A 72,089-nucleotide genomic window follows, 5' to 3' on the forward strand; every position below is an offset into this window, starting at 1 on the left:
TTAAAAACCCCCTGTGCCCCTTGGTTTCTGTGGCTGTTGGCTTCTCTGATATTTATAACGAGCCCCTCATTCCCCTTTCCTTGTCTGTTTAATTGCTTAACGAGGGCCTCGGTGCAGGCAGCCTTGATGCCTTAGGAAGCATAAGAGGGTTCTCACACAGCTTCCACCCTCGCCGTTCGATGACGTTCTACGTCACATCAGCGGTAACTCAAGACGTGCTACGTCCGCCGCTTAAGAACGTGGGTGGCGCTGGTGAACACTCCCAAGCAAACATAAGCATAAACATAAACATAAATACCCCCGAAAGCAGAAGGTTTGACAGCCGTCGCCGTAGCTCAGTCGTAGAGCACCGGACGCGTAATTCGGAGGTCGTGGGTTCGGATCCCACCGGCGGCATGTGGTTGTTTTTTCTTCTGCTTTTCTAATCAATTAGCTTTAAGCGATAACATATTAAGTAATATTATAAATTGATCAACACCACAAAATAAATAAATTAAAAATCCCCTGTGCCCCTTGGTTTCTGTGGCTGTTGGATTCTCTCACCCTCATTTATAGTTATTTTAAAACTCAATTTGTCTTCTTTAGCACCTTCTGGCGATCTTACTGAGTAATAAACACGTACGACAACCACACAAGGCGCTAGTGGCCGAGAGGATAGACACTTGTATTATGTTTTTGTGTTGTTCGAGCTAATACGTGAGACTACACCAAGATAATAGCGAGTTGAGCCCCAAAATGTGACTTTGACTTTACTTCTGACACGGACTGTATGCGTACTTGTGTCCTGCATTTATAACGTTCCGTTGTTATTTATATACACCTCTAAAATGAGTCGGTGCGTTTACCTCCTGACGACTGCTCTCTTGCTCTCTCTTTTTAATATGTCTCTCTTGGCCTTTCCAAAAGCTTTCAGTGCGCAGGTGCCATACCATGTTTTTGTATTCACTGAAAAAGAAATAAAAAGCGGCCCTGACGGCCTAGTGGTATGAAGCCGCCACCAGCAAAACTGATCTACCACCGAAGGTTCAAATTCTGCTCCAATGGCTATTATTTTCTTCTTTCTTTAGCGTTTTCCGCGGATCCCATGGCAGCTTTCCACTACAATGGAGCTCTTCCCTATTGAAATTATTGAGCGTGAATTCTGCGTGCCTATCTTTGCGTGTTTATTGCCACGCAAAATGCGACGATTGAACGAGGTCGCAGAACGCGAGACATATTTCACATAATTTGCGCAAGCCGAGCAAGCTCGCAAACGCGAGACATCTCTCACATAAGTGCGCAAGCCGCGTAAGGCTCGTACAGCAGGAGACATCCTCGCGTAATATGCGCAAGCCGGGTGAGGCTTCCAGAATGTCCGAGAGCCAAGGGTGAGTCCCAGAATGTTCAAGAGCCGAGTCTGGCTCACAGAGCACTAGACAGTGTCTAATGGAGTTACCATCATGATACCGATAATACCTTGCATGGCTGCAAGGCTCCTACATCACTGCTCAACACGGTACGCTAATGTACTGCATTAAGGCCTCCTCATCTGTCTGTCACTGCCTCATTCAGCATGCATGTTGTGAGATAACAAGCTTTGCAGAAACGGTGCTTCGTGGGATGGCTCTCATGTGTGTAGCATGCTTGCAAAAGGACATAGATAAGGTCACCTTAACTGGCTTTATTAATGCCACATCCCTCATGATGGGTGCCACACAGTGGCTAAACAATTTCTTCAGTTTCTCCAAGTCCAGCAGGTTGGCGTCTTGATACAGGTTCTCACTATGCAGCACCTGCAAAAAGGTAGGAGTATATGCAAAAAAATTCAGTTAATCCGTTTTCTGGAAATTCCAGAAAAGGGCACAAGTACTTCTTCCATTAATGAACCAATGATGATTTCGAAAAGTTTCAGGTTTGAAATACAGACACTGGAAAACCCGACTCAAGCACGCAGACTGCTCAGCATCAAACCTGCACAAAATCTAATAACCGTGTCACACAGGCATTTTGAAGGCTTTCAAATGGCTATTAACTCAACGGCACTTGAATACAGCTAAATGGGCATTTCCAATAGACACTGAGTCCCTAGAATAGTGTGGACATCTATTAAGATTTTGAAGGCTTTTCAGTGGTAGAAATTTGCACTCAGACATGGAGCACTCGCAACTATACACTAAGGAATAAAATCAAAGCAATTTAATCGCTGAAAGAATACTCAACATGAAATGTACAACTTATTTCACTAAAAAAAAAAGAAGGCTAGCCACAAAACACTGCAGCAAGCATATTATCACTGTTGCCAATAGCACAAATACAATGAATACCACCTTTTCAAAACTGTGTGAGCACTACAACAGCTTCCCAGCAAAATTATCAACTGTGACAGTGGCGCCACAGCAGCTTGGTGCGAGATGATGAAATATCTCTATGGCGATCAAGTATTCTGTGTAGCAGTGGCATAACTCCCAAGATGAAGTGCAAATCTCGAAGCTCAATCTCCCACCTTAACTGTTATCTTTAAATACATATTTAAATTCATTGGAGCGTGCTGCAGAAGTAGGTGGTCAGATCATTCGAGAGGATACCTGCAAGGTATCTCAGGAGACGAAAGGTCTGATGAAGAAACGCCAAAGCATGAGGACGTCTAACTTCAGAGATAGAATAGAACTAGGAGAGCTATCGAAGTTATTTATAAGTGCAAGGTAGCCAACATAAGAAAGTTTAACATGGAGAAAACCTAGCATGCTCTAAAGCATGGAGGTAGCCTAAAATCAGTGAAGAGAAAACTAATCACAGGTAAAAACCAGATTTATGCGCTAAAAGACAAAGAGGGCAATGTCATAAGCAATATGGATAAGATAGTTAAAGTAGCCGAAGAGTTCTGCACAAATCGCTACAGTAGTGAATGTAAACAGAACGTTACGGAGAGAGGCAGTAGAGCATAGCAATGGGACATCCCGCCAGTAACGAGGGAGGAAGTAAAGAAAGCCTCAGGAGCAATGCAAAGGGGTAAAGCAGCTGGTGAGGATCAGGTAACAGCAGATTTGTTGAAGGACGAAGGAGAGATTGTGCTAGAGAAACTAGCCACCCTGTACACGCTTGCCTCGTGACCACGAGCGTATCAGGAGCTTGGAAGAATGCGAACATTATTTTAACTCATAAGAAAGAAGATGTCAAGGACTTGAAGATTTACAGACCAATCAGCTTACTATCCATTGTCTACAAGGTATTTACTAAGGTAATCACTAATAGAGTCAGGACAACCTTCGAATTCAATCAACCAAATGATCAGGCAGGCTTTCGTAAAGGATACTCAACAAGAGACCACATTCATGCAATCAATCAGGTGATAGAGAAATGGGCAGAATATAACCAACCCCAATATATAGCCTTCATTGACTACCAGACAGCAATTGACTCGGTGGAACCACAGCTGTCATGCAGGCATTGTGGAATCAGGGTGTAGAAGAGTGTTATGTGAAAATATTGGAAGATATTTATAACGACTGCACAGCTACCATAGTTCTCCATAAGGTCAGCAATAAAATTCCTCTATATTCCGAGTTTTCTAACACCACCATCATTTTTTGGCACCGTGACCATATCATACAAGAATGTGAGACCTACTGCATACCTAAAGAAAATATGTGTGTAAGCCAAGCATCAGCCGTTCTATGCAATAAGAAGTCTAAGTGAAAAAGATTCGATGTAAATTAGAGAAAGCCTTGCCATTTTTGTACTTCTGCTTCTATGACTGCTTGCTGGATTTTTTTCTTTAGTTGGAAGCATTCTTCCATCCCTTATCTCTATACACTATTCCTCTGCCAAATGACTGAGTAACCCAAATAGCAATTCCTAAGTAGGGAGGGGGCCTTCCACAGTGACCACACAGGGGCCTTCAAGTTCTTGCAGCAATCAAAACATCCCTTTGTAACACTGGCCTTGAATGCACCACTATACTTTTGTGGCAGGGCAAATACTTATACAATTTATGTTTTAAAACCACACAGAAATCCACAACTGCCATTATGAAAACAACCTAGTAATGTAACCATAAGCGTACCTGGCCAGCATGATCAGCATGGAAAGGCGCACAGCTTGTGTGCAGCTCCTAAAATGAAAGCAAATTCACATGATTAATTGCAATTTCCACAAAGACATTCTTGAAAAATCATGTTTTTGCACCACTCAGCCTCAAGCCTGCCTTATTGCTCCTGCAGCAATGAGGCAAATCTGAGCACAGCTTGGGGTGAGCTGGTGGTATCACATTACGCACCTGACACTACGTGCATCAATCCATTTGTATGAATGAATTTCAGAATGGCGAAGAAGACACACAGACAGGAAAAAATGGTGGGTGGATGAGATTAAGAAGTTTGTGGGGATACAGTGGCCGCAAGTGGCAAAGGACAGACAAAATTGGAGAGACATGGGAGAGGCTTTGCCCTGCAGTGGGTGTAGTCAGGCTGCTGCTGCTGCTGCTGCTGATGATGATGACAGCCTGAGCACACCTACAAAGTAAAACTGTGATCTCGACCCAGCAGCACTTTACTGTGTTGAAAGAGAACAGGTACAATTGAATTACTGCATTACCTTGTTATTATCATTAAAAAGTACAGGGCTCTAAGGACTTCCTAATTTACATCGAAACGAATGGGTTACAGTGAACTTTCACGGATTACACTAACAGGCACTGAAAATCCAACACAGCTGCCCAAGAGAATATTAGGCAGCCGCGCTAGCCTTCTTTTGCGCTATGCTACCTGATACCAGATTAAAATTCCAGAGCAATTTACTCATACTCTAGCACTGGGATACGTTATGCCCCAGACTGACGCAGCTGTCTTACTAAAGGCAGAGAAGCTTTCAGTGTGGGTCATGTGTGCTGTGGCGTGAACACATGCACAGCATCGCCTGCTACCATTCAAGTCCTCTGTGTACACAAATGCAGGTGCAATAGAAAACCCACATCACAAATTTGGCTAGTCTGGTCGGCCAAGCATGGGCCAGCTGATAGCACGAAGCAGCAGGTGCGACACATACCATCATCATCAGCCTGACAAGGCCCACTGCAGGGCAAAGGACTCACCCATGTCTCCACATTAACCCTGTCCTTTGCTAGGTGTGGCCACCATATCCCCGCGAACTTCTTCATCTCATCCGCCCATCTAACTTTCTGCCGCCCCCTGCTATGCTTGCATTCTTTTGGAATCCACTCCATTACCCTTAAGGACCAGCGGTTATGTTGTCTTCCCATTACAAGCCCCGCCCCGGCCCATTTCTTCCTCTTAATTTCAAGTAGCATGTCATTAACCCGCATTTGTTCCCTCACCCACTCCGCCCCCTTTTGGTCTCTTAATGTTAGACTTATCATTTTTCTTTCCATAGCTCACTTTGCTGTCCTTATCGTTTGGCACGTGTTTTTTTCTTTGTAATAAGGCATAAAGTATTATACACGGATTACCACATGGCATCCTCCTATGACCGCTAAATAATTTATAATCAAATTTCTTTCTCCTGCTGTATTTGTTTCTGTTTCGACAGCTGAATGATGGCTGTGACTTCAAAGCGAGGTTATTGGTCACGTGAGGCATGAAAAACCGCAATACAATTGGTACTTCTGGCTCTTAAGGAATGCTGGCGTCAGCGCTGTAGCGAATTAAAACGATGAAGCAGCGATTATAAGTGCAGTTTTTCCACGCCTCACGTGACCTATAAGCTCTCTTTGATGTCATAGCCATAGTCAAATTGTTCACCGAAACAGGATGGCAGAAAAAGTTGATTATAAATTATTTAGCGGTCTCACACGAATACCAGATGGTGATTCATGCACAGTAGTGTCTTCCGCATCATTATAGAGAAGAAAACATGCCACCAAGATTAGGTGTCTATACTCTTTTAAGCTGAACTCTCTTCATTAGCCTCCACGTTTCTGTCCCAAAAGTGAGAAACATGCAGGCTAAAGAAAAGATTTCAGCTTAAGTACCAAAGTGGCTCTAATCACACGATGAAGCGGAAAAACTCTCGACAATTGAACAGAGAACAAATAGGAATTCCAACAAAATTTTAGATTCTTGTAAGGCTATCAAGCATTTCTGAATATTGTAAACTGCACTTTCACACATACAGTACGCATGTATGCCAAGCTCACATTCAGTAGCCCTGTTTACCGGCTGTAATTATCACGGTCTGAGCTCAGTTACAGATTTTAAACCAGCCAAAAGATGCAACACAGGAAAAGAGAAGAAAACAGGTTGGACTATCAATTGAATTTTTTGTAAAGGAAAAGAAGGCTCGCATGAAGATGCGCCACACATGACTCACACCAGCGAAAGGCAGGACAACAAATAACTGTCACTGATATACAAGCACGTCATCTAAAAGAGAAAATTCTTTCCGTTGAAGATTGACTAATGGCTTCGCTACTCATACAGCCGTTGCCTTGGAGATATGCATCAAATACCTTACAGATTTGTTTACCACTTCTATACACCACTGAAGTGTCACAGAAATCAGGCGTACATACTGATGGCTCATCTTATGATTTACACTCACGACATTGGCACTGTAGTGCCAGATTAGAAGCTGCCTTCCCCCTAACGAGTTAGTGCTCACTCAGGAACACATTAAAGACACCTGCACATATCCCTGAAGTAGTTTCTTGCACAAGCTAGCGGAATGTGATAAACCACTTCCTGCAAGTCCTGAACCTAGTTTTATGGGATACCATACTGCTATCCCGGTTTTTAACAGCAGTGCAAAGGCCATCAACACAATGATTGGCGCAAAAATTACATTTAATAATTTTCCCGCCACTCGATTTGAACTCATGAAGTCTACACAAAGGACTCCATGATAACCGTTCTGAGGCGAATGGCAGTTCAGCCTAGCCTCTGGAATCTGTGCCAAAAAAAAAACGGAGTCAGCGCATCGCAATTTACTTCCGAAATCAGCCGGTGCTGATGAAAATTGTATGTTTTGCTTTCTCTGGCTTATAAAGCTCCACTTTCAGAAAAAGTGTCGTCTTTGTGGTTAGGATGCGGAACTTCATCATCACAGGTCAACTTCAGCTTGCCATCAGTGTCCCTTTAATGCCTCAAAGTTGAACAATAGCTCCATTCATAGAGGAGGGCTGTGCATAAATTTCGACCACCAACGATTCTTTAACATGCACTGACATTGCATAACACACGAGCAAATATGCATTTCGCCTTGTCGAAACGAAGCCACCACAATTCAATGCCGCGTCTTTGGGCTCAGTAGCCGAACACCAATGCAGTAGGCCACAGCAGCAGGTGAAAAACAAAAGAGAGCCCTTAATAGGCAACCTAACTTGCCAAAATCAACATAACGAGGTGTAAGGGTTCGGTAGCGTTCGCGGGGGTCATCAGAATGCGGCTGGGGTGCTCAAAGCGAAGCGTCTCCTTTCTTGGAACGCGGCCGCTCGCGAACGCGCCGGCAGGTATACGGGTGTCCCCCCACCCGCGGTACTGATTCGCACACGTGCTGGCACGGATGTCTATTTGTGTTTGTTTTTGTTTATTTAGTGGTAGAGAGGGTGGTTTTACCTTGTTGAAGCCGGAGGGCTGGACATGCCCTTGAAGAACCAATCATGTTGAGACCGCAGCATGATTGGAAGCTATGGAATGTGGGCCGGGCCTTTAGGGCTTTAAAACCGGGCCCCGGAGCTGGAAGCGGGGTTCTGCGCTAAGGTCAGATGCAACGCATCTTCGGCAACGCCGAGCAGGGGCCTCCCCTAGTATTAGCCAGATCCACCTTTTTGTTGTTTGTCTTTTGCCGTTTAATTTGTCTCGAGTGTCTAAACTTCTATACGCTCTAAATATCTGTACATAAACCTCAGTTATTGCCTTTTTTTTTATCCCTGCGTGTCAACTGATCACACGAGCGTCTCTGACGTGGCACCCCTGGTGCGAAGAGCTTCAGTTCGAGTTACCAACCGTCTCTGGCGGTGCACCTGTAGTGCAAAGAAGAAGAAGAGCCTGATCTTTACTGGCGCAGTCGACAGGATCCTGCGGCCATCGGAAGACGGCGCAGGAAGAAGACAAGGCAGGGAGAAAGGTGACGACAAGGCGACAGGTCAGCGATCGTGAACGGACCTGCGGAGACACGGCGGCAAGGACGCAAGGACCACGGCAGTAGTCCAGCGACGCGGGACTGCGTCCGGTCAAGGAAGCAGCGCGTCGGGAACTCGACGATCACCGGCGGCGGACCAGCGGCGTGCGGCAGCTCATCGCAGCGTCCGGGGAAAGTGGCGGTGGACCCCGACGCCAAGGAGCTGGCAATGCGGATCGACGCATCGAAACCGTGAGTTTCCTTGGTCGCATTGTTCACGTCCCTGTGTTCGAGCCGATAGGACATCTGAGGGGTACGGAAGGCGGTATGGAGAGCTATCCAAGCCTGCCCTCACTTGATGTGAGGTACCAAGTGGAATTAGCGAAGGCGCGCTTAGCGTACTTTCAGGCTGAACTTGCGAAAGTAAATGGAGGAAAGGCGCCACTGCGCGAGGAGAAACCTCAGGATGTTAAGTGCGTCTTGGAGGAATTAGAAGCAAAGCGCCAGCAGCTAGCGCTGGAGCTCGCTGAGCTCAAGGAGTCTAAGAGAGCTAGTGAACTAGCGAGGGACAACTACTCCGAGTCTCGAGAGGCGAGGCCGCCTGTGCTGGAAGACAAAGGAATATACCTGTCAAGCACAGGTCAAGAAAACAGCCAGGCAGAAGAAAAGAGGGAGCCAGCTTTCCACGAAAGTGCAATCTCTCGTGAAGAAAGTATCGTGACGGAACGCAGCGTCGCGGTAGTCGAGGCGGTGAACGCGCACTCCGACGATCCAGCTGCACAAGTTAGCTCAACTCCTAATGAGACCAGGGACGCGGACGCGAGTTCAGGATTGTTGGAAGTCACTCTGACAATTCCGAAAACGCAGTCCCAAGCAAGCTGTGAAAAAGAGCATTTCGTGCAGCAGGAAACGGTCGGTGAGGACAGACGTCAGATCGGCGAGCGAGTGAAAGGAGGAAGTCTGGCGTCGCCGCAACCGCACACTGTGTCGGGTATGGAGCATGAAGTGCCCCGTAGCGTTTCTGGTGGCAAGAGCCCTTCATCCGAGGCAAAGAGCGGAGGTGGGCCTGTTGGGCCGACCGGGCAGAACGCCGCGCAGATGAACGCACCCGGTGTGTGCCCGACCAGGTCAGTTGAGGACCCGGAAAGGTGTGGCGACTTGCCGCAAGGCAAGCCCGGGTCAAGTGACTGTCAGGAAGCTCATGGAGCCTCGGAGTCAGACTATGCCACGGGGCCAGCGGGCGCTGATCAAGCACGGAGCGGCGGTTTCAAAGTTTGCTCGTGCAGTAAAGGTGCAGATGACCCCGGGCGAGGTGGAGTGGCAGGAGGCAGGTGCGTGGTTTTCACGCTGAAAGTCGACGCGAGGAACAGTATGTTCCGTGCTAGAGGTCGGCGTATCAAGTGTAGCGAGACTGGCTGTACTGCTATATTTGGACGGGCCAGGGGCTATGCTCTTTACGCACCACGCGTGTCGTACTGGTGCGCCGGAGAGAGAGTGCTCTCAAGTGCGTCGCATGGTCAGAGATTTTCACCTATCGATGACCAGGACGTTTTTGATCCTGGAGGGCACCGTCTTTTCAGTTCACGCCCCGCTGTGGCACCAGCCTGACGAGCATAGTGGCCATTAGGTGTTAATCGTGTCGAATGAGGCACGTGTGGGCTCGAACGCGCACAGGGACGCTCGGTGCGACTAAGGAGGCTCACGTGGCCCATATCAGTGCTAATGAACGCTCTAGTTGTGAGTGTCGGTGTGTGTGTCGAGCAGGACGCGGGTGTGCATGCTGGTGAACTGGGTGCAACGCACCAACTTGGACGCGTGTTACGGCGCACGGCAGGCATGCCACCGTGTGAATTTGTGGAATTTGCTGATGTTGTGTGTGCATTTTGCATTTTGTTTTTGGTTTTGGTTTTGTTGGTGCCAGCGCTGGTGTAGCTGCGGTATGTCACCCACAGGGTGGTTTTGTGACCCGTACCGATCCCTTTGTTATAATTCTAAAAGTGGCATTTGAGCCCTTTGTAGAATCTTGGGAAGGGCGTGTAAGGGTTCGGTAGCGTTCGCGGGGTCATCGGAACGCGGCTGGGGGTGCTCAAAGCGAAGCGTCTCCTTTCTTGGAACGCGGCCGCTCGCGAACGCGCCGGCAGGTATACGGGTGTCCCCCCACCCGCAGTACTGATTCGCACACGTGCTGGCACGGATGTCTATTTGTGTTTGTTTTTATTTTGTGGTGGAGAGAGAGCTCTATTTTACGGCAGCTGGAGGGCTGGCCAGGCTCTTGAAGAACCAATCATGTTGAGAGCACAATATGATTGGAAGCTATGGAATGTGGGCCGGGCCTTTAGGGCTTTAAAACCGGGCCCCGGAGCTGGAAGCGGGGTTCTGGGCTAAGGTGAGATGCAACGCATCTTCGGCCACGCCGAGTAGGGGCCTCCCCTAGTATTAGCCAGATCCACCTTTTTGTTGTTTGTCTTTTGCCGTTTAATTTGTCTCGAGTGTCTAAACTTCTGTACGCTGTAAATATCTGTACATAAACCTCAGTTATTGCCTTTTTTTTATCCCTGCGTGTCAACTGATCACACGAGCGTCTCTGACGTGGCACCCCTGGTGCGAAGAGCTTCAGTTCGAGTTACCAACCGTCTCTGGCGGTGCACCTGTAGTGCAAAGAAGAAGAAGAACCTGATCTTTACTCGAGGGGTCACACAAGTAGCAGTGGACTAGGAAAATAAAAGCTACTTGTGTCGGAAGATGTCTTCAGTGCTTACCTCAAAAGCCTGCTTGCTTGCTGGGCATCCTAGCACCAAGTGAAAGGCTGGCACAGCCATACTGGAGAGCTTGGAAGAGGCATTGCTGGTAAAGCTATGTGGAGATTGCTGCAAGGTAAAAAGACACATTTAACAGCAGCACAGTGCAAAAAATGGACTAGAATCAAGCATGTAAGGCAAAGTGCAAGGCACAAAAAGGAGGCGGTCGCAGAATGGAACACAACTGTTTAACCACATTTCGAAGTGGGCCAGGCAACAAGAAATTCATAACCACGGCAGTCATTCACAACCTAGCCTCAGACGAGACATCACTTGCATATCGATATCCAGCATCGTTTCTACAATACATGCCACCATTCAAAAGAACAGACCACAGCAGGACGATATTTTCAGTAGAAGGCTGGTTTGCTTCAAATTCTGCATGCGTCCCTCAATTTGAAATCTGGCATGATTAGCAATGATTTCACATTCTCACAGGTATGATGAATTAATAGTGCCAATTGCAGAAAAACCAAACTTTTTCCTTTAACATCAAATAAGGTATTGGAGAGGTACCTCAGCATATTTAAGTCAAAGTCAGATTTATTTGCGCCATTGGTTATAATCATGAAACAATCAAGTTTATTCTTCGTACATATTAAAGGCTCAATTACCCTTAAATTTCACTGCAACTTCGGGATTTAGGGCAAATGGAGCTAGGGCACCTGTGTGCATTTTGCAGTTGTTTGTACCATTTCAGCTCCGAGCCAAAGTATGAAAAAGCGAATGCCAAAATAGAGGCGAAAAACTTCAGAGCAATTTGTTTTTATCTCACCGTTCTGCTATTCAAGGCTCGACTACACTGGCTCGGCTATAAGTACGAACGCAGCTGGATCATATGGAGCTTCGTACCTTAAATACACAATTTATAAAAGTACAAGTGAAATACAAGTGAAAGAGGAGGAAGCTCAATCCAAACGCATACAGCTGAATCGCAGTCTACGTAGTTAAACTGCTCGAGCGCTGTTACTTCAATTACAGCGTAACATGCGGCGAGAATGTAAAGCCCGGGCCGAAGATCTATTGGTGGGCACATATTCCATTCTCGGCGAGAGATGAATGGCAGTACGGCGGCAGTACGGCGCCGATATCGTGCACCCCGCGATCGGATCAGCTGTGCATATTTGCATGGCATACTGACCATGACCGTGTGACCACTGACACTACACGCGCATTCATGCCCGTGTGCCGCCAGCAAACAACCTTTCAGCGCTGCGTGCTGCCGCGATACGCACTGCGTCTTCGCGTCTCTGTACTAGCTGTGTTGACGTGGCCAGTTGTGCGCAAAGGCTTTGAAATAATGAACAGGTTCGAAGAAAATTAACTTACCCCCAAGATGCGAGATGTCACCCGGGTAGTGGTCTCCCACCAGCTGCTCCGCCATGGAGGAAATGAGCCCCACCGTCCGCATAGCGTTTCCAGTGAAGGCGCGCAAAGGACGACGCGCTATCCGTCGAGCCCGCTGACGCACGCTATAAACACAGGTTTACTCAGCACCTTACCACGTTTTCGTACATCGCACCAGCGAATTTCACTGCTGTCGGCACATCACATATCGGAAGAGTGACAAATGCTCATGCCAGCGATCGTTCACGCCCTCGGCACCACAAAGGACCACGACAAACGTAGTAACGCTGACCGCGGCCCGCCATGCTGTCCCTCCCCAGACGCTGCGTTCGTTGGCTAGCGCTTCGGCCAGTTCCGGCTTCCTTCGACCCGTTTAGAAAGGCATCGCCTCCAGGCATTCCTCCAGGTCGTCTCTTTCGGGCTCTATGCTTTTGGGCAGTGCGATAGCAAAGAACTAAAACCAAATGAAACTTTCGTTACAAAAATAATTAAGTTCTTGTGCACATATTAGCATTAAAAACTTGAGAAATTTGTGACGCATGGACGCATTAATATGCGTGTCGGTACATTCGTGCGTGCGTGCGTGCGTGCGTGAGTGGGATGGTCTAGCTCGTCAAATCCAAAGCCTATCCGACATGCTGCATGGTTTCTGAGATCACCGCCGTGAGCTTCGCTTGTTTTTCTCGTGCTGCTGCTGGGCTGTCTTGCGCGCCGCTGTTACTGTGCTGGAATCGCAAAAGAAGAAGGATTACCGGTGTGTGCTGCCGGTGGGCGCGCTCTCATCCAAGAGTAGTAGCAGCTCCCAATTAAGCGATCCGTCGGGGCATATGTGCTATGGATGTCTGGTCGACAACGATAATGAGGTCAGCAGTGCGGTGCCGTCGTTTGATGAGTCGAACCTTTCGGCCTATTGCACTGCTAACTTCGTTGCAAAAATGCCTGGCTCATAAGCAGCGACAGTGGCCATTGTTTCTGTGGTGTGTTTCGATTACAAGACGGCTCCCTTCTACAGTGTGGCTTCCTTGGAAACTTAGTCGGCGGTGTGCCTGCAACACCTGTCGCTGTCAGCTCAAACTGACCGCCTGCGAGCGCTGCCTTCTTTTGCGATGTGAACGGTGACGGGACACTTACTGCCTGTGGCCGGAGCTTATAGCAAAAGCGAAGAGTGTTTTGTGTGAAGGTTTGACGAAGTGCGTGTGTCAGTCTGGACCCTTAGCAAGTCATACGAGATGCGACATGCAAAAGTGGTCCACCAGTCGCTTCAGCAGAAAGGAGTGCGGATGTTTTTTACGTTACTTCAATCGAGAACTGCCCATGCAAATATTTCAACTCGTCCCTTGCCTAAACAGCACAGTAAAGAAGCTAAAGCAACAAAACTGCTGTTTCCATGCTGTATATTGATTCCGCACTCGTGCTAGAGGTGGGAAATATGTAGTAGTTATTGGCGGAGTTACAGCCTATGAAGCACGTGCAGCTTCCTGTAATTGCAGGTTAGGATATGTGCCTTACTTGGTATTGACTTTGTAACCAGACATAGCCATCTGTCAACTAAAAGAAATTTTCTTGCTATAGGATTCTGCAGCATTATGTATGCTTCTGGACACTGAATACCGGGTGCGTCACCTCTCTTGAAAGCACTCAGATTTGTGTACTTATCAGTACGTTTGAGATGAGAAAATTTTATCAGCTTCTTTTCTTTATTTTATAATTAGCTACACAGCATGTCGCAAAAAAAAATGTTTTAAGGAAAAGTATTTCAGTTTAGAGTAGAACAGTTCAACAAAGTTGTTTTGGGCATTCTGGTAACTTCAAGATGGTATCTGATGGTTGCATACAGACGCGCAAGTCAAACCTCAAAGGGCATCAAACTTAACAGTACCGCTGAGCTTATCCTTTCGTGCTTTTTATGTGTGTGCAGATCACCTGGGGAAGTTCAGTATTGGATGTTGGATTTCATAGTTCTGCTACAACTTTTATCTTCCTTTCTACACATGAAACATGACTGAACTCGATTACATTCCCCAAGCAAATACCTGACGCCTTACAAGCGTTCCTTACTGTGCACAGTTGTCCCAGTGCATTATATCCACTCATGTGCAGCACACTGTTGTGTTGCTCTTGGTCTCCGAATGTGACTCTCAGCAATATGACGGAATAATAGCACATCCAGATGGTCTTTGCGGTAGTGCAAATTTCAAAACAGATTGAAGAAGAATGAAGAGTGTGATACTTCGTCATGCATCATGCAATGCTGGTGCTAATCAGGCAACATGTGTGGTATATATACTTCGCACATTTGAGATTCATTGGATTTGTTCTGGAGCCATACTGGGAATTAATTAATCGATCTGTGATTTGTCACTGAATTTGAGAGAGGGCACTAATTTCTGAACTTTTGACACCAACTGTGAATTCAAAACTGTCTTTTCGTGTAGGCTTACATGGCCTTTTTACGTGTATGTAAATTTATGCTAATGACTTTGGAAATTGCTTTGGAAATGGTTTTGGAAATTGCCTCGTAACATTCCTGTTACAGCTCACAATTCGCTTTCTGCACGTCATGTTTGATTGAACCTGATTATATCCCCAAGCTTGTTTGTTGCACCTAACAAACACTGTTGCCCTTTCAGAGTTATTCCATTGATTGACTCCTTTCGAGTGCAAGCAACAAATGGTTGTGTTGCTTCTGATTTCGAAATATGGCTGTCTGCATGACGGGCAACAACATAAGTGCTCTGGATGGCTTTCATCATGCATCTATAAGATATCTGTAACTTTCAGGATTGGTTAAAGGAAGAACTGAAGGATGCTGTAAGAGTCATTAGCAGCTTGTTTTTTACATTATTTTACTATAAACTTGCAATGTTGACAAGCTCTTGCTCAGTGTGCATGTTGTCATGTACAGGTCCCTGCAGTATCCAAGGAAACCATTTTGCACTAAAAGATAATTTTTTGGTTATTTGTTTGCTGAAGTTGAAAATGATTAATGGGTACTTACGCCAAGACGAAAATTATAAAACAGCAAAACGTGAGCTTATTGCTCATTATTGAGAAGTAATCATTAACTGAATGCTCGAACCTTGTTTGCTTTCACCCTAAATGGGCCTTTACAGTCTCGACAAGTTGCTACTAAGCAAGCAAACGCACACATGGCCACACGCAGCCTCACTGAGCTTGCTCAGTACGCACATAAGCACGCACAGCTTCGGCAAGCCCCCTCTCAGCACGCAGATGTCCACGTACAGAGAGTTCTCCACGAGAGTCCACGATTTTTTACACGCAAAGAGTGTGCGTGAACGTCTATCAGCTCACAGTACGCGCATATGTACACACAGGACGCACAGAATGCGTACAGGTAACGCACAATTTCTGCGCATTTGTGTGCAAAATGAACGTGATCGTACAAAAATCACTGTTCTCGTGCAAACTCACGCAGAGTTTTTTCAATAGGGTTATGCTGTCCCTTAAAATAAAACTTAAAGCAGCAGCAGATAATATGAGCATGGTAACAGAGAAAAGGTCAGCGTTTTACACAGCTGAGCGATCAAAAAAATATACAGGCTGGCGAGACAAAGGCTATAACACTGGTCACACGCCCAGCTCCTCCCCTTCCTCACATGGCCACTTCGAAAGATCGAACGTTCGCGTACTCCGCCATGTTTTGACTGCTCGGGGATCTTGGGCGCTAGGAAAGGCCGTGCAACGCGCAACCGGCTCTCCAGGAAACCGATTCACTCGCGTTGGCTGTGGGTAAACGCAGCGCTCTTGTTCCATGCGCCTTGCATTCTTGTGCAAGTCGCGAGGGCCTCCCCGGCGAGCGCGTCATCTGCTTCGTTCGCTTTGTTGCCCCCGTTGATTGGCGGGTTTTTTCATCCCAGCGTTCGCTTAGCTAAGTTTCCCTTTACATTCTTTTATGACATGTTTGGTTTCCTGCGTCGCGCACATCTGTGAGCAGGAAGGAACTGGTGCCTTGGGCCGGAGACACTTCTAAGGTACGTCCCCGCCGGGGGGCGTCTGCAGAATGCAGACGTTGGTGAGTGGCGACACCACGGGGTTAACCCGAGCATCCGCAGGTACATCCCCGCAGGGGGATGATGGTGAACAAGGCGTCACCACGGACCCGAGCATCCGCGCTTAGCCGTGCGTGGCATCGCCGTGTCTGGGGAAATGGGGATCCTGGTGCTTGAGCCGATGCCGAGCGTTTGGACCCTTAAGGCCCCTCGGCGGAGGCAACACACCACTTTGGCCCCAGCTTCCTGTCGACGGCACCTCCGGCCTGACCCAACCGGAGGAAATCGGCAGTTGCCTTTTCCTGTCCTCCCCTCTATCTTTCACTTTCCTATTTTCTTTCTTACAACTTTCCTGTATCCTCCTCTCTTCTTCGTTTTTTCCTCTTTTTCCTGGCGGCGAGGGTTAACCGTGTGTGACCAACTACCCTGAGTTGAGTCATATTAGGTTATAGTTAAGGTGTACAGCTGGCGTGGGCAGGACTTTCTTTCAAGTTCCTGTCGCGTCCCCTTGTTGGACTCCATGGTGGGTGGCTGGCACCATGACCGAAAAACTAAATTTTTTTATGGCTCCCAACCTTTCCAAACCAGATCGCTCTCTTAAAAGCGGGCGGAACGAGGCAGCAAACTTTTTTTCGAAAAGAAACCTACATTCACAATGTTTCATGTGATACATAGCAACAGTGACGAAAAGCAAGCTCGAATAATAGTCCAATTCCTGTAACCAAATGTTCAACAGATATCTTAGGGCCTGGCTATAAGGTATAAAAAATGGCCAGCGGCGACCTACTCCTTAAACTGGGCGAGAGCATCCAGTGCTCGAAACTCTCAAACATTGCTTCCATAGGGGACATCTCTGTCTCCGTGACTCACCACCGATCTCTTAACACAGTTAAAGGCGTTATCTCAGGGGCTGACTTCATCCATCTAACAGAAACCGAAATGCTTCAAGGACTCTGATCAAAATGTAATTGACGTGCACAGGATCAAAATCCGCAAGGACAACAAAGAAATAGACACCAAACACATGGTCCTCACTTTTAACACCAGCAGTTTGCCCGAAACGATCGATGTTGGATACTTGAAAGTCACCGTCAGACACTACATACCCAATCCCCGCCGATGTTTTAACTGTCAGAAGTTTGGCCACGGCTCACAGAGTTGCCGCGGCCGCAAAACGTGCGCGAAATGCGCTTCAAAGGACCACCCTTCTGAGGAATGTGACGCAGCCCTACGCTGCGCGAACTGTGAAGGAGACCACGCTGCATACTCCAGGGCGTGTCCGTCCTGGAAAAAGGAGAAAGAAATCATCACCATAAAGACCAAACAAAACATTTCATTTAAAGAAGCCAGAAGGCGTTTTGCTCTGACAAATACATTCTCTTTCACAGCGAAACCAAACTTCGCTGATGTGGTGCGCAGGGGCGTAGCACCACACAGCACTCCGGCACCTGCCGCGGCCATTCCCACCGCGCCTGTGGCAGTGCCATCAACGCCCCAGGCAGAGACAGCCAAGGCTGCTCTGCCAACTACAAGCCAGGGAGTGCCGGCCCATGGGTCAGCATCCCGCAGGACTTCCCCCCCGTCGGGGGAGGCCTGACACCAACACATCCCCGGCTTCGCGGTCCTCCAGCACCTCTGGTGAGGTGATGAATACAACTACCAGTCCGCCCGCTTTGCAGCGGCAGAATCGCTCTCATGAGCGAAGAAAAGACAGGACCCCGATAACGGACCCAGGAGACAAGTAAATCCCTTCAGTTCTCATCCACAAACATAAACATGACTTTCCTACTTCAATGGAATTGTAGAGGATTGCTTAGGAATTACATACAATAATGGCTGCGTTTGGGCGAGTTGGTTAGACATGTTAAACCTGGAAAGCGCATAAAAACAACGGACAACAGAAAGAGACAGACACACGAGCGCTAAAATAAAATTAGGAATTACAATGACATAACACATTTCATTGGGTCAATGCTTCCTGAAGCTTTGTGTCTTGAGGAAACCAACCTCGGTCCACAACATACAAATATCCTGAGACATTATAAAACATTCCGACGCGATCGCCAGCATGCAAACAGACTCTCAGGAGGCGTCGCAATTGTCACTCAGAGCGGTGTCCCTGCAAAAAAAATCAATCTTAACACAAAACTGGAAGCGGTTGCGTTTAGCGTCGTTAGCTACAAAACCATAACGATATGTTCTGTATATCTTCCCCCGCACATGACATTAACAACACAAGATTTAGAAGGCCTGATAAATGAACTACCGGAGCCATTCCTGGTAGTTGGTGATTTTAACGCTCACTCACCGTTCTGGGGAAGCGAACGCTGTGACTCGAGGGGCCAAATATTAGAAGATTTTATCTTCTCAATTAATATCTGTCTTTTAAATACAGGAAAAGTGACATATTGTTGCCCAAGCTCGGGAGGGATGAGCTCCCTCGATCTAGCTTTCTCTTCGCCATCTATTCTTAACGATTTTAAATGGGATGTCATTGACAACCCATATGGCAGTGATCACCTTCCAGTACGAATTAGCTTAACATCTGCACCACAAATAATCCCTACAAAACCGCGACGCTGGAAGCTGCATTTAGCAGACTGGGAACTTTTTAGAGCAAAAGCCACCTTAGAAAATATAGTTTTAGATAATTTAAGCATTGCCCAGATAAACGCATTGTTCACTAATTGTATCGTAACTGCCGCACAGTTAGCTATTCCGCAGTCTTCAGGAGTGGTGTCACAAAACCGCAAAGTGTGGTGGACAAAAGACCGCAAGGAAGCAAAAAAACAACAAAATGGAGCTTGGGGTAAGTTTCGTAGGTATCCGACATATGAGAACCTCTTAAATTTGAAAAAGGCGAGAGTTAAAGCTCGGTACGTTCGCCGCAGCGCTGAGAAAGCCTCATGGCAGAGATATGTTTCATCCATCAATAGTTCAATTACATCAAAAAAGATGTTGGAACAGGTGCGTAAATTAGACGGCAAATTCTCTCCCTTTACAGTACCATTTCTAACAGCCCCTGGAACACAAACAACTGTAGATGACCAGGTTGACATACTAGGACAACATTTATCTGACGTTACAAGCTCTTTACACTACCCACAGTCATTCTTAAAACACAAAAACACAACTGAAAAGCAGAAACTTCCAACGACTGGCAGTACAAACGAAACATATAATACAATATTTACAATTCAGGAGATCCAAACCGTACTGTCCTCAGGTAAACAGACAGCACCTGGCCCGGATGATGTACATTATCAAATGCTTGCCCACCTGTCCGAAGCTGCTATAGGAGCACTTCTTCAATTTTTCAACAAGATATGGGTGTCCGGAAAGATGCCGGAGGCTTGGAAAAAAGCAGTTATCATACCGTTCTTAAAACCTGGAAAACCGCCCACCTCCCCTAATAGTTATAGGCCGATAGCTCTTACAAGTTGTATAGCAAAATCATTTGAAAGTGTGCTCAACGTTAGGCTCATGTTCATTCTTGAATCACGCCAACTCCTGAACATCCACCAGTGCGGATTTATGAAAGGATGTTCGACAACTGACCATCTCGACCGCTTAGAAAACACAGTTCGACAAGCGTTCATACATCAATAACACTGTCTGGCAGTCTTCTTTGACATGGAGAAAGCGTACGATACCACATGGAGATATAGGATTCTACGCGACTTGGCAGATCTTGGCATCCGGGGTAGGATGTTGAACAGCCTGAAGGATTTCCTGTCAGACCGGTCTTTTTAGGTGCGCCTGGGTGCAACCCTTTCGAAGAGCTTTGTCCAGGAGACTGGGGTACCGCAGGGCTGCATCCTGAGTGCCACTCTTTTTGTCGTGAAAATGAATTACATAGCGAAAATAATTCCCAACTCGATTATGTATTCCGTATATGTCGACGACCTTCAGATTGCTTGCACGTCCTCCAGCCTGTCAACGTGTTAGAGGCAGGTACAACTCACATCAAACAAGCTAGCAATCTGGGCAGACAAAAATGGATTCAAGTTCTCTGCACAGAAAACAGTGGTTGTTGCTTTCTCGCTTAAAAGAGGCTTGCAGATCAATCAGAACTTACACCTAAATGGAGCCACACTACCGGTAAAACAAGAACATAAATTTTTAGGAATAACATTTGATAAAAAACTTACATTTCTGCCGCACATAAACAACCTGAAAGTAAAGGACTCCCGTGCAATGAATATTATTATAGTACTCTCAAGGAAACACTGGGGATCTGACAGAGCATGCCTCCTTCACATCTACCGTTCTCTAGTGCGCTCATGTCTAGATTATGGGAGTATAGTGTACGGCTCGGCAAGGCCTTCATATCTAAAAAGATTAGGTCCAGTTCATAATCTAGGTATCCGCCTTTCTTGTGGAGCATACAGAACGTCTCCGGTAATGAGCCTTCATGCTAAAGCAAATGAGCCATCACTAGAAGATGGAACAAAAGCACTTACATGCTCATACATTCTTAGAATTAGGTCGCGAACAAAACACGTGTGTTATTCAATCGTCACAACATGACCTTCTCGAATAATATTTACAAATAAGCCCCAAGCAACCAGGCCTTTGCTAATGCGGTTTTAGGAGATCTGCCGAGAACTCGACTTATGAGAAACATTACCAAATGTTGCAGAACGTTGCGACGCATTTGCCCCTTGGTACAGTTTTCCATCGGTCTGTGATATAAGTCTTACACAGTTCGACAAGAGACAAACTTCAGCAGAACACATCATACAAGAGTTCCTTACACTAAAGAAAAAATATGATAGCTACACCGAATTCTACACAGACGGATCGAAAACTACAGGTTATTTATTTATTTATTTATTTATTCAAATACCCTAAAGGCCCTCTGCAAGAGGGTATTACATAGGGGGGGCACACGAAACACACTAATAAGAATATGCGAGAAACAAAATAGTGAGAATAAACAATTTCAGCAAACATAGCAAGAAAACCACAAAATACGCAAACACCAATATTAGAAGTGGATTAAAGTTCGAATAAAGATAAGATAAGATAAAAGTGTGAAAATAGAAACACCGGGGGTTCAAGGATAACACAAAAAGAAAAAACTACAATACGATATCGAGCAAGATGCACAGGTATTAAATTAGTCCTGAAAAAAAAGGAGCTGAAAAACGCACAGAGACGTCAAATTCTGATATGAGTCCACAGAATTTGATGAAATTGATCGGTGTTAACTTCAGTGGCAATATCTGATGGTAGGTTATTCCAGTCTGCTATGGTTTTTGGGATGAATGATTGTGCGTAATGGGCCGAGTGGCATGCTGGGCGTTTGACTTTGCAGGGATGATCACGGCGAGGAAAAAAGACAGGGGGTGACTGAAAGAAGTCGTCGCGCAAACGATCATGATGATAAAGTTCGTGAAAGAGAGATAAGCGGGCATGTTTCCGTCGAAGTGATAGCGGATGCAGTTCGGCACGAATTTTTAAAGATGAAAGACTGGAGTACGGAGAATAATCTGAAAAAATGAAGCGAGCAGCGCGGCTTTCAGGGATTCAATGTTACGTATAATGTAGTCTTGGCTCGGGTCCCAGATGGCACATGCATGTTCAATTTTAGGCCTAATTAACGTGATGTACGCGAGTTTCTTTAGATGTGAAGGCGCTTGCTTTAGTCTGTGTTTCATGATTCCTAAGGTACGGTTAGCAGATGCAAGAGTAACGTTGATGTGATGATGCCATGTTAGATCCGATTGCAAGTTGACTCCTAAGTATTTGTACGTGGTAGTAACGTTGTTACCTATAAAGTATGAAGTTGGAATACGGGAAGAGGAGTGTGTAAATGACATGCACTTAGTTTTAATATGATTTAGGGTCATTTGCCAGTCTGAACACCATCTGTTTATTGCGTTGAGGTCTGACTGAAATGCTTGATGGTCAGTGTCAGTAGAAATGGTACGGTAAATTACGCAATCATCGGCGAACAGTCTTACTCTGGACGACATGCAGTTAGGCAAGTCATTAATATAGATTAGAAAAAGCAAAGGGCCAAGCACGCTCCCTTGTGGAACGCCGGACGTGACAGGAATAAAAGGGGAGTTGTGATGATTAATATTTGTGAATTGAGTTCGAAATGACAAGAAATCTTTGTTGGAAGTGCAGTTGTGGAAGGGAATTGGGAAAAAATAGTAAGGCTTCCTCAGTGTGCATCAGTTTTTACAGCCGAGTGTTATGCTGTGTTTCTTGCTACGGAGAAAATAATAAGCAAGAACATCGAAAACAGTATTATCTACACAGACTCCCTCAGTGTACTGAAAGCACTACAGTCCAGAAATGTAGTCATGCCATCAATAGGTACTGTCTTACACAACATAACAAGGATCATAACACAAGGGCATAACATAAAATTATGTTGGGTTCCAAGCCATGTTGGAATTGATGGTAACGAGAGAGCGGAGGCATGCGCCTCTGAAGCCCACAACAAGGAAATACAGAAATAAGCATGCCACATAATGATTGTATGAAGCTAGTTCAGAGCAGACTGAGAAACAAATGGCAGAGCATATGGAATAGTCAGATAAATAACAAGCTACACTTAATAAAACCAATATTAGGAGAATGGAAATCATGCACTCATCAGGAACGCTTCTTTGAAGTTATTTTATGTCGTTTACGTATTGGACACACACACCTCACCCACAACTTTCTACTAACCAAACAAGACAAACCTCTTTGCGAATAATGCGGAGACGAACTTACTGTTAACCATATTTTAATCTCTTGTGTTAAACTTCAAAAACTAAGAAAAAAGTACTTCAGTCAATTTTATAAAGCATGCATTCCTTTCCATCCAACACTGCTCTTACATGATAATGCCATTGTTAACATACCTTCTATTTTTAACTTTTTAAAGGAAGCAGACTTACTCGAAAAACTGTAAACATTGAACCACTGGCTCGCTTTATTGCATGATACACCTCAGCCGCTTTCTCATTCCTGAGAAGAAGGCTGAGGCTTTTATTTGATTGGTTGGGATCCTCGACATCCTTGGCCAGCCAAGGATGGCCGCTGAGGTTGCCTGACCTTTTTTTAAAGCAAGCTTTTACCATTAGCCATTCTCAAATCTCGTTTTGTCTGTTATTACTAGCTAGTTAAAATTTTTAGGCCGTTCACACCACATTTTGATTAAATCACACAGAAAACATTCCCTATTACCTTGCGTTTGGCGCATGATGGCCTTAGATGCCTATGTGCCATTAAACCCAACACAACACACACTTCTAAGGTACGATGAAGGTATGTTCGATACCTTCGCTATCCATTACCGGCACCTTTATAATATTAGGAACCGAGAAGGTTTTGGCCAGTTGCTAAGATACGTTCTATTTTGGGCTGAGATAGTCAATAATATTTTAAGTTTTAGTTGAGATATTCAGAATTCAGATTTGAGAGTGGGATGAGCAATTCAATTTCAGTGGGAAGTACCGCGGTTCCAATGGACCGCATTTTATCGCCTTTCGGGTCGCGCGGTCACACCGTACCGGAGGACACCGTAATTGCATTGCAGTGCAGCCCGCAGCGCGAGACTGTGTTGCATTTAAACACAAGGTGTGATCAGCGGCGTCGAGATCGTAGTATTCTCGTGCACATGCCAGCGAAGCTGATCTGTTCGCATCGCCACGGGTTTCAAACTTAATCGTGACAATATTTCTTTTCTTTGGTTCCTCATTTGTTTACATAACTATGCTTAGCGACTTAGGCGCTTAGGCGGGTGGGATGTTGCCTCTGCTATGTTCTTGGCACAAACTTACATATCAAGCTCTTGCTCGGAGGTTTCCTATCGGAACAATGCTTTTGCACTAATAATTCAAGTCTGCATCTCATACGAGAAATGATTAAAAGTTTGAAAAGCCGTTCAAGACTTCCAGAAAATGAGAATGCCAAAGCAGCTGAAAAAGGCAAGCTTGTTGCCGCGATGACCAGAGAGTGGTTCTCTAAGAGCCTGGCACTTCATGTCATTAAGAACATCATCGATAACTTCTCTAAAGCGCGAATAACAAGGTAAATGCGCATACTCATTGCGAGAGAAGCTGTATCGCGAAAAATTACGAGCCTGGAGAGCCATTACGTGAAGAGTGAATGAAAGAAAAATAGAACCAAAGAAACTTGACACTCAGGGAAACGCATCACATAGATTAGTGGGAAATTGAGATAGCCTAAACGCCCAGTTTTTTCTTTAATTGTGTTCAGTACATGTCATAAATACTACGAATGATTTTTTTTGCATTTACGAAAGTTATTTCCACATCATTCATTTCCATTTTCATCTCTGAAATTAATTTCTCCAGATCAATGCAATATCGGCTAATGAGAAACACATGTCGTAAGCTGATTGCCTAGTTACAACATGGACACCTCGAGATACATAAATTATTGGGGGCAGCAGGCACGTAGGCATCAATATTTTTGGAAATGGGCCCAAAGTAAATTTTCAGCTGGCAGGTGGAGGGGGTGTCTTCTTGGACACTTACTCTGTGGGCATTTAAAAGAAAAAAAAAGAATACTGCCCTGCCCGCACTGAAGTACAACGAGCTTACCTCAAGAGGCAGAGGAAAGACTGATTATCTATAACAGGGCAGAGGTTACCATCTGTTATGTTGATGTTACCGCATGCTCAATTTATTCGAAACGATTAAAAGGATTGGCTGTGGCTTAGCTCTAGTTAAACCCGGTAGAGTAGCGGTAGTATAGCTTTCCTGAGAGACGCAGAACAAGCCACGCCGTCTGCGACCGTCGCGGAATCACTGCCGGAGGCTATGCGAGCTTGTCTAGCCGCATCGTCATTACGGCGCTTATCGAGACATTTGACACGCCCCTCTTCGGCCTCTACGGGCCGCTGTCTCCTTGTTTCGTTCCGACGCGGTGCTCTGGCTTCTTTCAGCCTAGCGGACTCACCACTCTCCATAACGGCTCGCCTCCCGCTATGCCCAACCCTATAAGTACACGCACACTGCCACAACCCCTCTCCCTCTTCTGCGCATGCGTACAACTGGCGAGGCGAGCGGCATCTCCTCCACGACGAGCGCAACGGCGGAGTGACGTCATGCCAGATTGCGAGCCGATCGGCGACGCCCGCCAGCTGCGGTGGTTGCTAGGCAACGGCTCAAGGTCCGTGCGAAGACGGCCGAGCTGCAACCACGGCGAAAGTGCGACCAAGCTGTAGAGACGAAGCGGCTGGCGCAGTGAAGCAATGTATGCAAAAATATGCATCCCGCCACTTAAGATGGTGGGCTCGGCGGCACTGCTAGCATGCGGTGCGCTAAACCTTTCGTCTTCATTGTGCAGCTCGCCCTTGGACTGTTTCATCATGGTACTGCCAGCGGCATCGAACCTTCCGAGATAGCCTGGGTGACCTCGCCGGTGAACGGAACTCGTTTCCATGCGTGCGATTCCCTGACGTCAGCGGAATTTCTTCGACCACATCATCCGGGAGCAGCAACGTGCGAGCACATTTCTACGCATGATCTGCTGGGAGCGCCACCACATGAATGGGCTACATATACCCTTCCCAGGAATTGCATCAGCAGTGGGCTCGGCGGCACTGCTAGCATGCGGTGCGCTAATCCTTTCGTCTTCATTGTGCAGGTGAGCAGGCGTTTTGGCAAATGCTTCCGCTCTAGCGACCGTTTCTTGGTAGTGCTGCCGTGCCCGCAGCTGTGTCTTGAGGTGTTTGATGTTGTTGTATTCCTGTGCAAACTCCTCCTGTTGTCAGGGGACGTTGAAACAAATCCCGGCCCTGAAATGGCACAAATCGCTAAACAACTGAAGGATATTGCGGAAGATATAAAAGAAATAAAGGAAAAACGGCTGACAGACATAGAAAACAAGTTAGATGCCATAACACTTCTAGAAACTAAAGTGCAGTCTTGTCAAACTGAGATTTCTCGCATGAATCACGTAATAGAAATACTGGAAAAAAAATAGATGATCTTGAGAACAGGAGCAGGAGATCCAACTTAATTGTTTATGGGCTACCAGAAGATGAAGAAGAATCAGCCGAAATTCTGGAGCAGGCTGTCAACAAAAGTATCATTCAAGATACCCTAAAGCTCGATCCAGTTGCCTTTGAACGTATTCACCGGTTAGGCAGACCGCAGGCTAATAAGACTAGGCCGGTAATTTTTAAACTACTGGATGCCCGTAACAAGTCGGCAATACTGAAGCAAGGTTTTAAACTTAAAGACACGAAATATGCCATTGGGGAAGATTTCTCTCCGAGAATTCGAGAAATCAGAAAAAAACTGTGGAACAGTACCAAAGAAAATCGACAAAAAGGGGACAAAGTTTCGCTTGCCTTCGACAAATTATTTATAAACAGCTGTGCCTTTGTTTGGGATGACGAAACGAACGAGAAAGTTCCGCTGAAAAAAAAACGAAGAGCAGGAGGAGATAGTCGAAAAAAGGAGCCCACCAACGACACGGGGAAGAGCGCGATTAAAGCACTGACCATCATAAATGTAAACGCAAGAAGCATAGCAAACAAAGTAGAATCTTTAGAAAACCCATTAATTGATCGGGAACCTGATATTGTCGCCGTCACGGAGACTTGGCTTTCACCAGAAATTTCGAGTCATGAAATCGCACCACCCAACTACTCAGTCATTCGAAAAGACCGAGACTCCCGTGGCGGTGGTGTGGCTCTCTTGATAAAGAAAACCCTGCCGTTTCTTACGCTCCCAGATGTGTCAGGTGCTGAAAGCGTATTCTGCAGACTTCTCTGCAACAATACTACTGTCTGTGTAGGCTGTCTGTATAGGAGCCCCTCTTCAGGAGATGAGTGCATTTCTGTCATTCATGACTTCCTTCAACAATATGCTTGCAGCACTAGAATTATTCTCATGGGTGACTTTAACCTTCCGGACGTGGACTGGATAACTATGCAACACACATCATCATCTTCAGAAGCTCTTTTTGACTTAATGCTCTCCTTTAATCTCCACCAAATTATCCTAGAACCAACGCGCAAGCAAGGATCAGCAAACAATATCCTCGATCTTATACTAATCAGTGATCACTTTCCAGTACACCAAGCGCAGACAGAAATCATCGAAGGCATCTCTGATCACAACATACCATTATGTTTGTTACCTCTAGACTGCTCAATACAAAAACGATCTGATGTCAAGACGACACTGAACTTCGATAAGGCTGATGATGCCAGCATATTAACCTACCTCGCATATGAATTTGAAGCATTCAGTGAAATGGTCTCCGACCTCTCAATCAATATTAACATGGTTTGGCTTCATTTTAAGACTATGGTTTCACACTGCATAACTAATCATGTTCCACTAATAACCAAGCGTCCACAAAGAAACAGTCCATGGGTAACAAGGGATGTCATCCACGCCAAACGTCATGTGAAAAGGTTGCGTATTTCTATCAAAAATCATGGTTCATGTCCTTCTAAAACTACAAAACTAGCGTGCGCAATCGCAAAGTTCAGAGAGATAGGCAAACAGGCCAAGAAACACTATTTTAATGTAACACTGCCTAACTTTCTGACAAAGAACCCGCATAGATTTTGGAACCATTTCCGCCCAACTAAAAACCCGTTATCCGACTTGTCTCCTGAGGATAGAGCTAACAATGCTAATGCGTACAACACGTTTTTTCACTCAAGTTTCACAAAAGATGACGGTAATCTCCCGGACTTTTACGGCAATCAAACATCACGCATTGACCCTTTAATCATATCAGATGCGGGCATTTTTAATCTATTACTCACGCTTGACCCTAAAAAATCACCCGGACCAGACAATATCCCAAACGATTTCTTGAAACGATACGCAGAATGGTGCAGCAGATACTTGGGTCTGATATTTCGTAAATCTCTCTCGTCATCAACTTTACCCGACGACTGGAAGAAGGCAAAGATTATACCAATACACAAAACAGGAGACACCACATTACCATCGAATTATAGACCAATATCTCTCACCAGCACGGCTTGCAAGTTGCTCGAGCAAGTCATCCTTAAACACCTAACAAACTTCCTTGATACTCACAATCTGTTATCATCAAACCAACATGGATTCCGGCATGGGCTATCAACCGTCACACAGCTTACAGAGGTTGTGCATGACCTAGCATTCGCCATCAATAACTGTAGCCAGACTGACATTATATTATTGGACTTTTCTAAAGCATTCGATCGCGTCTGTCATAACAAATTAATAGCAAAGTTACGGGGTGCCATCGGGGATGGGGAAATTTTAGATTGGATTTCAGATTACTTATCAAACCGGACACAGTTCGTACTGTTTCAGAACATGGAATCTGCGACAGTACCCGTCATATCAGGTGTACCTCAAGGATCCGTGTTGGGGCCACTGTTATTTTTAATTTTCATCAACGACATAACCAACAATATCGATTCTAACATCAAACTCTTCGCCGATGACTGCATTATCTATAAAACAATTAACAGCTACGTAGACCACATTTCACTCAGCGATTCATTGAACAAAATAACCGAATGGTGCAAAACATGGCAAATGACGGTAAACACGACTAAATCTGTTTGCATGACGGTAACAAGAAAAAGGCAGCCATATGATTTTCCGTACTTTGTTAATGGCAGAATACTGACGAAAGTTCACCAGCATAAGTACTTAGGTATCACACTAACTTCTGACCTCAGATGGGACGCGCACATTGCTAGCATAACCTCGAAAGCATTACGCAAACTATTTTTTCTTCGAAGATGTCTGCGCCTTGCACCCACATCGACAAAGCTTCTAGCATATACTACTTTCGTTCGACCAGTTTTAGAATACGCTAACACAGTTTGGTTCCCCCATTCAGTGACTAATGTAACAAAACTAGAAAAAGTACAGCGTAAAGCATTGCGGTTTATACACAACAAATATAAGCGCACAGATTCACCAACTAACCTCGCGGCTATTTCGGGTTTAGCGACGCTATCATCAAGAGCGCAACAAGCACGACTAAAATTTTTATTTCACCTGATGCACAACTACTACAAGATAGACGTATCAAAATACATATCTTTCTCGCAATCACGCCCGTCGAGGCATAAACACGCACGCGCGATAACAGAATACTCATGCCATAACGACACGTTCATGTATTCGTACTTTCCCCTCGTGATCAGAGAATGGAATCGCCTTGATCCCTCAATCATAACTGCAACCAGATTATCTCAGTTCACGTCACGGATAGAATCCTTATCAATTACCGAATAAAGCAGTTTCACTGACATACTCAACCGTCTTTCATCACTTCATTAGATTGTTAATTAATCGTGAAGAAAGTCTCTCTTATTTTTTCCGCTGCTGTGTTCCCATGTGCTCTAATTGAATTCCTTATGGCAATGCTCCACCCGACTCCTAGACATGTATTTTTCTTTTTCCTTGCTAATGTTTACCTTTTCTTTTATTTTGCTTGTTCCTTACTGTTCACCTGTGTTTGATTTGTATTCACTTTTTTTTAATTCCAGAGTGCACTGCTCAAATTTGTATCATGTTTGTCATTTTTGTTCGCCCACCTGCTATGGTCCCTGCTGGGACTGGCAGTATTGTAAATAAATAAATAAAATAAAGAACGGCAGAGTAATGCTGCTGGTGTTACCCACTCTGTTGGCACACAGGATGCGTTTAGTGCATCAATGCGATATTGTGGCAATAGCTTGCAGGCGTGTAAATGATAGAATGACAATTTTTAACGTGCATCCAATTTGATGAGATTTGCAGAAGCATATAGTAATTTTGATGCGCCTACATATGAATAGGGCTTCCATTCATGCAACTTTTCTTTTACACTCTTCGCTGCTTTTTTCGTGTCTGTGTGTGTTCATGCGTGCGTGCGGGCGCACACGCGCACACACACGCTTAACCTCTGGTGTATACATAACCGCTAGACTACTGGAAGGCACAGGATTTGATGCTTTGTAAGTGTAGGTGGCAGATCCACAGCTGCACGATGATGCGTTTCCATCGGGCAGCCGGAATAAATCTAGCCGTCGCCCCCAAATGCTGGCGGAACAATAGCGACCTGATAGGATCGCATTTTTTATGCAGTACTCAGGCTTTCAATGTAAGACTTCGCCCAGGTATGTCTCTATGTCTAGTGTCTGCTTGACCTGAAATAAAATCAACTAAAAGAAAATATTTATGGCCGCGAATGGGTTTTGAATTTCGACGGCGCGATCAGATCAGTTTTGCTGTCCACTGCATTAGACCTCCACGTCATCGCCTTTGGTTCTATGTTCATTAACTATGCACAAACAGTGAGGAAAACAGCAGCAATCAAGCATGACACATAATACTACACACCTAAGCAATCTAGCACTCACTCTTACATCATCGCCGCAGCGTAACATCCCGTGCCCTAAACTACCAGCCTGTGGCGCTGCGCTTTTATCTTCTGCATCAACTTCCAGCCGTCCACAATGGATCCAAACACAGTCACCGCAGTAAAAACCCAAGTGTTAAAGCACATCATTCGCATTTAGCGTAACCGTGCCAAGCCTCCAAAATATGGTTTTGTGCCACTCATTGTCTGTGCCTTGTACTGGGCTCTTCAGAAAGCTGGTGGGAGACCTGCGAAATGAGGGCGTCAAAGAATGGAACCGATTCTCTCCAAAAGCTGCGATGCGATTTTTCGGAAGTACTTTCCGCTTAAAGACTAATGCTTCACTAGGAGTTACAGATTAGAGACTGCATGTTTATTCTTTTTTTTCATAACGAGATCTTGGCGGCAAGGATGATATGTTTGCCGTGCTAGTAGCCTGTTTCACGAGGCACCGGGTACAGGAACACCGCCGCTGTGACGATGGAGGAAGGAACGTTGGCCGTAGACGGGGAATAGGGGAAACAAGCCAAAACTGTTTTCACATATTTACAACATTATTTACAAGCAAAGACAAAGTGAGTAAACGCTGAAAACAGTCTCAGGCAATTACTGCTCGATGAACATGTCTTGGCGCTTTAAATAACCTCTCCCGTTGTCTTGCCGCCTTTTTCGTCCAGTCGTAGAGACTTCGTCTTCGGCGCCGACTTTGAGTGGAGCCAACGATGCTGATGGGCTGGCTTTGCCATCTGGTCGAAATAGGGTACTCATTGACGCCGATCTCCTCTCCAGCGTCTTCCTCGGCTGAGTCACTTGGACAAAATTTCCCGAAGGTGTTCTTTCCTCAGGTCACCTCCTCATCCACAACTGGATGAGCAGTTAACCAAACGCAGCCGTCAGCGCATGACCCTTCTGGAAGCCGGCCAGGGGGTTCCACGCCTTTGTTCAATAAGACGCCCGAAGGCGAAAACTTGCAGCGGCGCCATCCGCGCCGTCCACAAAAGGGCGAAACGCGGATGATTGACAGCCGTCACCTCCGTGCGTGGCGGCAGGCTTTGAGTGAGGTCTCCATGGCGGTGGTACATACATGGTCGCAGGGTTATTAGGGCGGTTGTACGATCGTGTTTTGGGCGGATCCGCCCGGCAGGCGGATGGCGGATAGCCCGTCCAGACTATAGGCATGCGCCGGTCCGGCGGGCGGAGGGAAAGTTGGTCAACTTTAACTTTTGGGCGGATGAGCGGATCCGCCCGGCGACAGGATTGCAGCGATTCGCTGCTTTTTACGTGACGCCTTAGACCAGCCGTGCCTCCGCTTCTGCCGGGGTAAGATGGCCGTCTGTCGACTGAACTGGTGAGCGAGGCATAGGTGGTGGCGCCTATGCCGCGAAGCATATTAAAATGGCCACATGTTGATATTACTAGTGTTCAGAGCGACTGCAAACTTCTCCGCGTGAAGCAGCGGCGAGCGGCAGTTTCCCGAGTTGAATTCTGTAATCATCGACGCTGATGGGGTTGACAGAGCGCCTCTTCAAGCCGACGCAATATCTACACGTTGGCGGTGGCACGAAGTGTTTATATGGAACTGTTTGTGGTTGTTACTAGCGTTCCTAATTCCTGCGGCAAACATCACGCAGAGCGGCGAGTAACAGCTGCTCACGATGAACTTCTTATGGATACATGAGCTCTCTAGCACAGTGACTTGCGTCAGCGTAGTGAAAGTGATTGCAATCGGAGCGAGTGCTTTTACGTCGAGGCAGCGAAATGTGCACCTGCGAAAGCTCACTACGCACGCCGCGCTTTCCGAAAGGTGAAACCGACAGGGGGTTGTGCAGCTAGTCGCATTCGTTGCGATGGTTGCAGTGATCGCGACCAAAGCGTGCACATGACGTTGTTTCTGCTACGCATTTATTAACATTTTGATCTCGATTCGTGCTGGCACTCCGCTTGAGAATTGTCGTGTGTGCGACGTGACGCGAGCTCGGCTGCGCGGGCGTCGGACTGTTTACTGCGTCGGCAACAGCGATGTCGCTATCCTTCTGCGCCTTGGTGCTCCATTCAATAACCTTTGTGATGATGGGTGCTCGGGTTACGACTCGCCGGAGGAACTGTGTAACCTGCGTGAATACATCGGTGCAGTGCAAATGTATCTACAGGAGCGTCATTTCTCTTTTATTTCCTTCCTGCTGTGCGCAAATTTGCCTGCAATACATTTCTGCGCGATGAATGGGTGACTGAAAACTTCCTCCTCCCGTTTGAGCTTAGGTTGTTACAACTTGATATTACACGATTACAAACAGGAATCATTGCGGCATTTAAATCACCGCTGGTTGACAGCGTATAATTCTCTAATATGTGCCAACTCATAAGTCTGTTTTTCATGAGCATTTCAATTGATGTAGCGGAGAAATAAAGTGTGGCAGCAGCTTATGCGATCAAAAATGTCCACAAGGCAAGTTTGGCATAAAGAGCCTTAACGAAAAACGAAAAAATATTGAGAAAAACTTTGCTCTTTGCTTTTTTCCTTTTTGTTTAGCAGTTCATAAGTCAATATTGACAACTGCTTGGATATATTAAGTTGAAGTGGGATATTGGTTTCCACTCGAGTTAGAAAAGTGCAGTGCTCTTGAAGCGCCTCATGAGCAATGACAGTGTTTGTTGTTGATTTTGCTCACGGTCCTTCTCGATCGGGAGATCAGCGGTACGAACCTGGATGTGTTCCCAATGTAACTGTTGCAGAGTTGTTCGCGAAATGTGCTTTATTGGCGTTAAGCGGTAATTCAGCAGCCCATCCTGAGTCATCCACTGCAGTTTGTTTCACAAGACATTCTTGAAGCCTTGAGATGTCGTCAATGCACTTGCATATGTCTGTCTGCTACCTTCGTTTGCCACAGACATGATTACTTGCAGGCTAAAAATTAAGCCCTGCGGAGCTGGTAAAGCTAAGCTAGGAACAAAGACGGCGGTAACAACACCACTGCACAGGGTAGCAATTCTTATATGTCGTCGTTCCTTAGCACAGTTTCGACATGCCAACTTGCCACCGGTTCACCCCACACTATGCTATGATCAAGTTCGGGGAAATTTACAGAAAGCAACAACGGGAGAAGAAGCAGTCTCTGTAGGCATATCTAGTACACGCTGTGCAGATAGCTTCCTGTCTTTTCATAGCTTGGCCCCTCCTTGTTTCGTAACTTTGATTACCCAGCCCCTATGGCCTTATTTGTGGCATTGGCATGTGCTGCAAATCACCAAACACATTTCATACTCTTGCCCCTGCTAGATTTCTCGAAGTAACAGCGCAAAAACATAAACAGGACACATAGAATAAGAATACACCACGAGCGCTGACTTACAACAAGTTTATTTCGAGGTAAACATTGTCTGATATACTGCCTATACTCAGCACGTGACACAGATACCTGAATTCTGCCGCCCGTGTCATCACTTCCCCCGAGAGTCATCGCGCGTTCAGCAGCTCCAGTTCTTTTGTTGTCAAAAGTACAGATGGCTTACTGATACAGTCGTCTCCAAGCTTCATTATATCGGCTGCCTCAATTATCTCGCGAACGAGCTGATCGGTGTGCTTTTCTATCACATTCCACTGTGCATACTCAGCCGAGCAGGTTTTTGATGGGCAATCCCTTACATGAATTCCAATATGCCTGCGTGCTTGTTCGACGTTAATTTTGTTCTTTCAGCCTTTCGTTGGTCCATCTGCCTGTCTGGTCTATGTACTTCTTCCCACATTTTACTGTAAGGGAATAAACAACGCCTACCGCGCATTCCACGAAGCAGGTCTAGTGGTTTGTTGTGCACCCGCGCAGTTTTCCCGGCTCTTCGGCGTTCACGCGCCGGCAAATGTTTTTTAATTTTCTCGGGGCAGTGAGCACAACACTAACACCAGCTCTTCGGACAATCTTTTTGAGACGATGGTAGATGATGTGGATTTAAGGAAGGGCCACAATTTTCCGTTTGTCTTTAGGTCTCCTACAGGTATCACGCAGTTTATGCTTCTTGCTTAATCGTTCCGCAACGGAAACAAGTAGGGGTGAGGGGTACCCTGCTGCCAAAAGACTAATCTGATGCGCTTCAAGCTCCAGGTCCATAAGTTTACTAACGCGAGCGCACCGCTTTACCTCAAGCTGCTTCCGTTGCTCTCCGTCTTCGCGCTCACGGCGTGCCTTGATCTCATCCCAGGCATCGTTGGCTTCCTAGGCCGTTACTTCCTCTGCCCGAATGATGTCAAGAATCGTATGCTTTCACTTTTAGGGGCCCAAATCAATGCCCAATTGTTCGCAAATTTCGATGAGTTCCTTCACTTTAAGGTTCTCCATCGCACACAATAGCCTCTTGCAGCTTGCCCTTTTATTTGAATTCTATTACCATTCACTACTATAGCACTACTAGTATGAAACGCGCAAGCAATTCTTTACAACAAAGTCTTCTTAGCTCCTTCTGCACTAGCTTTCATTTCAAAGCACTCCTACTTGGCTAGAAACAGCAAACCTCTCTCCAGTGCTACACACAGCCCTACTCTAGACTGCAATCACGTGTGCTAGAGCAGTCTGGCGAATTGAGGGGAAAACATCAGGCATTCACCGCGTCGAGGTAACTGACGCCGGTCGACCCCGCAGCTGCCACCCACTGTTGGGATTTGGACACCCCACCGCTGCCACCACTGCTGGGATTCTGGGCCATCTCAGGCTGCTGCCTCTGTTGAGCAGAGCTGGGTGAAGAACGGTTGATGCGACGGTGAGCGAACGGAAGTTTATATACAGTATTTACAAAGCTTTTTGCATCATATATACAAGGGCCGAGAGCACAACGAGCTAGGACGCGGCCCTGCGGAAAGCGTCTCTCTGGCACGATGGCGCGTCTGCTGCCCGTCTACTGTTGAATCTCAGTGCGGCTCTATTCTTATGGCCGCCGGTGACAGTAGCGTTCATCTGCACCAGACGTTCCTCTGCTCTAATAAGGTCCCGCCACAGACCACCGTTCGGATTGGCTCGAGCCGATGCTAGTGAGGAGGAGGAGGAAGGGTCTGCGCCGGCGAGCCAGGATGACTCTTTGCAAGCTGTGCCATGGCGGCGAGTTCGGGAGCTTGCTTTGAGCGACGGCGGGCGCATGGCTCTGTGTCACAAAATTCGGCGCATTTTAGAAACAAACAAAGAAAAACCGCCGCGCGCACGGCGTCTCGCCGGCGCGAGCCCAACGGGAGAGAGGGAAAGTTCCGCCGAGCGCGTGCCTCTCTCTCCACCGCCACAGCGTGTGCCGAGGGGATGAGTCATCCACGCCGATTATTCTCGAACATGCGAGTCGGTTCTACGGCTGACGGGGGGAAAGGGCGTAGCCTTGCGTGCACTAAGACACGTCCCCCTCGCCAGTCGGCGTCGGCGCCGCTCAAGAACACGCTCGAAACTTCGAGATGCGACCCCCGACCTCTGACCAATGGGGACGCGCGGCCGGTGAGAAGACGAAAGGGAGACAGCACTGCCAATGCTGCGTGTATGTGCGCGCCTAGTCGGGCGCGAACAACAAACAGACGGGAGAGCGAGCCTATAAAGAAGGACGTTGACCGCTATCAGTCAGTCCGGACCGCCGTTTAAGCTTCGGAGAAGCGCGCCCGTTCGACTCCCGGGAAAACACCACTCGGCCAGCATCGGACCAACGAGGCAACGGTCGCCAGTCTGCGGGACGGCATCGTCATGGAACTCTGGTCGTCGGACTGCCGCAGTGCCCGGTGAACAAATTGTGTTTTGTTTGTTTACCTCTCTCTCTTGTGTTAGCGCACTTTAGGTGCAATATTGCCTTTGTAAGTGAATTCTCTCTCGAGTTTAACTTTGCCCGAGTTGCATTGTTTGTTAATCACTTTGTATGTGTTTGTACTAGTGATTGTGTAATCCTCTGTATCGTCTCATCGCTGTATAAACCTTGTTTTGTTTTGTGAACCTTTGGCTCCGACCCATTCTTTGGCTTGCGACCAGCGAAAGCTGGGCACCGAACGCCCAAAAACCTCTTGTCACTTGGTAGCTGGTCTCCGCTGAGTTTGCCACGCTGAGTCGAGGGCATCTCCTTCGAGTCTGAGACCGCTACCCCCACACGCTCTAAGGGTGTCTGGGAGCTTCCCACGTAAAAGTGCGCGAAGTCTGGGTGACACTCTGTTTCCCAGGCAGGCCAGCGGAAGGAGGGTTCAGGCACAACAGCCTGTAGTGCAGCCTGGCCTGATCTGGAATACGCAGTAAGAATCGCGTCGTCTTATTGAAATCGTCGAGGCAGCCTAACTTTCAGATCAGGCAGCATTCTATTATATTTTGGCAGAAATCACAGGCCGTTGTGAGAACGTATCGTCGAACGAGGAGGAGTACTCGATTGCGATGTGACGCGTTTTTCAGTCTCTTGGGTAGAAAAGGTCCAAACACGTATCGTTACCGACGACATCGCTTTAGATGATCACACTCGACGTCGATGTTACAATGTTTTGTTGCGAAGTGGATCACGGCCGTCAAAGTCGGCTTAATCGAGATCCGGGCCATTGCAGCGACCCCGATTTTACCTTCGATGAAAATTCCGATTCAAAAGAAGCGTTGACGCAACGGATATGTCCCGAATACTACGCAATTAATGCGGTTAATTTCTACCGCAAGATATGTGCGTGTGTCGCCTGTACGGCCTGTACCGCCGCACGCGATTAGACGGGCGGCACTGCCGGGAGCGCCAATCGGAACGCTCGAACCGTCCATCTCGTCTGCCAGCAGCAAAGGGATCGTACAACACCTTTCCGTCCCACACCCGGGCGGAGACTGAAAGCGGGCGGTCCGCTCGCTGGCGGATGCGCCCAAAAAACGATCGTACAACGCCCTTATCAAGTCGGGAAAACGGGGTGGCATGACACCTCAGTGGCAGAAAGGAGCCGTCTAGACTCAAAATTTCGTTCCGTCGTGTCGGCGCCACTGTTATTTTCAGGCTGTCACGGGGGAGCGCGTACTCGGAGAAATAACACTCTAGCACAACCCCGCACTGCCTCTGGGAATGGCTGAAGTGAAGACGGCTGCGGCGGAAACACACAAAGCGGGGGGGGGGGGGGGGGGGGGATAGAGCCACAGCAAGGATGCCATCTTGTATGAGACGTTGCAGGGCAGGTTTGGCAGACGCGCCAACTTTGTCGTTCTTCTGAGTGGGAAGTAAGTAAAAAACAGTGCGCAGAAGAAGCAACCTCGAGGTGTCGGCGAAACTTTGGCCAGCATTCTCGGAAAGGAAGGAGTGCAAACTGGGTACAAGCCGGACACCATTATCAGCCCCCTCCTCCATCGTCCCGAAGACCCATCATCCTGCACAAAAGGCGCCAGGCGTGGTATGCAAAACTCCTGCTTCGAGCGCTTGGCATCTGGGTTGGGATAGAAATAATATGACGGTAAGGGTGAAGTATCACAAACCTAATGTCGGACATATGAACATAGAGCGAAGCGCAGTGGTTAAACTTTCTAGGCATGTTACCACAGTAGTGACTTCGACAGAACCATTGTGCTGGAAACAAAACCAAACTATGCAAAAGCCTTCTACTTGGTTCATTACACGGGAGAATGTTAATTGCTTTCTGTTAACCACTCCCTTTTCTTATATCCCTTGTTTATGTTCCGTGACCCTGCGGTCGACATTATATGGACTCAAGAAAGCCTCTGCAACACGCCTGCAGTCGCACCTTGAAAAAGTAGTCGTAATTGTTTACAGAGAAAAAAAGAAAAGAAGGAAGCACCAGAGTAGCACCCGGTGCAATTAATTTTACAGAGAGAGAGAGAGTTGTGAGGAAAATTAAGGAGGAGAGCGACCGACAGAAAAGACGGGGAAGCTTTCTACACCACTACCAAAATACAAGAAGGACCAAGTACGGGATGCACGCGAGCTATTGCCAGGGCACTGCTGTACACATTTACAACAATTGTAAATTCGCTGCGTATTCAAGTCCGCCTGTACGCCGCATCACATTGCGAGCGGCATATTGCGAAAGTGGCCGGGATGGAGCGCCCAGCTGCCACCTTAAAGGGTGCTGAATGGTTTCCAATAAATACTAAGAGATGCACTTCACAATATTCCACTCTCTGAATTCCAGTTTGTCACCAAATTTAGGCAAAAGAAAGCGCAAAACTATTTTTTGGGGTGAAAAGTGCAGCAGCTTCGGGCGAGCTCGCACGGCTCGTTAGCGCCTATGATTGGTTAGGCTTCTCGTGACGTCAACAATTGAGTTTGCTCGGTCGGCCGCTGCACTTGAGGCATGGCTCACCGCGGTTCGAGGCTGTTGGTTTGCTTCTTATATCACGATGAAACACAACGAAGGTTACGTGGAGGACCTCGGCGTCATCCCCTACACGTTGGAACCGATTGCAAAGAGTCAACCTCTCCAAAAAAATAAACGATGCTGGTGCAAGCGATGCTTTTGACTCGAACGAAAGCGAAGTGTCAGCATGTCCGGGTATTGGAAATGTCCCTTGGTAAGTGAACCTTTTTTCCGAACTGCATTCAGAGATACAATGAATGAATGTTGAGGCGAGAAAATGTACTGTAGCACTGCTCCACGTAATTTTCTTAATACAAAGTAAGTGGGATGCGATCGTCGGCATCTTCATCTTGCCGCTTGTCGGCGCTGCCGAAAATATCCTTGTAATTCACCCAGACCTTTCGCATGAGCAAGAAGTTATCAGGCTCTTTTTGGACGCAAATTGTATGCTTGGAACGCTTCATGCCAGCCGCATGCTGGCTTGGTTCTCAACACATGTGTAAAACTGTAGTTTACGGAGCTTTGCGACAGATTTCGTCGAGGTGACAAACGTGCGCCTTCCGTTCCACTTGCCATGGTGGGAGCTAGCCGTAACGTAAAATCCTCGTTCAGGCGAGTTGGTTCATGCTGCAATATCTTGTAAAAACATTTTAGCTGTTTCCGGTTGCCTTTATCGTGCTGTTCTCAGATCTTGCAGCAAGTGATTTTTTTCACTAACTCTGCACCTCACCACAAACATAAAAGTGCACAAACACAGGAAGACGCGGCAGCTCGAAGCAGCTTATGATTGCACGCAGGCAGAAACAAGCACGGTGGCGAAGGCTGCGAAGCGACGGATCACCAGTGTTTACGTCACCGCTCCGCGGTTTCCGGTTACGGCTTGCATCGTCAGGGTGATGAGCAGCGCTCGGCGGACGGCGAGGGCGGAGCTACCGCGCAATTTTGAAAGGCGATTACGTCGCTATGAAGTTATGAATCTGTAAGAAAAAATTCCCCTACATGATTTATATTGCTACGCCGCGTTGGCTGACTGAGGACTTGGAGGAAGAAGAGGGAGGAGCGCGCAGACTGATCTGGGCTCTGAGCCGTTTCCGGCCAGCTGTGTTCCGTCCAGCCTTCACCTGTATAAAACCCATTTCATCCGCTACATTTGGTGCTAGGTGCTCGGTAAACACGTCCTGGACTCACCAGTACCCCGTCGCGGCCGCCGCGTAGCAGGTTTGCCACCTTTATCACTTGAGGATTTCATTGCAATGGCTAACACGCAAGCGACGCAGACCCAGGAACTGCGAGCTGAAGAGCAGACGACCTTGACCCATCAGCGAGATTCGCGCACATTCCACGGCGAGACCGAAGAGGACATAGAGGAATGGCTCCGATATTAAGAAAGGTGCAGCAAGTACAACTGTTTAAACGCTACCGCCCGCCTGTACAACCGTGTTTTCTTCCTTGCTGGCACGGCTCTGACTTGGTTCGGCAACCACGAAGAAAATCTTACGACCTGGAGCCGGTTTGTCGAAGAAATCACGAAGGCCTTCGGAAATACTATTGCGAGGAAGGAACACGCTGAGCATCAACTTTCCCAAAGAGCTCAACTACCCGGTGAAACATGCGCGAAATACATCGAGGAAGTATTGAAACTTTGTCGCATAGTCAAGCGGCAAATGCTAGAAGAAGACAAGGTAGGACACCGTCTCAAAGGGATTGGTGAGGACGTGTACAACTTCCTCATTTCCCGAAACACCCTTGCTACGGTTGCGGATGTCATAAAGTAATGCCTTGCATTTGAGGCGCTCAAAGCACGCCGGATAGTACCAAAATTCGGCCGCCTTTCCAATGTGACAACCGTCGCCAGCATCGAATTCCCCGAGCCAGAAGACATCACTTCTATAGTCAGGATGATTATACGTGAGGAGTTGGGTGCTCAGCGGCAACATACAAATTTTGATGAACTTTACCAACAGGCTTCGAGACACATGCCAAAATTGGAGCAGCTACGCCATGGACTGCACCAAATAACAACGACCCGTTTAACAACTCCGGTATTGAGCAGAGCCAACAACAACCGACGTCGCACCCGTACTTACAGCAGCTTCCATCCCGTCTTGATGAAGTACCTCGTGGTGCGTCTCGTCGCCCGTCCGTCGCCGCTCCTCGAGCTTTAAGGGATCCTGCTGTGAGCTACCAAAGCCGCCAGCCACCGATATGTTACGGCTGCGGGTTCAGCGGACACGTCTCCCGCTTTTGCCCGCGTCGCCAATTTTCTCGACCCCCTGTGCAACGCGCACCACGCTTCAGGAGTGACGCCCAGTGGGAGCAGACACCCTCTGCCTTCTATCGGCCTCCTTCTCCCCAACGCGGTGCACGCAATAACTCCCCTGCCTCCGATCACAGCATCACTCTGCCGCCGTAGCGACACGGTCGTTCACCATCCCCACGTGGCCGCTTAGTTTCTCCACCGCTGGGAAACTAGGCGGTGCGACCGATAGAGGTAAGGTCGCCGGACAGTCAACATCGCGAATACCTGTGCCTATAATCATGCTCAAGAAGAATGTATCATTGACTGTGGACAATGTTCAAACGGATGCTTTAGTTGACACTGTGCCGCTGTGTCTGTTATGAGCCTTTCATTTAAAAACCGCCTTCGACAGTGTTGTGTCCCCTTATTGCTTTTGTGTGTGTGCGCCCCCGCACCCTCCTCTTAACGACCACTCGCATCCTCCTCCTAACGACCTCCTCCTAACGACCACTAGCCCCTCCTAACGACCACTGGCACGCTGTCGCCAGATGCCCCCCCATGGTGCGCCCCCGCACCCCCGCATCCTCCTCCTCTTCTGGGAAGCCACTCCCTCCCGTGGACGCTTTTCCGCTCCCTCCTTTCTTCGGGCGGCCAGTTCGGCTCCTGCCTCGGTCGACGCTGGTCGCACCCTCTTCAGCTTTAAATAAACAAAGTCTTAAAGTACCGTGTGCGTCTTTCGCTGCATTCAACACAGCGACCGGACACGACAGTGGCGACGAGAAAGTGGATTCGACCCGCGCTACGCAACGCTATTGACAAGCCATGGCTACGCGAGGGTTTCCCAATCAGATACCAGAATTCAACGGCTCATCGTGGTCATCGTGGGTTGGACGCCTTCAGTTCTACTTTGAAGCTAACAACATCACAGACCCAGCCTTGAAGAGGGCCAACCTGCTGACGCTGTGCGGGGAGCAGACCTACGACACTGTCTGCGCCCTTATTCAGCCAAGCACACCAGCGGCAGTGTCTTACGACGACATCGTAAAAGCGCTGCAAAAGCACTACGACCCAAGGCCATCAGAGGTCTACAGCCGGGCTCGCTTCCAACGACGAGATCAACTGGAAGGAGAAACTGTGAGCGCCTACATAGCCGCGCTCAAGAAGCTCGCTGCCGACTGCAATTTTGGAACGCTGTCGACAACAGCTACCGGGCAGGAGGGAGACGCAGCTTCTTCTGCTAACACCACCATGCTTCCCTTGGACGTGATGTTACGCGACAGATTTGTGTGCGGACTGAGTGACGAGTCACTGCAGCAGCGCCTGTTCGCTGAGAAGGACCTCACATTCAGCAAAGCTTACGACATCGCCGTTCGAGCGGAGAGCGCCGGTCACCAGCAGAGAGGGATTCGCCGGAACACCGAGCCGGTACACCAGACAAGCAACCAGGTGCGCAAGCCTTCTGTTGTTGTTAAATCGGTCAAAAAGGCACAACGCTGCTGGCGGTGTGACGACCAACACAACCCCCAGGGATGTCGATTCCAGTCAGCCACGTGTAATTTTTGCCACAAGCGAGGGCATATCGAAAGAGCATGCATTACGAAACGGAGACTTGCCAAGATAAAGTCACCTTACCAGCCTAATCACAGCGTCAACGCCTCAGAGAATACGCCGCTATCTGATCTCCATGGAACAACATCAGCAACACCATCTGTGTTGTACGACCTGAACACCATGAATCTCGGCACGCGACCGAAGATTTTTACAGAAGTAAGCGTACATCACCAGCTGATTAAGTTCGAGGTGGACTCCGGCGCAGCCTGTACTCTGATCAGTGAGGACACGTTCCGAACTTCATGGCCATCTGACGCACCCGCCCTGCAACAAGACGACACGCACCTGCGAACGTGGTCAGGACAGAATCTGCCACTATTGGGCTCTGCCAACGTGCAGGTTAACTACAACGGCCAGACCCATACGCTACCTCTGCTTGTTGTGAAGGGCACAGGATCAAGCCTTCTAGGGAGAAACTGGTTTTCTCCACTAGGCGTGATGATATGCGGCATACACCAGACGCCGAGCCAGAACATGGTTGAGCAACTGCAAGAGAAATACGAAAGAGTATTCTCGGAAGAGATTCCAGGAAACGAAGGGCCCCCGGTCACACTGGAGTTGTTGGACAACGCGCAACCCAAATTTCTGAAGGCCAGGCCGGTGCCGTTTGCTCTCCGAGATTCAGTTGAAAAAGAGTTGGACAAACTGGAGCAGCAAGGTGTCATCGAGCCGACGCAGCATTCAGAATGGGCCACACCACTTGTCGTAGTTCGCAAGAAGAACGGAACCATACGCCTCTGCGGAGACTACCGGAGCACCGTCAATCTTGCGACTAAAGCGTCCTCTTACCCGCTACCGACACCTGAAGAAGTATTCAGTGTACTACGTGGCGCAAGAGTCTTCAGCACATTGGACCTCACCCAGGCGTATCAGCAGCTCAAGGTGAGCGAGTCAACTGCTGAATTATTGGCAATTAACACACTGAAAGGCTTGTACAAAGTCAAGCGACTGCCTTTTGGCGTAGCTGTAGCCCCAGCCATATTTCAAAAATTCATGGAGACAGTTCTTCAGGGCATCCCAGGAGTTTGTGTCTACCTTGACGATGTCATCATCAGTGGCACTTCCACTGAAGAGCATGCAGTGCGCCTAGAGCTCGTTCTCGAAAGGCTATCAAACGCAAATTTGCGCATAAGCAAAGTGAAATGCTGTTTTGCGGTGCCAGAGGTGCAATTTCTGGGACACAGAATTGATGCGGAAGGCATTCACCCTACCGAGGACAAAGTGCGAGCGATCACAGAAGCACGAGCTCCAACAAACAAGCAGGAGCTACAGGCTTTTCTCGGACTCTTGACGTTCTACGACCGGTTCTTGGAACAAAGAGCTACCGTGGCCAACGACTTATACCAACTCCTTCGGAAAGATGTGACATGGACATGGTCGCCACGCCATCAGCAGTCATTCGATGCCCTGAAAGACCTGATTCGAAGATGTACAGTCCTCCGCCACTACGACGAAAGGAAGCCTCTGCTTTTGGCTTGCGACGCATCACCGTACGGAGTCGGCGCGGTTCTATCGCAAACTGACGAGCAAGGAAGGGAAGCTCCCATCGCCTTCGCCTCACGTACGTTGTCGCAAGCAGAACGCAACTACGCGCAACTTGACAAAGAAGGGCTAGCCATCGTCTACGCGGCGACACATTTTCACCAGTACATTGCCGGCCGGAAGGTGACCTTTATAACCGATCACCGACCGCTATTGGGCATTCTGGGACCACAAAGGCCTATGCCACCAACTTTGTCTCCGCGAATGACACGTTGGTGCATCAAACTCTCAGCGTACGACTACGCTCTGGTCTACCGCAATGGGAGTAAACATCAAAACGCCGATGCGCTAAGCCGTCTGCCACTAGACGCAACTGTTGACGAACCATTTCCACCAGGAGACGTTCTGATGTTCGAAGCACTGCCAGAACCTCCGCTTACAGCAGGCACAGTTGCAGCATCTACGCAGAAGTGCGCAGCTCTCCGGCTAGTTTACACAGCTGTTCAACAAGGCAACGTGCATAAACTCAAAGGGGACAACTTCGACGCTTACCGCAGGCGAGCTACAGAGTTGAGCACCCATCGCGGCTGCATCATATTTGGGTCCCGAGTTGTGATGCCGAGAGAACTACGCGCACAAGCTATGTCTCTCATCCACGCCGGACATCGGGGCATCGTTGCAATGAAAAAGTGTGCCAGAAGCTACATGTGGTGGCCTGGCATTGACAACGACATCGAAACAGTGGTGCGAGAATGCAAGCCTTGCCAGAGCAGCCGGAGCGCCCCGCCGAAAGCTCCTGTCCCAGAATGGGAAAAGCCAGACACACCATGGCACACATTGCACATTGATTTTGCAGGACCAATTGAGGGCTGCACTTTCCTTGTGGTCGTAGACGCCTACACAAAGTGGCTTGAGATAAGGCAAATGGGACAGACGACTTCAGCAGCAGTCATTGACAACCTCCGATCACTATTTGCAACGTTCGGCCTGCCGCGCAAGGTAGTGTCGGACAACGGAACACCGTTTGTGTCTGCGGAGATCCTCAAGTTTTATCGCGACAACGGGATCTCATCAGTTACATCGGCCCCTACCACCCAGCGACAAACGGACAAGCCGAGCGCTACGTAGCCGAGCTAAAACGCACCCTTGAAAGAGATCAGACAGGCTCGCTGCAGCGCCGCCTTGCGCGCTTTCTCTTCAAGCAGCACACGACGGTTCAGAGCACAACAGGCGAGACCCCCTCGAAAATGATGTTCGAGCGTGAAATGCGAACCCAGCTCACAGCCATCCTCCCCGAGCCAAAGGCAGAGACGTTCCGGGAAGAAAAAGCAATTCCGCGCTGCGGCACGCTTAATGAGGGGCAGCGCGTCCTTGCCCGACAGTTTCTGAAAAAGCCACGCTGGGAGGAAGCTACAATTGTCAGACGCATAGGCCTGCGCTCTTGGCTCGTCAACATACATGGCACAGTAGCACGCCGACATCTCAACCAGCTGCGTAGATTTACGATGCCGTCTGAGAGCTGTCCGCCAGCGGAGAGAACACGTGCACCATCTTCCCACATAGCCTGGCACCTCTTCCCGGAAGAAGAGACTTCGCCCAGGACAGACCTAGGAGACACAGCGAACAACAGCCAGCCTACAAGTGTTTCTCCCCCGAGCGCACAAAGCCAGCGCGCCTCCACGCGTGAGCGCCGACCCCCTGCACGATACCAGGCAACTTTCTAAGGGGGAAGGAAGTGTTGTGTCCCCTTATTGCTTTTGTGTGTGTGCGCCCCCGCACCCTCCTCTTAACGACCACTCGCATCCTCCTCCTAACGACCTCCTCCTAACGACCACTAGCCCCTCCTAACGACCACTGGCACGCTGTCGCCAGATGCCCCCCCATGGTGCGCCCCCGCACCCCCGCATCCTCCTCCTCTTCTGGGAAGCCACTCCCTCCCGTGGACGCTTTTCCGCTCCCTCCTTTCTTCGGGCGGCCAGTTCGGCTCCTGCCTCGGTCGACGCTGGTCGCACCCTCTTCAGCTTTAAATAAACGAAGTCTTAAAGTACCGTGTGCGTCTTTCGCTGCATTCAACACAGCGACCGGACACGACAGACAGAAAGTTATGTTTGTTGTGGGACCGAATCGGTAGGTTTTGTGGAGTTGGCGGTGAAACTTTAGTTCCGGTTGGCCTGTACTACGCTTCAGTTGTGCTTGGTGACGAGTGCTACCGAACAGAATTCGTTGTGTTGAGACGTGCCACGCATGACGTGATCTTGGGTGTTGACTTTTACTTTTTGCGCGAGTGTGGTGCAACACTAGACTTCAGTGCCGGCGAATTTCTTTAAAGCCAAACATTATCCCCGTATTAGTAGATGAGATGTCCCAGCCTCATGAAGGAGTTCTCTCCCTGCAGGAAGATGTGCTGCTGCAGGCGATGACAGCAAAATTTGTGCCTGTGAAATCATCCCAACATTTCATGGGAACACTTATTAGTCGTCGAGCCAAACGTTTCGAACGGGGTGAAAAAAACTATTTTGGTGCCACGCTCCGTCGTCGAGGCAGTGGATGGCGCCGCACTCATCTGGACTGTGAACGTGTCAGAGGAGCCTGTTCGCCTTGCTTCTGGTTTAGCACTCGCAAGATTTGAGAACCATGTGAGCCACGCCATTGAAACTATTTCTGATGTCAGCGGAGCAGCGCCCGGGAAGTGAATTTTCGGCTCAGCTTGAGCGCATGGTCAACAAATCACTCCCGTCTAGTGAACGCCACACGCTGCAAGAAATCTTGGCGCGTCATGCTCAAGTGTTCGACTTTCCCTCTAAGGGATCGGGTTGTCATTTCCCAGCCTCTCGAATACAGCATAAAATTAACACAGGAACCGCACCCACTATTCGCCAGATACCTTACATAGTCTCCCCGGCAGAGCGCAAAATCATTCAAGAACAGGTGGACGAAATGCTGCAGAAAGGAGTCATCCACAAATCTTCCAGTCCGTGGGCCGCCCCTGTGATTCTAGTGCGACAAAAAGACAATTCTTGGCGATTCTTCGTTGACTACCGTCGTCTAAATACGCTAACAAAGAAAGACGTATACCAGTTACCTCGCATTGACGACGCAGTCGATTGTCTGTATTCAGCGTCATATTTCTCCTCTGTTGATTTGCGATCTGGTTATTGGCAAATTCCCCTGCATCCATCCGGCCGTGAGAAGACAGCCTTCGTAACTCCAGATGGTTTGTACGAATTGAATGTTATGCCATTTGGATTATGCACCGCCCCCGCAAAGTTCGAGCGATTCATGGACACGATCCTTCGTGGCTTAAAATGGGAAATCTGCATGTGTTACCTGGATGATGTCATCATTTTCGGCAAGACTTTCCAAGAGCACAATGAAAGACTCCATATTGTTCTCTAATGCATCGGATCGGCGGGACTGATTTTAAACTCCAAGAAGTGCCGTTTTGGGGACCGCCAATCTCTAGTTCTTGGCTTCCTCGTCAACCAGGATGGTATCAGGCCGTATCCGCAGAAGATCGCTGCAGTACGGGGTTTCGAAACTCCACGCACCCTGAAAAGCCTTCGGAGCTTCCTCGGACGCTATTCATATTTTCGTCGCTTCATTGCAGGCTTTGCGCAGATTGCTCACCCCCTCATTTCTCTTCTGCATAAGGATTCGCAGTTTGTGTGGACCCCCGAGTGCGACTCCTCTTTTCATCAGCTGAAATCTTCTCTCACGTCAGCACCCCTCCTGCGGGACTTCGACCCTTCTGCTCGGACGGAGATCCACACTGATGCCAGTGGCGTTGGTCTTGGGGCGGTGCTTGTCCAGCTGCACAGTGGGGCTGAGTACGTTATTGCCTATGCCAGCCGCACGTTAACAAAATGTGAGCGCAACTACACTGTCACCGAATTGGAGTGTCTCGCCGTTGTGTTCGCTGTGCACAAGTTCCGACCGTGTTTGTATGGACGCCACTTCACCATTGTTACGGGCCATCATTCTCTCTGCTGGCTCATCGGACTTCGCGATCCATCTGGTCGTCTGGCGCGCTGGGCATTGCGCCTACAAGAATATAACTTTGCTGTTTGCTACAAATAGTGATGCAGACTGCTTGTCACGCCACCCGTTGCCAACATCAGCCAATGAGGAAGATGGTTTCGAAGAGTGTTTAGCGTCGTGCGAGCCGACGTTCCCCAGTATGGCGACCTTTAGCCGCGAGCAACGCAGCGACCTTTTACTGCAGCCCCCTATAGAAGCGGCAGCAGGAGGAATAGATTCAACCCCATTTATTATCAAAGATGGTATTTTGTTCAAGAAGAACTACTCTGTCGATGGTGCTGCCCTGCTTTTGGTCGTCCCGAAAAGTCTCCGGTCGCAAGTCTTGCACGATATGCAAGATGACATCATATCTGGCCATCTAGGTTTCTCTCGTACCTTCCACCGAATTAGCCAGCGTTTTTATTGGCCGCAAGTTTATAAGACCACCAAGCAGTACGTTGCGACATGTGAACCATGCGAACGCCTTAAGGCACGAGCCACCACGACGGCCGGTCCTTTGCAGCCCGTCAAACCAACCACTTCCCCTTTTGAAAAGATTGGAACTGACCTGCTTTGTCCTTTCCCAAAGACTTCCGAGGGACGCCGTTGGGTGATTGTATGCGTCGACTATCTTACCCGATACGCCGAAACCGCTGCTCTCGCTACCGCCAAGGCTGATGATCTTTCGTCGTTTCTTCTCCACTCTGTTATTCTTCGCCACGGCGCACCCCGTGTTATAATAAGTGATCGTGAACGGCAGTTTACTGCTGATGTCCTGGAAGAAGGGCTCCGGCTTTGTGGATGAGACTACCGGCACTCTACACCGCACCACCCGCAGACCGACGGTCTTACCGAGCGCACCAACCGCACTATGACAACTATGTTGTCCCTGTACGTCTCGTCTGCCCAGCGCAACTGGGACGCCATGTTGCCATATGTGACGTACGCTTATAACACGGCAAATCATGAGGTCAGCGGGTATTCTCCCTTCTATTTGCTATATGCCCAAACTCCCCGCGTTTTCCTCGACACCATCTTCCCGTTTTCCTTCAACGACAACGCGTCCCTTGCCCAGATACTCTGCCGCGCCGAAGAAGCCCGTCGTATAGCCCGTTTACGTACCCTGGCCTCTCAATGCCGCTCAAAAGAGTACTACGACCTACATCATCGTGCAGTCACTTATTCTCCTGGAGACTTAATCTGGCTTTGGACGCCAACCCGCAGGCGAGGATTATATCAGAAGTTTCTGTATAAGTACGATGGCCCCTTCGTCGTGTTGGACCGATTGAATGACGTGAATTACGTCATCGCCAAGGTGACGACGGATAAACGCCATTCCCGCAAGACGCAAGTCGTTCATGTGGCCCACTTGAAGCGCTGCCAGCGTCGATCTGCCTGACTTTCTCGAGGACGAGAATCGTCTGTCCCCGATGAAAATGTTACGCCGCGTAGTGGCTGACTGAGGACTTGGAGGAAGCAGAGGGAGGCGCGCAGACTGATCTGGGCTCTGAGCCGTTTCCGGCCAGCTGTGTTCCGTCCAGCCTTCACCTGTACAAAACCCATTTCATCCGCTACAATATTGCTCCCACGTCCGCATGTGAGCATCTTGCCCAAAGAATCTTTAGGTTTCCTTTAAAGCAGAAAGAGAGTAAGATTTGAAATGTCGTTTCAGTTGGCGTTCATGTTTCACTTAAAAGGCAACCGAAATCAACAGCATTTAACTACGATTTGCCTTTGGATTGCTGTTTTGGGAAAAGGAATAGTATCCTGCTCAGCAGGAGGCAAATTGGTCAGAATAGTTCACAACATGCCGTTCAATGAACTCTTCTTTATCGCTTCTTAGTTTGGATGCATATTTCACATTACTGCGGAAACTAGCAGCGATTGCGGTCATGGCAAAGTCCTTAGCTACAGCCAACAGCCGAGTAACTGGAGGCACTTTAGCAACCCGGAAGAAGTACTGTGAATTACCACACTACGATTCGTTAGGTTGCACAAATTACCTAGTGCTCTCATTGAGTTAGTGAAACAAGCACGAAACGGAACAGCAGTTTGCTCATATAATCCTGCAGTACTTACAACATACAATTCAAGTTTATATTTATCTATATATATGTACAGATGTCAGGAGTACAGCAAGAAGCCACACAAATTCGGCTTGATTGGGCTTGCACCCGCTCCAGAAATAGAATTATATTCAATAAAGAGACTACTGAGGCACAATGATTTCAACGCATCCGCGCTCCGTTTTGACCACTTCACCGAAACGTTCGAACAGCGGTCTACTATTGAGCGCAAAAATGTAGCGATTAACACACGATTTTAAAATCGACAACGCACGTCGCGAGTAACAAAAAGTAGCAAGTATACACAATTATTACAAGCATCGGTCAGGTAGCTGTAAGTCTGAGCGTCTTCGAATTACGCGTTGCTCTACTTGAACAGAAATACCTATGCCTAAGTTTAGTTGCTTTAAAAAATTAAAAAAAAATCTCAGTGATACATAAACAGCACCTTTAAAAAACATTGAAGTTTTCAACCTCACATGAAAGGAATAATAAAACAATGCCCCTTTTCTTGCTTTGAGCATGCACATTGTACAAAACATCTCGTCAGTGTATAGTACAGCTGGTGAACAAAACTGGCACAACGAGAACAGCTAAGAATGAACCTACACCTTACCTTGTGCCCCATCACTGTTCGATGCTTAAGTCATGACATCGCTGGCTGCGTTCCGTCTCCTTTTGTTGTTCCCTCCTTTCACTGCTTCCTCCTTCCCTGTCCTGTGCTCCGATAAGCCATCTTTTAATCACTGTGCTGATATTTCGCAGGGACGTCTGCTTGCCGTCGTTAGAAACCACGCAGCCAATAGGCGACACTTAAAAAAACTGTATATTATAACAACATTAAAATCCAACACCACATGCATTTCTTCTGGAAAGAATGGAAGCAAGCAAAGAGTTCCACGTAAGAGCTCAAACAAGCAATTTTAAAAATTAATACTAACATATTAAAGCGTTTCCTTGTGCACCAACATTTCTAGGGATATATTCAAAGTATGTTACCAGTATAGCCATAAAAAGTATAACACCACTTGCTTTCCAATCAGGCAGTCAACTGATGTCATTACAAAGAATGCACCTGAACCGTCATGTGAATTTAAGTCGTATACCCATTCCACAGATGCAGATTCAATGGCAATATGTGCTTACTCTCAGGTTTTCACGCCATTCCTGTTGTGCCACATGCGTAATTTTAATGGCATTAGCCTTACTGCCATTCGCAACCTGCTGTGTTCGCCACAACTTATTTGCCCGTGGAGTGCACATTCTCGTCCCCAAATTACAAATTTTTCGGCGGTAGCGAATGGTTAATTCGAAACTTTTAGTCAGATAAGGAACCAATACTCGATTGTGTATGCGAAGGACGCCTTTTTTATTAGCATTTCTGAAAGATGCTCTTGTCTTGTGTTCCAACATGCGAGTTTATGGGTACTTTTTGAACTTGTTAAGCAAGAACAGCTGGATTTTTTGAATATCACTTTTACATTTCATTTGAAAAAGAATCCCGAGATATTGTGGTCATCAGCACTGTTTATGATGAAGTAAAATTTCCCTCTGCCTTGCCAGCTGAATCGCCGTCACATTCGATAATGCCAATAACTGAGAGACGAGCAGCACGAACACGGAAGAGAACTGTTTTAGCACGGCCTTAAGAATTTACTGCCATTTCTTGTGCCATGTGGCATGGGTATTAGCCAGTAGCGTAATCTGAAACATCACAATATATAGTGTTAAAAAGCTCCTGATCAAGTGGTAGAAATTATTTCATTAACAATGTGTGTGCAATTTTTCTATTCATATGTAGCGGGTATGGACAGAAATACATGCACTATAGATGCAGAAGTGGTTCCCATTGAGCTGTATCATATTTCTATTAGCAATTACTCCTAGTTTCAGTTTAATGCAATGGTATCTCGAAGAATGTTTTATACTAGCATAATTATACTCATAACTGTTTTCGCAAGGGAATTGATAAAACCACACGACTTTTTTCGACTGACTTTTCAAAATTCTCTACACAAATGCGCACTTGCAGCATTTATTTTCCATTCTTTCTTGAGTAACACTAGGCCGTTGTTTATGGTAAAGCTGTGGTAGAGAGACCTTCCTAGGCACCTTAAAACTTTGCCAATGTCTTGTTATGGGTAGAAAACACTGCACCTACCAAGTATGACATCGTTCATATTCTGATCTGCAAATGCATACTTGCTACCGCTGATTCCTCGCCTGATGAACTGCAGGGCAGCAGCCTGGGAGGGCAGACTGTGGAGTAGCCTTCAAACAATGTCGGAAACAGCAGTGCCGCCATACCATGAGAAGTAGGCCACCTGGAACATAGACAATCTTGTTATTTTTTAGCTAGACCACTGCATTGGGCAAAAACATCAAATTACGCAATTAAAACTCTGTCAGCTTGTTAAACTGTCACTACATGTGAACACGATGTCACTGCAGAGGACGTGCACTGCAGTAACAGCCATGAGCTAAAGCACAGCACATTTTGCTGTACAATAACACAATAATATATTAATTACTTGCGGAAATTTTCGCACAAATTTGCACATAAAATATTATAAGCTGGAAAGAATGCATGTTTTTACAGCTCATTTTAACAATGAAAAGCAAAACAGCAGTTTTTAATCTGCCTCTTTGTGTTTGCCACATTGGCTACCAGTAATGATAAACTTTCGGCAGCTCTTTCCGAATTTGGTTTTGAAGCCATGTTGCAATTGTGTACTGCCATTGTTGTGTACTGCCAGTATTGGCATTATCGAATGAGCGAAGAGCATTAAAATTACCTTAATACAGTACAGTCACTAAACGTGCAAGTTTTTTGCTGCTACCATCAAGATCATTATACAGATTTAACACAGCTCCATTATGCGGTTATTCAACGGTAGAAAGATATACACTAATTTCTTTGTCTTCAAACGCACTACGTGCAACAGCAATGCCTGCATACCATAAATGAGACAATATGATGTACGCTGAAGCAAGATCCATAAATTATACAGCCAATATGCAAGTCACATCACCATGTTGATGCCGTTTTCATGTAAGGATAGGTGCACATAACTTGTCAATTGTGTAAATAACAAGCTAGGTGACAGACTTACCTGCACATGCTCTGCCACTAACCTACTACATCATAAAATGTGACAACCGCTAGACAATGCCTGCGCACTGCATGCTATCAGCATACCGTGATGAACCATTGCTGTATTTCAAAGAAGCCTGCCAACTCCCTCCTACCATAAACAATAGCAAAGTGGAAAATCTGCTTACGCATACTGTTTTAGTCAGTGACGACTAGTATTTCTAATTGAGACTCACTTTAGTCCATCATAAGCATGGCATTCAACGACAATCTTTCATATGCATTTGCTATGGACATGTGTACAGTCCACAACAAAGCAACCATAAAGCAAACATTGGCTCACCACACGACAGGTTTTATGACCGGAAAAAGCGCCGCAGTGCTGTTGACAAACAGTATTCAAAAAATGACTTAAAAGAGAGAGGAAGACCAAAATATGAACCCAAACAAAAGAACATAGATGCAATGTATCCTGCCAATTGTACACGTTTTTTGCCTATGCTTTCTGTAGTTAGGATGCAATCCCCGAAATTGAAGGCAGTGAATCAATCCACACCGATGGCTGCTGGACATGACTTCAGTAATTCTATTTTGTGGTTTTGTAACGTGCAGTGCATGAAATTTGGTGAGACTGCAATGACAAGCTTACAATAGTTTAGTAAAGTTAGGCAGGCCAAAGGTGGTACCATGAGCTGATCACACTGAAAAAGAGCGAATAACAGGAAATGCTGAAAGGTTGACTAAGGGCAACCAGCTCCAGCCTGCTACACAGGCGTTGGGAAGAGGAGTAACGAAAGGTCACAATGCGGGACTCATAAGAGGTGGGGATCTGTGTTAATTTAAAGCGGTGCGTGTACTTATGGGCTTACTCACTGCTAGTAATAAAGACCTGCACAGTGTAATAAACAAAGCAAGGCCTAGACCAGTTATCTAGGAAATTATGTTCCCACAATTCCAGCTTAAATATAGAAAATGACATCTAGCTATTATGGTTTGAAAAACAAACCAAAACAAAGCATGGGGTAGTCTTCTGGCAGCTAAAGTACTGCTGTTGCTCCTGATGTCTGCTTTGCGGCTGGCAAACTCTGCAGTTCGGACAAAATGTTCATCTGGTTTTGAAACACCTTCTCATAAAAGGCTGGAATAAAAACAGGAGAACTTAGTATGCCTTTGAGATAAGTCAGCTACCACCCAGGTGAAGAACTCCCCCATTTACAGGCAGATTACTGAACAGGAAATCATGCGTGCCCAGCAGAACAGCTTCAATTCCAGCTAGAATGACAACCGTTTCCAGCTGGATTATTGAATCAGAAATCGTGTCCAGCTGACACACCTCTAACTTCCAGATGGTAAATTTAACTTCAGTTCCGGCAGGAACATTTTCAGGTGGAATCTCTTAAAATTCTAGGTGGAAAAGCGGTTTTTTCAGCTAAGATGCAAAGCCCTAAACAAAGTCTGCCGAGTGTCCGTTTTCAACTGGAAAATAAATGTGCAAAAACAAGCACCTGGTGCGGACTATTAAATTAAAACACGGCACGAAAAATTCTGCGGTAGTACATCTTTTGGTTTCAGCGCAATGAGGCCCTCATTTCCCTACCCTTAGCCCCGTCTCAGTGGCTCAGTGCTTACGGCGCTCGGCTGCTGACCCGAAAGACGCGGGTTCGATCCTGGCCTCGGCGGCTGAATTTCGATGAGCGCGAAATTCTAGAGGCCCGTGTGCTGCGCGATGTCAGTGCATGTTAAAGAACCCCAGGTGGTCGAAATTTCCGTAGCCCTTCACTACAGCGTTCCTCATAGCCTGAGTTGCTTTGGGACGTTAAACCCCAATAAACCAAACCATTTCCCAACCCTTAGGCGCTCATCACATCAACAATGATTCACTAAAATCATGCCAATATAATGCCAATCCTCTAACAGTTGTAACAATTGTGATTTTTTTCGTCAGAACAGCCAAGTTAATACAAGCATTACACCAGCTTAGGGTTTCCAAACCTATGTGTTATATTAGGTACAGCCTTTGTCAAAAGTTTAGAGCCCAGGGGATTGGCTTCTGAGCCCTATTGTGACGCTCGTATAGGCCTCATAGACGTCCTACGCATCGGAGGAAGCAGGACGAAATATCTTCTTACCTTCAGGGGATTTGGGACGCTGAGCACGCATTACGAGCAAAGCAGTGTGGCCCAGAAGCAAACCCCCTGGGCTCTAAACTTCTGACAAAGACTGTACCACAATTAACCACATCACGGATTGCATCTACATTCGTACGTGCAGTCTGAACACCGCCTAATCCTAATATGCAATGCACAATTTTCTCAAATGTGGATGCTGTAAAAGTTCTGAAATCTGCGAAATTTTCCATGGTACTATTTCAAGCCAGGTACGTGAAATTAACTCAAAACATTACTTTAAAGTTAACACCTCTGTGTTATATGGTAGGTGTGGCGCAGCTCTGGTGAGTGCATATTTTATTTTTGCAAGGATGAGCCTCTGTGTTATATGGTAGGTGTGGGGCAGCTCTGGTGAGTGCATATTTTATTTTTGCAAGGATGAGCACTTTTAAATGATTCAAATGTCCTGATTTATTTATAAATCAATCTCTTTAAAGAAATGAGCGAAAAGAAGCATAATCCGGACTTTAAAGCCATGGCTAAGTCATGATATGAAGAGGTCTTGACAGACATTGATAATTATGCACAGCACTGATTTCTGCCGCTGTTGCCTGTGCGCCACCCTGTCGTCATTTGTGTATTTCAAATGATTGTCCTATCAACTAGCTCAGCACAATGTTTTACTCATACATCTGAAAAATGGAAATTTTTCATACAATCTAGCATGCTACTAAAAATTATGAAAACTTCAACATTTTCTTCTGTAAATAATCCACCCCTGATGGAGTTAACAGCAAAAATAAGCACTAAGGCAGAAAATATTTCAAAACTGCAGCATTTTTAGTACTTGATGTCTCATGATAATTCACCTGCCTAGGGGGGAAAGTGAATGATACCCAAAAATAGGGCAACTCGACCCAAGGAATGATGCACAAAGAGGATGAGTAGAGGACTGGGAAGCTGCCCTGCGCGGCTGCTCCGAACTCCATGCCCAACAGGCATTGGTAGCTAGAGCCCGGGCCGCTGCGGAAGCTACAGGGATCCCGGACTAGGGATCCCTCCTAGTGTTTGTAAGGGGCGGGCCCTTCCGGCTCGCCCCATCGACCTCTCACTGTAAATAGAAATAAAAGTTTTCCTCCTCCTCCTCTCCATAAATGGTTTGGCATATCGTTTGCGCTGGTTTAACGTCCCAAAGCGACTCGGGCTATGTCGGACGCTGTAATGAAGGGCTCCGGAAAGATAAACCATTTGGGGTTCTTAACGTGCGCTGTCATCGCGCAGCACACGGGCCTCGAATTTCGCCTCCATCGAAGTCTGACCGCCTTAGGCGGGATCGTGCCCGCGCCTTTCGGGTGAGCAGCCAAGTGCCATAAACACAGAGCCACCGTGGCGGCCTTGCACATATGCTCACGACAGCTAACTCATCTGTTCATAACTCCCATCAACAGTGATGCATCGCAAATGCCTAGGAATGCTAAAGCGAAGACGCACCCACTGATGACTATGCAAGCAAAAGCCCTGTGGCTTCAATGTCATTTGTCAAGCCGTTTCACCGTTGGCAGCAGAGGGTTCTGGCAGGATTTCCGCAGTTTTGAACACGTGCACAGCCGCAGGTGTAACTGATTCTGCAAAAAAGTGAAAATGAGGTAGACATGTAAATAAAGGGCTGCTGTTCACTAACTGCATTTATTATACGAAATAGGAAGCTCCCTTTTCAGCTCATTCTGAACATCTGCAATAGTTTACAGTCAGTCCAGGGAGCAAGAAATACAACCATAGGTATCAGATGAATTCCAAACACAGCACTGCTAAAGGAGGCAAAAAAATGTAGATGGAGCCATTTGTTGCATTAATAATCCATGCACTATCAGCAAAGAATGAAACGCGAACAAGAGAGCTCAGCCACGAAACGCAAAGTAAGAATATTTTAGCCCGAGAAAGCTCAATACTTGCTCAGGTTCTATTGGCTACAAAGGCGCGAAGACTCTTCTTCAGAAGTGTAAATCAACCTCGCCAGCGTTTCCAATCCAGGCGCTCATATTACGGTGTCTTTGAGATCTCCCCTCAATTTTCTTGTTCGCGTTTCATTCAGTGGTGATAGTATATCCACGTAGATCATAGAACGGTGAGGTTTATGCACATCTCATCCATCACTTGTCACTGCTTTATTATAAGATGGTCTTACTGCAGAGTGAAATGTGATTTGATGTGCCTGCCAGACCAGAGCGATATTAGGTGAGCAGTATATTATGACAACACAGATAAAAGTTGTTCTGGCACAAACATGAACTTTCCACATGTTTCCATCAGCAATTGTCGTACACTGCCTAAAAGATGGAAGACAATTGCCATTACAGCCACACTTAGAGCACCCTTGTGTTCACTAATTAATTCATGCTGCCCTTGGATATGTGCACCGCACGTGAAAACGATTTAAGAAGAATAGGTTTAAAAAAATAACTGCTAGCATAATTTTCAAGGAAATATACATGACAGAAATGAGTAAACCTGGGTATATTATAGAACACTTGCCTTACCTAACAGCTTCAAAATATGACAAAGCTGTTTGCAGTCAGCGCTCAACACCAAACTATCTTAAAGCGTAATCTACTCTTACTACTCATGCAAGATATTTCACACAAATTCGAAACTCTGCATCAATGTGAGAAAAAAAGAAACTAGTTTCCAGTTCCACTGTCGGCAACAATTCAGCAAGATGGGCCATAAACAGGGGGAGAAGAGTTTTCTGGCATCTGATTCTGGAGTCTGGCTCGTGCCCTTCAATACTGCGGTTGAGTTTTCTGTGCAGTCCTTGGCGTCGAACCAAGTGCTTCTGAGCTTTGTAGTGCTACTTGCCGTTGTGCAGCTGCGAAGTACAAAGTCGTCCCTTAAGCAAGGACAACTTTTTTGTTGCGCGTTGACATTTATTTATTTATTTATTTATTTATGTACATACTGCAGACCATGGCTAGGTCCAAGCAGGAAGGGCAGGTGCACAAAAAGCAAAATTATAGCAACAAAAAATACAACAATACAGCAAAGATAATGTAGTAAAACAACAATACAGCAATGCAAGACAAAGCAGAAAAAATACCTAATACGCAATATCAAAGATGGCTGAGGAACGCGTCTGAATTTCAGGGTTGATTAGGTTCGGTTAGTGAGTTCCAGTCGGATATGGTGCGTGGGAAAAAGGAAAACTTGAACGAGTTAGTCCGGGCAAAATATGGTTTTAAAAGAGCTTCGTGATAGTGTCGTGTATTCCGTGTTGGCATTGGGGAAAGATAAGCAGAAGGGTCAAGTCTGAGTTTATTGTTAAGAAGTAATGAAAGAAAATCTAAACGAAAATTTCGTCTTCTTACCTGTAGTTCTTCAATACCGTTAGCATGCATCAAGTCTGAGGGGGAGTCAGTGGGTAGATATTTTGAATATATGAATCTAATTGCTTTCCTTTGAATGTTCTCGAGCTTTCTTATGTTAGACTTAGTGTACGGGTCCCAAATTATGCAAGCATATTCAAGCTTGGGTCTAATTAGAGTATTGTAACCTAAGAGCTTAACGTTAGCGGGGGCGTTTCGAAGTTTATGCCTTATATAACAGAGCTTACGGAATGCGAGTGAACAGATGTTATCTATGTGAGAGTTCCAAGAAAGGTTATTAGTAAGTGTTACACCCAAGTACTTTACGGACGCTACTTGTTGCAATGGTGATGATTCTAATTTATATGCATATTGTAGAGCGTTTGTCTTGTTAGTTATGCGAAGAGAAACGCTTTTATCTGCGTTCAGTGTCATGTCCCAGCGCTTGCACCACTGTACAATATTAGTAAGCGTATTTTGTAGGTCACTCTGATCGTTTTCAATGCTAACATCGCGAAATAAGACACAGTCATCAGCATATAATCGAATATGTACGCCAGGGCAAACTTCACGGATGATGTCGTTAATATATATTAGAAAGAGTAGTGGACCCAGTACGCTTCCCTGTGGCACACCTGATGTGACTGGGAGACAGCCAGACTGGTGCCGACCTATTGAAACATGTTGACTCCGGTTGGTTAAATAATCATTTATCCAGGAAATAAAAATAGGCGGAAGTCCAATAGTTTTTAGTTTTAGAATTAGGCTGTGGTGTGGAACTTTGTCAAACGCTTTACTGAAATCTAGAAAGATCGCGTCAATCTGGCTGTTATTGTCAAGTGATGCCGCAAATGAATGGATAACTGAAAGTAGTTGAGTTACTGTGGAAAACCCTTTGCGAAAACCATGCTGGTAATCTGTCAGAATGTTGTTGCGATCTAAGAATTCATTAATGCTAGTTGCGACAATATGTTCCATTAATTTGCAGCAAGATGACGTTAAGGATATAGGTCGATAATTGGTCACCTGCAGGCGGTCGCCTTTTTTAAATACAGGTACGACTCGGGCTATCTTCCAGTCCTCAGGTACACACCCGGTTAACAATGACGCGCGAAATATAATATCAAAGATGGCTGCTTATGTTTTGCTGCTTATTGTTCTTATGGCAAAGCCACGCATTGATGTAAGCCACTTTATTACCTGGTTTGTGACGCTGCCACACTTGCCGCCTCCCATCATTGCACAGAAGCTCACCAACACTCTCAACAATCGTGAATGGCCTTTCAGCTACAAAAGTTAACACGTACACAGCTCAGCTACCAGGGCGATATAATGAAATAACTGCATCAGTATAATGACTGGCTATAATTATGCACACCACATTCAGAGCCCATGCCACAACAGAGGGTGAAGTGAAAAGGATTGAAAATAAAGGACAATGCAAAAAAGTGTTGCAAACTAAGTTCAGCTTCCTCCAGAAGGTACAAAATTATATGTTGGACATGTGAATGAAGGAATGCGTTCAGATACAATCGGGGAAGATGATAGTGATACAGAAAATGCTCAAAACCATACATTACCTTCTCGAATCATCGCATTCTGTACCAGTTAGAGATAAGAGTAAGATTGGGTTGACGAGTACTAATAATATCTCTGCCATCTGCTCTTGAAAAATTAGCTGTCTACAAAAGTATGAGTGTCATAAGCTAGAGTAGAAAATAAAAGGTCATTGTGCCAATTTATCTGCATTCATGGTCAATGGTGGCCACAGTCAGCCCCTCAGTGTTAGCGCACAGGTACCTTCGTCTATCAAACAACGGAACCACAATACGGGGTGTATATTTTTTAGTTTAAAAATTTTTGAAAATAAGCTTACTGACGTAGAAGCGTGCTCATTTCGGCCTAGTTTGGTTTGGTTAGGTTATGGGTTTTAACGTCCCAAAGCGACTAAGGCTATGAGAGACGCCGTAGTGGAGGGCTCCGGAAATTTCGACTACCTGGGGTTCTTTAACGTGCACTGACATCGCACAGTACACGGGCCTCGAATTTCTCCTTGTGGGGACGCTTTCGTCCCCTGCGTTCGCTTTCCCTCAACGCGCTAGTTCCCTGTGGTTAACTCCTCCGCAAAGTACTCCTCTCGGTTCGGTGACTTTCCACTAACAGGGGAGGGCGCTCGCGTCGCAGCGACACCAGCGCCACGGATGGCGTTTTGCTGCGCGCTTGCGGGGATCTACGGGGTCTCTTCTCCCTGGGATCGGGAAGCAAGCGGACGTTTCGCTCGCGGCTTCGCTCTTCGTCGACGGGCGCCTCTTGGTCGGAACTTACTCCCGCCAAGCCCGTCCCGTCCGACATCGGAGTTTTCCCTTTGCCCTACCGTGGGCGGACGTTCGCTCGTAGCCGTGCTGGTGAGTCGGACATCCTAGATTCCTCAGTGTATTTTCTTGCTAGCTGGCGTTATTGTTGTTATAGCAATAAATGCCTTGTTTGTGTCAGCCAGTGTGTCGTTCCTTTGTTCCCGTAGAGCACGGCCCGCCGTGGTCGGCGTGCGCTCAGTAGCGTACGCGACCACGGGGTGGGGTCCGCGCGGTTTTGAACTGAGTCAGCCGCGCTTAATCGGGGACAACGTGTTTATCTCCCCCGATTTAAACCCCACATTTGGCGCCCAACGTGGGGCCTGCTCTTGGAACATTGGAAAACAGTCTGTTCGGTTCGAGGAACGCTCTTTCTCCGGACTTGACAAATGCTAGGCCTAGAGTGAATTTTGATCGCTAGGACCTGCGGCATGCTTTCTTGAGTGCGAGGTGTATTGCGCTGCAGCATGTTTGAACTTTTCGACATGCTCAGCATGTTTTTTTTTGTGAAGTTTTCTTCCTGGAGTTTCTTCAAGAACCACTTGGTCCGCATCGAGGGAGCGCGAGGCCTAGCGCCCGCGGAGTTGCCGAGCCCGAAGCGAGTGAGTACGGAAGCCGCGTGGGTGGTCCGAGTTTTCTGTATATATTTTCTCGCTGTCTCTTTTTCGACTCTGGGAGTCGCGGCTCCGGAGCCGGGTGGCCTGGCGCCACGGGTGCCGTTACGAGCTCGCTGGTATTGCAGCTCGGCACCGGGCGTTCCGACACCGTCCGATACGGTGGGCGCCGATCGCTCAGAAGCTGCTTTGTGCAGTGAGCGGGGAGGACCACCCCACAAAGCTGATGTCTCCTCGCGGCTGCGCGCACGAAACCCGTTTCTGCCCTCCTTTTGTCGGGGCTCATCGACCGCCTCTATGGTAGTGAGGCCTAAGGCTATTCATAGCTGCCTGCACCTTGTCAAAAGTGACATGACCACCGGACCGTGGTGTTGAGAGGGGGCGCACTTTGCTGCCCCACCCATTTTTTTTTAACCTCGCATGAACTGAGCATTCTCGTTCAACTCAAGAAAGGGCTTTGTTCACTCGAACTTTGCGTTGCACGGCCGCCCGACACGTTTTGCTAGCGAGTTGAGCATTGAGCCACCAGGCCCTTGTGTACGCCGTTTCCCCTCCCGTGACCTACGTTAAAGGCATGCGGAGTGTGTTTCGGAAATTTTGCAGATCCAGTGGAGCCACTCCGGCTTGCTGTCCTGTGCACATCGTCTCGCTGCCGCCTGCTGCGACGGAGCGGCCTGTATCCTGTTCGCCGCATCCATCCGGGGCAGCCGTGGCGAGACCAGACAGCAGCCACCTCCGGCTGCTGTTACCCTGGCGACTACTGCGGAATCTTGGCCTGCAGTGGTCAACCGGCCCTCTTCGCGGGCCTGCGGACACATAGTCCGCGGGCCATGCGAGCCGTCCCAGCGGAGACCTTCACGCCGCCTTCGGAATACCGCGGAAGACTGCGTGCACGCTGTCGGCGTGACCTCCGCTGCAAGACCTGCCTCAAGTGCATGAAGACCAGGAGACTCCTCCATAGCATGTAACTTGCAGGCGCGGGGGTCTATTTAAGGTTGGGGGGATGTGGGGACGCTTTCGTCCCCTGCGTTCGCTTTCCCTCAACGCGCTAGTTCCCTGTGGTTAGCTCCTCCGCAAAGCACTCCTCTCGGTTCGGTGACTTTCCACTAACAGGGGAGGGCGCTCGCGTCGCAGCGACACCAGCGCCACGGATGGCGTTTTGCTGCGCGCTCGCGGGGAGCTACGGGGTCTCTTCTCCCTGGGATCGGGAAGCAAGCGGACGTTTCGCTCGCGGCTTCGCTCTTCGTCGACGGGCGCCTCTTGGTCGGAACTTACTCCCGCCAAGCCCGTCCCGTCCGACATCGGAGTTTTCCCTTTGCCCTACCGTGGGCGGACGTTCGCTCGTAGCCGTGCTGGTGAGTCGGACATCCTAGATTCCTCAGTGTATTTTGTTGCTAGCTGGCGTTGTTGTTGTTATAGCAATAAATGCCTTGTTTGTGTCGGCCAGTGTGTCGTTCCTTTGTTCCCGTAGAGCACGGCCCGCCGTGGTCGGCGTGCGCTCACTAGCGTACGCGACCACGGGGTGGGGTCCGCGCGGTTTTGAACTGAGTCAGCCGCGCTTAAACGGGGAGAACGTGTTTATCTCCCCGATTTCAACCCCATATCCTCCAAAGAAATTCAACCGCCGCGGCCGGGATTGAACCCGCGTCTTTCGGGTCAGCAGCCGAGCACCATGACCACTGAGCCACCCCGGCGGCGCGATTTCGGCCTAGTAATCTCAGTTGTTTAGTACTACAAAATTCAGCTAAGACATGCTAGCTAGCAGAATGGTTAACTAATATTCAATAAATAAACTTTTAACTAATACCGTTAGGCATCTTAATTACTCAGAGGCGTGTAGCCCGCTAACGAAATATCCATATCAGCTTTTAGAATTCCGAAAATGTGGTTACCACGGGCGCTCTGACCCAAAAACCTTTGCTAAATCACGCCAAAACGCATGCGATTTCGTGAAGCTTGTACGCAAAGCAAACTCTCTATAGCATATAACTTGCCGAAAAGCCAATACTACTTGATGGGCCACAGAGTTGAGGGTAACCACATTTTCCGATGTCTAAAAACTCATATGGTATTACAGTGGGCTATACGCCTCTCAGTTATCAAGGAGCCTTATACCCGTGTTACACGGGCGTTTTCAACGGCAGTTCAGTTACCCCTCAGTTGAGTACTTCAACTGTCGTTGAACTCAACTGGATTCGCTTGCTGTTACACGAGCACGTCGCGTTCAGTTCAGATAGCATACTAACCACGTGACATCTCATCTAGAGCGAAGTGAAAATAAAAACAAAACAATCTATACATATTTTTTTTGTGGAATCAATGATTGACGTGTACATATTCTTTCATATAGCGACAAATTTTGTGTATTTTCTTTTGCTTTTGGGTAAAAATTTGAGTGACGATGTCAGTTCGTAGCATAGACTATCCGATGTCGGTCGGTTCGCTGCTTGTCATCGTTCTTTTTCTTCTCACTTCGACTACTCGACGCACGCGCGATGTCTTTCAGTCGGTTGGCGAACCAGCGCGATCGTGATCGCCGCGATGAGCTGTTGCTTCTTCTGGTTCAGCAGCAGGCTTTCGTTTCGGCCAAAAGATGCGAGCTGCGCGCTCGTCTGCAAAGAAAAGCCACTATCAAAAAGAAGAGGCAAGCAGCGGAGAAGCGGTGCCGCTTCCTCATGGCATGTGCTATGCACTTGCGGACGAAGGAGCCACGAGTGTGGTCACTGCATCGGCCGCCGTCATGGTACGACACCACCGTGCCAATGCTGTCGGAGCAAGATTTTAAGGGAAACTTTCGTGTCTCAAGGCAGACGTTCGCCTATGTTGTGAGTTGCTGCAGGCGGCTTGAGAGAGTCGACACGAACATGAGAAGGGCCATCTCGTTGGAAAAACGGGTCGCGATCTCTCTGTACAGGCTCGCTACTTCGGCAGAAGAAAGGACTGAGGCCAATCTTTGGAGTCAGCCGCCCTTCTGTCAATATCATATTCCGAGAATTCTGTCACATCGTTGTGGAAGAACTTGAGTCTGTTGTAATCAAGATGCCCAAAAGGCAAGAAATGCAAGACCACATCCGTCAATTTACAGCGGTGACTGGTTTCCCACAACGGTTTGGTGCCCTTGACGGGTGCCACATCAAAGTTTCACCGCCTAAAGAGACCGCCCAATATTACTATAATTACAAGGGGTGGTATAGCATCATTTTACTGGCACTTGTAGATCATAGTTACAAGTTCATGCACATGATTGTGGGATCTCCTGGGAAAAACCATGTTTCAAGAATTTATAATTGCACTCTGATACCAAAGTTAGCTGATGCAGGCTACTTTTCTCTGCCAGCAAAGGCGATTGGAGGAGAAGAGGTTGGAGTTGTGATATTATGCGAACAAGCTTTTCCCCTACTGCCTAACTTAATGAAGACGTACCCTCACCGGCACACTGGGGATGAAGCTGTCAGCATCTTCAATTACACTCTGTCGAAAGCAAGGCGTGTGGTAGAAAATGCTTTCGGAAGATTGAAGGCAAGGTTCCGAATTTTGAGGGGATTATAATGCGACATTCGCAATTGCAATCGTATTGTTAAAACGTGCTGCGTACTTCATAACATTTGCGACCAAATGCGCGATGAATGTGACAGCCACTGGAGTGAGGAACTTGGAAGTGAGCCCCCACAGCCAGTGAACGTCAGCAGCACCACAAGTGTACCCGCTGAGAGAGTTAGAGGTGCTCTGGCAAGGCATCTCCTGGCTATGAATGCGTAAGTTTCACCACTCTCTCTGTTTTGGTATCTTTTCAGACCTTATAAAATTGAGATAACGACAAGTGGTTGTGCATCATATTACAGGAAAAACTGTTTTATATTGCTGTGCAGTAATAGACTGTCAGCAACAAAAAAAAGGCGTGCTCATGCCTTGACACTTTATTCATCTGGGCTTTAAAATACCTCGATACAACTTTCAGCAACACTCTCGGTATGTTGTTCGCCTCTTGCTGCAAACGGTTAGCTTTTCTGGCTATTTTCAGTTCTTCTTGAGATAGCAGAGCTGCTCTTTTGGCCTCAGTTTCATAGGCATTCATAAGCCTGTCCAATGCAGAGCCTCTCTTGCGCTTTTCTCTGTGGTGACTCTATCTCCCATTCACTGCTGCTGCAGGCCCATCTGAAGTGCTGTTCCATGCCAGGGATGGGCTCCCACTTTCACACATCTCGTCAGTGCCCAGAGCAGTTGTCTCCGCCACCTATTCTTCTGCGGACGCCAGCACTTCTGCACCGGCTGACATTTAAGTTACCAGTTCCACCTAAAAGAGTAACATTGGCATAAGCAACCCAGTACACTTCCTTGAGCTGTTGTGTCACATTGCTTTTTACTACAACTTCTTTCATGGCCTTATTCCATGAATAAAGGAAATGGCACTTGCAGAAACTTGTAGCTTTACCAGTACATCATTCATTGCTGGCTCTTTTGCACTCTTGCTATCTGTAGTTGTTCAATTAACGAATATTTTGCAGACAGTTTTTTCAGTTGACTGTAATGCCATACAGGGTATGGTGCCATACAGGAAGACAACCATAGCCGCAAGACAAGCATGCAATAATACCGATCTGTTTTTCATCATGCATGTGTATTCATTGCTGCCAAGGTAACATTCTGTGCTATATGCTCAAGCTTCTGCTTGCAGCTTCGGTATCTTTATTATGATATTGGAGTACTCTTGAAGTTTTAATCCAACTAAGCAAACCTACTGCGTCTTTGCAAGAATAAAACGGTTTGTTTGATTTAAAGATCACATCCCAATCTTCACCTCACGGAACACATAACTGACACACCTGTAAACTTTCTTCCAAGAAGCTTGCGTCGTTGCATGGAAGTGACCCCAGAAACCTACGGAGCCTGTAGAAATAAGGCCACTGGATGGCCCCGAAACCGGTTGCGCATCTCACGCGCTCTGTAAATAAATAGGAGAATAAACAGCAGCTGCCTCATAAATTTGGTAGAAACATTTCTTCTCATTCAAGGTATTGAGTGGTAATGTACGGAACTATGTGGTTCTTTTGGTGCACCATAAAAATGGATATTTCGTTTTTTTTTACTTCGAGCAATGCACGAACAACTGTGGAACATTATTTTATTTAAAATTGATATTCACCGAGTAAAATCAAGTTTTCAGTCACTAATGTCGGTACAAAAATTTCCTAACAGACTCTCTCACTTGAAATCCGCATTTTATTGTTGTTCAAGCCAGGTGAAAAAAAAATGTAGTTGTTCAACAATCCTTGAACCAAGTCACGAGCGAAACCGCGGTTATGCTTGGCTTTAGACGTGACCACTCTGAACGGTTACAAAAGGCTTGCTACTCTGGCTTCTCGTTGTTCGGGTGTCTCGGCAGCCTGTCGGGCCGAGGCCCCCGAGCAGAAAGACACATACTGCACGTTTCCTGCGCATTTTCTTACCAATTTTCTTTCATTAAATTAAGGAGCGGCGCAGACAAAAGTCGGCGCACCTGCCCAGCGAGCAAGTGCCGCACATGGTACGGCGCTGGGCACCGTGAAATGCGCTTCTGCTAGCCTAGTGTTGCTTTCGCTACAAAACGCTTTAAGCAGCAAAGTTTTGTATTGATGAATTATTAACATGCAGTCACTTACCTGTACTGTTGATTCAAATTCTCAAGCTCCTGCCGCACCTGTTTGACTGTAACGAGACGGCTCATGCTGGCAATGAGCTCGTTAAAACGCTCAGTTATCTCCGAATACACTGACGCGTTATGCTTCTGCGCGCGAAGCTGTGGGAAGTAATCTTCCCATAGATCAATGAGAAGATTCGTTATAGCTTCGGTCCACATGAAGCGCCTGGCCACGACGGGGCCGCGCTGCGCCGCTGCCGTACTTAGTCCGGTCGCTTCCATGCTGCTAATGCGCTGTTCGCACTTTCGCGGGATAGTCTTAAATCACGTGATCACGCGGTCATGTGATCACAACACAGAACCAAGGTAGACAGAACCTTGGACAGAACACACATTAATAACTAAGTAAACCTCCATGTTGTTGTGTTTTATTCTTATATGTGTGTTTAATGCGTCTCCAGTTTTATTTGGAGTGCTTTTTTTAGTTTGCTGCTTTGCGCATGCCGCAGTACACTGAGCCAAGACAATCCACTACGGGAAATTTTTTTTATCTGTTGGACGCCATCTTGTAAGTTGGCTGTTCAACTGGGACCCCCGATCTCAGTCGAACTCAACTGCCGTTGAGATTTGAACGGCGGTTAGCGCTGCCGTGTAACACTGCTAACTGCCGTTCAGTTCAACTGACGGTTAACTGAACTGCCGTTGAAAACGCCCGTGTAACAGGGGTATTAAAGGCATAGCTAAAAAGTTGATTATTCAATATTGGTTATCCAGACTACTAGATAGGCCACCTTAGCTCTATTTTGATGTATTGCACCACTGACAATAGCGTGACGAAAAAGAAAGCGCTCTTCAAACTGCAATTAAAATGCATACCTTTAAATATTGTGCACAGTTCTATGTGAAACACCTCGTATAATCACCCCAAGCACCGTTAGATGCCAAGCAGCACGGCGCTTTACTCAGCAAAGCAGGAAAAAGCAAAACATTTTAGGTATTTTGGTGCTAGTAGTCACTAACCGAAGAAGAAGGAAGCCAAGTGTAAGTATTAAAATGCTGAAAGCAACCCACCACTAAGCCTACTGCTAAGCACCTTTAACTAGCAATGCCATTTGCCTCAAGCCTCTGTCAGCAACTAATATAAGGGTATTGTTTATAATTTCTGCAACTGGTGATGATTACTAATCAATATGCACCAGGGTTAAGGGCTGAAATAAGCTTGGTATTTTATACTTGAGAGTCAAATATAAAACATACGCCAGTAAATTATACAAGAAGTAAACTTTCAAACACAACTCTGTGCAAAGGACCTGGGTACACTTGGACTTGACATATCATCCTCACTGTCAGTAAGGACCCTCTTTTCCCGCCTACTGCGCGACTCCTTTCCAGCGTCCGAGTCTTGAGACTCAAGTGGGATGTCATCCATGCATTCGGCAAATATTCCCTGGCTCGCATATACGTGCCCGTTTACAAAAACAAACGCCACTTGAACTTTCAGACAATATAAATATGGCAACTTCCTGAAACCTAAAAAAGTCAGAATTCTAACACATTTAAATTAGTAAATATATCATCATTAGTGCCAACTTCTGTTAGCTAAAACATCAAGTGTGGTGTGCAAAGGCAACTGCTTGAGCAGAAGGCAAAGTAGCTTTCCAATATAAACCCCAAGAAACTGGTTGCCACTTGATTTTTTAACTGCTATGAATTGAGTTTGAGACAACAGAAACAGCTACCATAAAGCATAAATTTGGCCGCTTAATGTTACAAAATTCCAAAGAGTCATTGGCTGCAAATGAGTTCCTATAACATCAGGTTTCTACTGAACAAAAATATAACTATAATGCATGAAACATAAAGTCAGGCGGTACATTGCGATCACAAGAGCAAGCAGTCCTGCAAAATAATATAAACACAGATGACAACACTGTCTTTCCAATCTGCATTTCTCTTTTGCAGTGATATGTGTGAAGTTACGTCACAAGCTGCTTCCTTTTGGTGCATAGAATTCTGTCTGGGTACTGCTTCCAGCCGTCCTCCACATCTGCTCCGATTTGATGATGATGATGATGATGTCCTCGGGCTGAATGGCACATACCCACGGCGGGGGATTGGTCAGGGTGCATAGCGGATACAAACGCACTCATGTACAGGGAATGGAGTATAATTAAATCTAAAATTTGGGACACAGAGCTAGAATTTGTACAATACAAAAAATACGGAGAAAGAAAAGTTGTGAATTCACATTCTAGCAGAGGAATCTACCAGATGAAATTATATAATTGTGAATAGAATCGAACACTGGTTTCAGGGCATATCCCTTGGCGCTTGCCCCGAAGGATGCGAGAATCGGAATAGATAGAGGAAGCCCAAGCCGAGCGAGGGGGATCTCCAAGCAAATTCTACGGAGAGCAGCGAGCCGCCGGCAGGAGAGGAAAAAATGTTCTATAGACTGTACAGTCAACTTCTTTCTTCTTGGTTGTTGGTGGCCAGAAATAAACTGTTTAGGTTCCAGTTCCCATTGCAAAGTTTGTTGGCCCGACATCAGAGCTCCCCTCTTCGACAAAATCCACAATGCGCAACCTCCAAAATTTTCACTAGAATGCATCAACCACAGCTTGTTGACGGCCTCTTGTGTGCTTAATGAGGACGCTGTACTATCTCCTCGAAAACAACATTTAACTTGAGGCTAAACAATATGAAATCCAAAAAGCAGCACACAGCAGGATGTGCATCATGTTGAAAGCAGGCAAGCTTAAAAAGGATGGAACAAAGGACAGAAAGCATATTTCCTTTTGCAAGACAAAAGCTGCCCTTTACAAACAACGTCTCAAAACGAAAATATGAATATCTCAAAATAACCAGCTCATGATACAGGAAATATCGACCACAATGATGACCGGCAAGGGCGAATATATAGCTCCCCTTCCACCTTGCCCAACTTCACAACGATGAAAATGCTGGATCCAGATGCAAGGAAGTAAGAAATTAGGATTACTGTGTTTACCCAATTCCAACGCGCACCTTTTTACGGGGAAAACACGTCTCAAAATCGCATGCGCATTGGATTCGAGTGCAAACCGAAACTGCCCCATAGCTGCCTATCGTCATTATACGATGTGGGAGCTCACTAACTGCTCGCAAACATAGGAGCACGTTTGCTCGTCGTTTTCTGCGTCGCTGGAGCTGTTTTCAACCGGTGTGGCGCTTGTCATTGGTCGCGTGCTCAGCGACCACGGACCATGTTCACGGCGACCGTATCCCGTGCACTGCCGCGGGCGGATGCCTCATTACTGCCTTTGCACGATCGAGATACGGTTGTCGGAAACGCGTCATTTCGGCGGTAAAGTTCCAAAAACGACGAGAGTCCTTTCTGTTTTGCGGCCGATTCTATGACAGAGATTACATCGTCCGCAGGCGGGGCACGCCGCGCCGCTTGCGAGGTCGTGCATCATGCCAATCTCACAGATAACAGCGCTTCCGCGCTCGTTTGTACGCTTGTTTTGGCCGTCGAACATTTTTATCTTTCGCTCAGATGGACTGACGAAGTCATGGATGCTCCACAAGAAGCTTGAAGGATCCAAATGGTGCATCGCCGTTGCCGCAGTTATGCCTAGCAGCAGACGAACCTCCCGTCACCGGAGCTCTCCGCTTGCGCTTGGGGCGTCTTCCTTTATACTGATGCTTTTTCAGGAACTTGCGTGAACGAAAATCTCGTTTCTCTGTCACATCCATAGCGGAGAAGGGAGAAAAACCCGGGCAGAAGCGTTGGTTCACGTGTCGGTGGCGGCAGAACGAACAAAGAGCGTCTGCGTCCGACCGTGCGGTGGAATGCGCGTAGCCAATGGAACGGCTCCGATCGTGCCACGTGATTTGAAGGGCCAGTCGCGACGCTTCGGGCGGGAAACGATCTTTTTTTTCGTATTTTTATCAAGAATGCGCCGCTGGCTTCTGGTAGAAGATTGGTAGGCCTACTTCCCCGCGAAAATTCAAGAGCGGGCGACACCGTGGAGCGAAATGCCGCGTTCCCGAAATTCGGTCAAATTCGCACTTTCGCGAGCCACCGCGAGAGCTTTAATTCCATTTTTTACTAAGTTGCCATTGATTATCGGCTTTGATTTTTTTTATACATGAAAGAACAGGCTTGGGGGAATACAAAACGCAAGAAAATACAAAATTGACTTTATCTAAAAAATCGCGTTTTTTTCACCCGCATCTCTCCTTAAAATATAGAAACGGTTGCAAAATATTTTCATTCGTGGAAGTCACATAAACGTTAGAAGCGGGGCTTGTAGTTTTTTTTTTTTCATTACTAATGTCGGGCGCGCGATAGAATCGGGGCTTGAATTTTTTTTTTATTGCCGTAAATCGGGGGCGCGTTGGAATTGGGTAAATACGGTACTCCGTTTTCTGCAAGCAATATCCAATTGTCAGGAGCCTTCATGCTGATGATACTGCAATTCCATGCTGTGGTGCAGTACTGACTCCGACCAGAATAGGAGAGCGCAGGACCAGATGAATGGATAGAGGTAGAAATGACCCCAAACTCGACAGCGTCAGCATTCGAAGCAGGGTTAAAAGAAGAACGTCGCTCTTCGACAGTTCTGGTGTACAACTCCAGTAATGGCTGTTTACCTGATCTTACAGGGAATTTCAAATCCTTGAGGTAATTCTCAAATAGAAAACAGCTGCGTGAACCA

At 47.1% G+C, this 72,089-nt stretch overlaps 1 protein-coding gene and 1 pseudogene across 1 annotated transcript; one reads left to right on the top strand and one right to left on the bottom strand.

Annotated features, from left to right (window-relative positions):
* Positions 1–1,137: 1,137 nt before the first annotated feature.
* Positions 1,138–12,789, bottom strand: LOC149338187 (uncharacterized). Its single transcript, XM_089547546.1, has 4 exons — positions 12,180–12,789; positions 10,812–10,919; positions 4,043–4,090; positions 1,138–1,772 (listed from the first exon to the last, which is right to left on the bottom strand). The coding sequence occupies exons 2-4, from the start codon at positions 10,869–10,871 to the stop codon at positions 1,548–1,550; spliced, it is 333 nt and encodes a 110-aa protein (XP_089403672.1). The 5' UTR covers positions 10,872–10,919; positions 12,180–12,789; the 3' UTR covers positions 1,138–1,547.
* A 12,688-nt stretch (positions 12,790–25,477) lies between these two features.
* Positions 25,478–26,689, top strand: LOC149338188 (uncharacterized; annotated as a pseudogene).
* Positions 26,690–72,089: the final 45,400 nt, after the last annotated feature.

This window comes from Amblyomma mixtum, chromosome 6 (genome assembly GCF_055824585.1).
Source record: "Amblyomma mixtum isolate Tamu chromosome 6, ASM5582458v1, whole genome shotgun sequence".
Taxonomy (NCBI): domain Eukaryota; kingdom Metazoa; phylum Arthropoda; class Arachnida; order Ixodida; family Ixodidae; genus Amblyomma; species Amblyomma mixtum.

Coding starts and splice junctions, on each gene's coding strand:
- LOC149338187 (XM_089547546.1), bottom strand. CDS start 10,871: ATGGCTGTGCCAGCCTTTCACTTGGTGCTAGGATGCCCAGCAAGCAAG. Junction 4,091..10,811: donor CAAGCAAGCAGGCTTTTGAG/GTAAGCACTGAA, acceptor CTTTCATTTTAG/GAGCTGCACACAAGCTGTGC. Junction 1,773..4,042: donor ATGCTGATCATGCTGGCCAG/GTACGCTTATGG, acceptor ACCTTTTTGCAG/GTGCTGCATAGTGAGAACCT.